Source organism: Ptychodera flava, chromosome 3 (assembly GCF_041260155.1).
Source record: "Ptychodera flava strain L36383 chromosome 3, AS_Pfla_20210202, whole genome shotgun sequence".
Lineage (NCBI taxonomy): Eukaryota > Metazoa > Hemichordata > Enteropneusta > Ptychoderidae > Ptychodera > Ptychodera flava.
This window is the reverse complement of record NC_091930.1, coordinates 35,261,536-35,321,569: the sequence shown is the minus strand read 5'-3', so window position 1 is coordinate 35,321,569 and position 60,034 is coordinate 35,261,536. Positions and strand designations below refer to the sequence as shown.

At 37.7% G+C, this 60,034-nt stretch overlaps 4 protein-coding genes and 2 long non-coding RNA genes across 7 annotated transcripts in view; 2 read left to right on the top strand and 4 right to left on the bottom strand.

Annotated features, from left to right (window-relative positions):
- The window catches only part of LOC139126381 (proto-oncogene tyrosine-protein kinase receptor Ret-like), a 47,540-nt gene extending 39,406 nt beyond the window's left edge, over positions 1-8,134 (bottom strand). The window contains exons 1-4 of the mRNA XM_070692451.1: positions 7,865-8,134; positions 6,450-6,719; positions 3,812-4,075; positions 3,078-3,362 (exon numbers count right to left, since the gene is read on the bottom strand). Coding sequence (XP_070548552.1) covers positions 3,078-3,362; positions 3,812-4,075; positions 6,450-6,504 — 604 coding nt within the window. The 5' untranslated portion in view covers positions 6,505-6,719; positions 7,865-8,134. The remainder of the gene's footprint in view (positions 1-3,077; positions 3,363-3,811; positions 4,076-6,449; positions 6,720-7,864) is intronic.
- Positions 8,001-12,877, bottom strand: LOC139129243 (transmembrane and immunoglobulin domain-containing protein 1-like). The gene is made up of 5 exons (XM_070694886.1): positions 12,775-12,877; positions 10,155-10,430; positions 8,956-9,225; positions 8,398-8,595; positions 8,001-8,140 (listed from the first exon to the last, which is right to left on the bottom strand). Exons 1-5 carry the CDS (start codon positions 12,875-12,877, stop codon positions 8,001-8,003), a joined length of 987 nt encoding a protein of 328 aa, XP_070550987.1.
- A 12,301-nt stretch (positions 12,878-25,178) lies between these two features.
- Positions 25,179-26,793, bottom strand: LOC139126366 (uncharacterized). The gene is made up of 3 exons (XR_011550552.1): positions 26,638-26,793; positions 25,916-26,038; positions 25,179-25,284 (listed from the first exon to the last, which is right to left on the bottom strand). It is a non-coding gene; the product is annotated as an uncharacterized lncRNA (long non-coding RNA).
- A 1,201-nt stretch (positions 26,794-27,994) lies between these two features.
- LOC139129242 (protein turtle homolog B-like) lies at positions 27,995-39,847 on the bottom strand. Its single transcript, XM_070694885.1, has 11 exons — positions 39,838-39,847; positions 39,193-39,468; positions 38,129-38,275; positions 37,418-37,672; positions 36,945-37,220; positions 35,374-35,643; positions 33,928-34,191; positions 33,234-33,518; positions 31,866-32,029; positions 31,128-31,139; positions 27,995-28,243 (listed from the first exon to the last, which is right to left on the bottom strand). The coding sequence occupies exons 1-11, from the start codon at positions 39,845-39,847 to the stop codon at positions 27,995-27,997; spliced, it is 2,208 nt and encodes a 735-aa protein (XP_070550986.1).
- A 12,689-nt stretch (positions 39,848-52,536) lies between these two features.
- On the top strand, positions 52,537-55,013 carry LOC139126356 (uncharacterized). 2 transcript variants are annotated; one of them, XR_011550548.1, is made up of 4 exons: positions 52,537-52,637; positions 53,385-53,528; positions 53,765-53,834; positions 54,412-55,013. It is a non-coding gene; the product is annotated as an uncharacterized lncRNA (long non-coding RNA). The 2 variants fall into 2 exon arrangements; XR_011550549.1 differs by having other exon boundaries at positions 52,595-52,637; positions 53,364-53,528.
- Positions 55,014-57,968: 2,955 nt separating this feature from the next.
- LOC139129241 (tripartite motif-containing protein 2-like) lies at positions 57,969-59,756 on the top strand. Its single transcript, XM_070694883.1, has one exon. It carries the CDS (start codon positions 57,969-57,971, stop codon positions 59,754-59,756), a length of 1,788 nt encoding a protein of 595 aa, XP_070550984.1.
- The last annotated feature ends 278 nt before the right edge of the window (positions 59,757-60,034 follow it).

Sequence of the window (60,034 nt, the reverse complement as noted above, 5' to 3'; positions counted from 1 at the left end):
CTTTGCTTTGCTTTGCTTTGCTTTGCTTTGCTTTGCTTTGCTTTGCTTTGCTTTGCTTTGCTTTGCTTTGCTTTGCTTTGCTTTGCTTTGCTTTGCTTTGCTTTGCTTTGCTTTGCTAATTCCAAATATAAGTATAAGTATACAAGGTATACAATGTATACAATGACGAGGAAAGAGGCAAGTTGGAGCCAGAACAAATTATCTAAATTCTTTTTGAAATTATAGTTTTTATGATTATAATGCCAAACACTTGCCTATCTCGTTTATCTGACGATAGATTGAGTGTCACATCACATACGTCTCGACGACGATCCAAGGCAATTACAGATATGTATCTGATTATTACTCATGTCTGTCAGTTCAGACGAACATTCTTGTGAAAGAGAAGTAACGACGACTATTGCAGAGACTTTTACTAACCTTTTCGCAATGTTGAGTTTCTTCGTAACCTTAACCTGACAATTACAATTATATCGCCGCAGGATTATTAATAGTACGCAAAGGGGCGTAAGAGTACCCGCAAGAATACTGGAAATGTTGCCTTTGCTTTTCTCTGCATCTGAAATAGAGTTAAGATAAGAACGATGTCAAAAACATGTTCAACTAAAAACATGTTCAACTTACCATTATCAATTGAAAATCATACAGTCAAATGCAAGTAAAGTGCAATTTAGCTCTGCTATCGCCGGCATTGCGATAATAATGTATATGAAAACTATAGCCAACTTCAAAGGAGATTTTTATTGATTTTTAGCACATTTTCTGATTCATAATCATGTTAATCGTTTAAGCCACAGAGTACCATAGACAGAGTGGCAACACTTGCATGCCTTTTGTTCCATGGTCGTCTCGGTAGACTATTGGCTTTTCATATTAAAATGAGCTTCAAAGGTGTTAAACGTTTGGAGGTTTTGTTTGTGGTTGATAATTATACGAGATTATGCGAAACATACGACGAGATGGCATCGTACTGCCAGTCGCGTAGCAACCATAGTTACTTTGTGAGCTCTCAGGCCAGAAACACTGCTTCACGCCAATCAAAACATAACACACCAGCAGTTTCATAAACATGTCCTTTCTTGACGCACGTGTAAAAGACAGTATGACTGACCGTAAACAATTGAGTAAAACCAGACAGTATCGATAAAAGACTTTCAAATTTGGTTCAAACACACTCATTATATATTCATAAAAATATGAGAGGAATTTTAAAACGGTAAAACCCACTTTCCTGAAGCTCAAAGCACTTCTGTTTTCGCCAGCACATCAATTCCGATCAGCACCAAACGACGACAACAACAACACAAACTTTGTCGAACATACTTTCGCTTAACAATTGGTGAAAATCCGAAAATTACCGAAGGGTGCATGGTCGGCACTCTTCGGAAAAGAGAGCCAAGAGGCTTCGTGAGGCGAGGCAAACACGGATTGCTTACGTAACCGCTTCACGCCTTAAACAATAGCGGTTGCCACTCTGTCTATGGTACTCTGTGTTTAAGCCAAGAAGGCAGCTTGAAATAATCTATTTAATCTTTTAACGGATCACTTCACACTTTTTCCTTCTGGGGATAAAATTGATCTAAACTAATGTGATTCATTTGCTGAATTCATACAACAGTCTTAGATGATCAGTTACTTGCTTGCCACTTTCGTCTTGTTACACAAATGAATGGCGTACATTCAATGAGTCAGTGAGAGGGTTAGATTCTGTTGAATGACATTGTATATGAGAACATAGTTTGTGCGTTTTCTACAACGACAAGAACGTACATTGTATTACAGGATGAAAAACTGAATCTTCGCATATTCCTCCCACTGTGCAGTATGACATCCTGTATTCTGCATTTTTATCACTGATAGTGTATTCCATCATAGGTCGTGGGATGCACTCTTCAATCATCTCCCATACAGCATCTTTTTTGCTGCTTTTCATCTCAATCTTGACACAATAGTAGTTCTCGTTGTCATGAGGTGTCCAACTAAGGGTTCCTGAATCCAAATTTAAGGTGATGTTCGGAAGTCCTGTCGAACGGATGAGTAAAGATGCAGTTATGATAATAATTCTCGACATAATGAATTTGCGGATGGCTATCGCCGGTAAACACAAAATAACGTACGTACCAGTTCTGGGTTACTTGGTTTGCTTGTCCTTTATGCCGTTGTAAAATATTAGGTGCGTTAAAATACATTTTGAGGTTAATACATTTTGAGGTTATAATTCAGTGTTTACGATCAAAGACAAGGATCGATATTGTGGTCTGTCATGATGTGTGTACAACTTTGATTGGAAACTTAGTGGTGTTAATCTTAGAATTGTTACAGAAGTTGATTTTCAAGTTCATTCGATAACTTTTCTCCTGACAGGTTGAATCCCTGCAGGTTGCTGCATGCTGCACTACAGGGATATAGACATTGCCATGCAAGAAAAAGTGTGTTTCCTTACATTGGTGTTGGATCGAGAATATGTGCCTCCGAAAACAGAGTGTAAGTAAGGGTGACATGTCACAAAAACACGGTTACGTGTGTTTCTATATCAGGATGTCAAGTTGAGTCTCGCATGAACAAGGTCTGGCTTTTGAAAACGAACAGTTGTAAGGTGGTTAGAACCACTGGCCAGTGTGTGAGGTGAGGTAGGCCTATCGTTCTGTGAATATGTAATTACGGACAGGAGAATGTTCCCAGGAACAAAAAATGTTAAGTTTTCCGATTAACTGTGTGACGTATTATATTACAAAACTATGTTGTCAGTCGAGTACAGGTATACGAATTTATAGTGCGCCTGTATTACAAAGCAGTACGTTTATTTTCAGGGGGACATACAATGTAATGTAGCTTATTTGACTCGTTAAGAAGTCTGCCTTTTATTTAATTGTAATTGAAACCGTCCAAACCTGAGTTGTCTTTAATGTCAACTTCTAGGCAAGTCATTTATAGCCATTCCATGCCCACTTATTCTATGATTTTGTCTAGATTAACAAATCTGATTTTATATTCCATGAAAAATCAATCATTATTGGTTGGTTTGGCGCTTGCAAGACTTAATTGTGAAGTGATTTTTTCCAAAAGTATGCACTTACCGTATGTATTGAACTTGTATGTATCAGAGATTTCACTTTTTCCGAATCTGTTTTCTGCATATGCTTGGAATCCATAGACTGATCCAGATTGTAAATCGAAAACAACAATAACTACAGATGTAGTGCTTGACTGCCATGGGTTGAATTGCTCGTATCCATAGAGACGATATTCCAGTGTAAAGAAAACATTGCCTTCGTCGCCTCCATTGTGTCCAGGCATTATCAGTATAGTCAAATTCGTGTAGTCTTGTGCTACTAACTGTAAACTGGGTGCTTCGGGTACACCTACAGGTAAATACATTTAAAGTGAGTCAACTGATGAATTAAGAACTACTTTTCATGCACAATGCAAAGGTATTCAAAGTCACCTGAGGCTACTTAAAGAAGACCACCACATGTGCCATAAACTGGGTATCGGGACTTATAAGTAGATCACACTCTATACTAAGCTTGTTCTTCTGTTGTGCTGATAGTTTTCAGTGAAATTCAGTCAACGTTGGGGAACAAGGACCTTAGAGAAATGGGTGTAATTTTTATCAGAATGGCCAGACGTATACTTGGATTAACAATGTATTGTATTAACTAGTAGATAAACATCTTTAAGCACTCCACAGATACGACCATATCATGAGAAAATTTGAATTTGAATATCATTTGTCAACGTATGCAATCGTGCCATGAAATGCAAAAAACACTGTGCTAATCAGCAAATATAGTTATGTTCATCAACACACCTGGAGGTTCTAAAGAAACAATAAAACTGACAACTCCCACATCATTTTCTACCGACACGTTATAGTTTCCAAAATGTTCAGGCTGCACTTCGGTAATCGTTGCCGAAGACGTACTGGATGAATCGGTTTTATTCAAAGCTACATGGCCTAGCTTCCACTCTCCAAATATGACTGGGAGGGGGTTGGCATCTACCGTCAGTTTCAAAACCACTGAATGTCCGATTTCAGCAAAGTATCTGGTATCCCCAATTTTGGTTGGAAGATCTGTGGAAAGATACAACAGTCACAAAATGTTCAGAATGCAAAGATAATACATAATATATGAGCAAGTAAATCACAAACCGACTGAATATAAAGGTTGGGGAAATTCCATTGTCTTTGACTCGGCCAGATCGATATAAAGACATTGAAGACGGAACCCGCCCATATAACTTGCCGACTACATACATACTTTATATCTTCCTCAGTAACTATGTACATAAACTAAAATTAATATTCTTTGCAGCTACCAGTAACTTTTAGGCTGTCCTGTGAGAATTCAGATGATAAAGACTATCTACAAAGCAGGTATCTTCTAATATGGTCAATGTTCTAATTAGGCCATGGATGTATCTCTGTATATTCGTCGATAGCTCTGAGTTTTACTTTAAAGCGCAGTGGTCGTCGCGCTGCGCATGCTCCTGAGTGCCCCCCCCCCACCTGTTGTCAACATATCCAAGAATGCCGCACTATACGTTACGGGTTGATTATAATGTTTGCGATATTGCCGCTTCTTAAAATGGCGACTGATCCGTCACAAGCATACCAACTTACCAAATCTAGTAATTACACGCTGGATTGAGATCACATTTTATCATGATTTTCTTCAATCAGTTGAATGGGGCTCGGCTACTGTTATCACTCGAGCCATGTAGCTAAACACTTACCTGTACGCGTTTATATGCCAACAGACTATCAATGACCGGACTCTAGTCTACGACATCGCTAGCAAGGACGAGAACTTTCATTTCAATAGGCCCAACAGGAGTACAATTGACAAAAATGCAAGCTACAGAAATCTACAGCTCGCAGAGCAATGCCCGCTGCAGCAAGAAGCATTTGTTCCTTTGTCTGCATGAACGCCCGTGTCAAGAGAACCGGGTATTTGGCGCTACACTCGGCTGTGGAGAATCCAACTCCACTACGAGTTTACCCCGTTTGGGGATGCAAACGAGAAACATACATACATACATACATACATACATACATACATACATACATACATACATACATACATACATACATACATACATACATACATACATACATACATACATACATACATACATACATACATACATACATACATACATACATACATACATACATACATACATACATAATACATACATACATACATACATACATACATACATACATACATACATACATACATACATACATACATACATACATACATACATACATACATACATACATACATACATACATACATACATACATACATACATACATACATACATACATACATACATACATACATACATACATAACATACATACATACATACATACATACATACATACATACATACATACATACATACATACATACAAATACATACATACATACATACATACATACATACATACATACATACATACATACATACATACATACATACATACATACATACATACATACATACATACATACATACATACATACATACATACATACATACATAAATACATACATACATACATACATACATACATACATACATACATACATACATACATACATACATACATACATACATAAATGCATGCATGCATGCATTCGAGCGTATGTATGTAATATGAAAGTCATTGTCTATACGGACTATTCACTCTTGGCTATAACCGCTGTATTTTATGACATTTGTTTGCATGTAAACTGCCTACGTGCAAACTATATCGAAGACAACACCTTTCTTAGAGTCCTTCTGCACTGGTTTACATACAGCCTTACCGTAACAAGCCTCTGTCCTGCGCACAGCTGCACTATTACGGCAAATAACAAACTTACTCTCTGCCCTTACGTACCTCATTGTAGGAACTCCGTCAACAGTGACAAAATCATGTCAGTAGAATGGACTTTAAGTGTGGTAATAGAGGTTTTCTAAAGCCATACAATTTTGGAAAGTGCATACTAAATGACATCTACAGTTTACATTTCTCGAAGTTGTTATGGTGTATTTTTAATTTCTCGTAGAACTAATTCAGTCGTTCACAAGTACAAATATCTATTGATATAAAATAAGTAGACATGATTTCCATTCAAGAAGATAATGGATCGGAATATGCTCAGTGTTGTAACCGTGTGTAAATCTTGTTGATCAGAAGGAAAAATTACCATTAAGAAAATAGTGAAGAAGATGCCGCTGGAGATTTCTAGATTAATCATACAGGTTAACGCACTTTGAAAGATTTAATCGACATTTCAAAAATGTAACAGTGAAATCATCATAACTTACTTCCAATCGTATTGAATGATGTATCAAATTGTATACGCCCTCATCTTTACCATTTCTATGCTTTTAGCAATTTAAATTGATGTGTGTTAAAGGAGAGAAAATTCTGCATGCTGTACTTACATTGCACATCAATTGCTATTGTGCCTGTGGCACTTCCGTTCATATCGTAGATCATATTTGTGGTAATACAGGTGTAACGCCCTGATTGGTCTCTCTGAATATTTTCAACCGTTAGTATTTGCTGGTGTGTTATCAACTGACCACCATTTATCCATTGGTAGAATTAGACCGATGGATTGCCATTTCGTCCGGTGCATGTAGCATTAAAGGTCGTTCCTTCGACTACTTTTCCATCGTTGAAGTAATGAACATATGGAAGTCCAGGTGGATCTGTGAATATATGACATCGAATAAAAAAGATGAACGAGATTTCTGCCAAATTGCCATGATTTAATTCAAAAATATAAAGTAATCAAATCCTTCATATACAGCGATGTTACCAAGGGAAACAGTTTGTGTATTTTGAGAAAATGTATATGAAATTGATATTTCATTTTTTATAGAATATTTTTAATGCTGTTGGTGATATAGCCTTTTGTACATTTTGCAATTCCAAAAAACATGTTAAAAGTGCAAAATATATCAAAGTTTTGATAGGCGACAATCGAGTTGTCCTAAACCTTACTTTAGGGAGCTTATCGCTCGTGAGCCTTCAAGATCAGATTTAAGTAAATCCGAATATCGATCAAACCGAAGAAGAGATCATAATGTTTGATTTATTTAAAATTTATTTAAAAAATAATAATGTATACTTCTCGGAATAATTGTTTGATAAGAAGGGAAAAATCTGAAAATCGAAAGTATAACCCGTTTCTGTGCTAAGTTAAGGTAATATGCGCTCGAAATTGAAAAGACTTAAAATTTTGCCAACACTTTCCTACAGGAAACTTTCAACTATTATCTGACCAAATCAACAATTAAAATCAGGGGTCGCCGTACAGAGTTTGGTACCTATGAAACTAATTACCTAACATTTACTGACCGATGTTTAAAATTCAAAGTGGCAACCGTCCCCATGTTAGCTTGAAGGGGAAATATACATTTTTCGTTTTTCGAAATTATGGTAAAATTTTTTCTTACTCCAAGAGCTTTAAAATAAGTCCTCCACAAGTGCTCGATCAGAAAACAATTGTAAACATTTGAGAGTTCGCCTCGAAAGTGAAAGATTTTAAAGTTTGTTCAAACTAACCTCAATTAAACTTTCAACCATTCTCTTGCCAAGTCAAGAATGAAAATCAGGGGTCATCGCACAAAGTTTGGTGCTAGAGACAAGATTTCTTGAAAAAAGCCCCCATCCCCGTGTTACCTCAATGGGGAAAAATAAAATTTTAGATTTTCGAAAAACTGAGACGTTAAAACTTTTTCTTACACCAAGAGCTTTAAAATGAGACCCCACAAGTGGTAGATCAGAAAAGCATTGATAAAATTTGAGAGCCCGAAATTTGTCCCTTGAAAGAAGTGGTTTTAATACTTACATTGCACATCAATGGTTATAACCTTTTCATCAGTACTGGTGTAACCATTGTAATATATACTGGTGGCAGTACACTTGTAGACACCGCTGTCAGATTTACTTATATTCAGTAAACTTAATGAAGTGCCAGCAGCTACTTATGATCCATCTTTAGTCCATTTGACTGTTGGTAATGGATTGCCATATACTGCAACACATGCTGCGCTAAAGTGTTCTCCTTTTCTTATCTTACCATTCATGTCTCCGCTTGAAATGGATGCAGACGCGATTGGAGGATCTGAAACAAAAAGTCAAGATCTCTTTTTACGGTAACATTAAAAAGTACATTGAATATGTAGATACAAATAAAATATATGTATTTACATCATATATTAAAATACACTTGCAGTGTTTTAATCATTTAAAGGGTGTTTATATCATATTAGGAACAATAAACTTGTATAGTTCAACACGTAAATAAGATAGAAAACCCACTTACTCTGAACATCGACATTGACTGTTGCTGTGTTGTTCCTAAAATATTACTCGCCTCACATGTAAAGATACCACTGTTACTTCGTTGAACGTTTTCCAAGGTCAGAGTCGCTCTATCTGCAATTTGATTCTGTGCTGGATCCTTCCAGATGAAACTTGCTGAGGGATTGGCATCAGCGGCACATGTACACGTGAGGGTGTCATGTTCAATGGCTTTGCCGTCGTCATCATGAGATATTGCTACAGAGTCGGGCATATCTATTGTAGGAAACGCCGTTAAATGAAAATAGTGGCTTCGATACGTAAAATATCAGAAAGATAGAATTGTTTGTTTGTTTACTTTTTAAGAAAATTCATTCGGGAAAGCATTATCCGTGTTTTAAATATGGCATTTATGAAGTTCATACAAAAAATACATTGTTTTGATTATAGGCCCATTAGGTTAAATGTCTGCATAATGGCGTGCTAATGAACATTCACTACACATTTCTCTTGTATCAGACAGGACAAAATAAGCTGGCAAAGCATGGTATGGTTGCACTTGCACAGTACGTGTGAATAAGTTGCGTTTAGAACACTTAATAAGATCGCAAGGTCTGCAGTGACTCGAATACTTACACTGTACATCTATTGTTATCATCTTCCAACTGAATCCTTGCTGTCCATTGTAGAACGTGTTAGTTGCTATACAAGTGTATTCTCCGGAATCAGTTTTCTCGGTGTTTTGCAGTCGCAACAAACCACTAGACCTAACTTGCATTGACTCTTTCCTCCAAACGACAGACGCTGGTGGGTTGGCCTCTATGACTGCGCACACTGTAGAGAATTCGTCTCCAATGGTTATCGTGTGTAAACCTTCTCCTATGTCCAATGATGTGACAGGCGGATCTACAACAGATTTAAGGTGATATTTCCTTATGTTTGGTGATTATACATAATGTGTAGAGAAAGTGTTTTCAAATAATCTATATTTGTAAACACTCATATGGAAAAAACTTGTTAAACATGCACATTTTCTAGCGACATGACATGTCGGGATTTACAGCTGAATGAGCGTACATCCGTCAACATCTTCTCCTAACAACTCTGAAGGAAAAAAGCAATATTTGAAATAGCGGGAAACATGTCATCAGGCATTCGTTACGTCCAAATTTATCATTTGTCCTACAACTTTTGGGCTTTCATATCGGTCGCCACGGGACAGTGTAGTTAGGCACGTCACATAACAACAATGCGATCGCAATATATTGCCAAGATTTTGCCTACTCCCACTCGTGACGACAGTGAAAGAATCAGCAGATATATTTGTTTCATGGTGGAGACGAACGAGGCCGTCTTTATACGTATAATTGTAAACATGATAAAGTTAGGATATGCTCTATCAATACTTGCAGGACAACTGGAAAAATTAGAAGGTTTTAATGATTTGTTTTAGCTCTTGAAGCGAAATTAGGGCTGGTAAAAAGAAATCTTGTTATTTAAACACTTTAAGTTACGTCGGTATAAGTTATATATCTGTACCCCTTTGCCATGTTTAATATTTGTGCTGCATCATCAAGAAAATTTGGTTTGATTTATTCTAAAACTAATTTTCTATCTAGATTTTACTTGTCGTGGTGGGTTGGAGATTTTTTAGCGTTATCCAAATTAGGGCTTTTTAGCCATATGCGACATCAGTTATTTTGAGATCCTCTTAAATGCTTATTTGTGAGCTGGGAACACATAAGCTTACTCTTGAGTGTTAGCAGTTGCAATATACGTAGAAGATAACGTAAATGTTAATTACAAATTGGATGGTCTAAATATATGATACTTACATTGTACGTCAAACTGTATATTATTAGCACAAGTTGGAGATGGTGACAGAGTGTGATGTTGGTATTTACAATTGTAAATGTCATATTTGTTTTCCTTGGTGATCTGAGTGGTCCACACGAGGGGTTGGTGTCCACTACGGACAGCTGTGTTATTCTTCATCCAGACCAATTCACCTGGAGGAGCAGCTCCAGTCAGCGAACAAGTCAATGTCACACTGTCACCAGATATGATCTTGTTTTCAATGACAAGATCTGTTGTACAAGTTGGAAGTTCATCTGTCGAAAAGAAAGGTTTATGTCAGCAAACATCGTTACGGGCAGTGTTCGAAATAAACGTCAGTTCTGCGGTCCGAGACCGACTGTTTCCCCGAAGGACCTACAATTTTGACATGCGGGTGGTCCTTGTAACCGACGAAAAATATATACGAGATTATTTCTGTAGCCTACTATTCTCATAACATGTCGATTTTTTATAACAAATATACGTTATTTCCTCAAATCCAATTTTTTCCTGCATTTAACGCTGCAAAAAACCGTGCGAAACATTTGACCTGGTTAGGTTAGGGGGCAAGACTTCTTTAACTTTCAGTTTATACCAGCACAACATATTTCCAAACAGTGTGCACGATTGGTTAATATCACTCAGCTTCTATCACTTTCAACCTCAGCCTATCAAAATGATCCATACATTGGATTACCCCAGTCCCACTTTAGCATAATTATGGAGATTACAAGACTGCCGGGAGGCGCTGCCCGACGCCCCAAAGAGAAACTTTTGCCAGGATCCAGGATTGTGCGCTCGCTCGTAACGTGTAAACCACGACAAAAAGTGAACAATCACGAAATAGAATGAGAGTAAAATCGGAGATTTCCAAACGATTTAGTCAATTTTGAGTGGCAATATTCCGTATGATGTGAATTCCAGGGAAATACTCAATTATTTACATATCTCGTCTTTCAAAAAGTCGTTGAGTAGTTTCAAGACACCCACTGTCCAGACCACAGTCGAAAAGAGTATGCATCAAGGGTTTAGCGAGACTCAATATAATGAGACTGAAAGCTAAGTCGGTCGATCATAGATTTGAAATATTGACGAAATGCCGATTGAATTTTTCCATTGAGTTTGCCTATTTTAAAAAAATTTTCATGAAACCTATTATAAGCAAATTTTATGAATACTGAGTTTTTTTTTCTATTCTTTATGAACGATGCTGTATAACCCTAACCCTAACCGAAGGATTCAAAACGCGTGTTGGTTGCTACCGCTGGTAACGTTCAAAACGAGCACGTTTGCACGTGTATACCGTTCCGTTGTTTTCTCCTGGTATTTTGAAAATGCTCAAAATCTTTCAACTCTCTCAATTGTAAACCGATTTAGCTGACTTTTGGTAGGATTATTGAAGTCATACATGAGAATATAGATAAGCATGCATTTCTAAAAATTCCGGACCGTTTATGAGATATCGCCATAAAACCCTTCAAAATTTCACAAAATGACACAGTAGATATTTTCCTGTTCAAAATCGTTTGTACTTGAATAGATAACCTAATTCATGCTAGGGGCTCTAAACAGGTATCTCGTGTGTATCATCGTTTGAAAGTTGGTGCAAATTTGTAGGAGCTGAAATGTTTTAAAGTAGAGCTGTGAAAATTTGTATATGTGTGACGTCACTGACCAATCGCGCGACAAACCTGCGTCTTTTGGAATCGTATGGTTCTGTAAATCTTTATTATGCAAAGAAAACCATGAAAACTTTGCATTTTGATTGATTTTGGAAATTACCCTTAGCAATCGTTGCTTAGCAATTTGAATCGCCTTAATAGATGATGGTTGTTTGCATCAGTTTAAATCATTTAAAAATAGAGGAGCAATCATTGCCAAGACTTCGACGATTTTGTCATGGCATGTGCTATGCAGTTTTTGTTCTGATAACTCTCCTTGTTGTTTGTTCCACAATAAAAGTAAAAAATAAACAGAAGTTTGTTTGTCCCTACCCTGTCTGTTGAATAAAGAGTAGACTCAATTTATTTACCGACATTGACGTTAATAACAATTTTTGTCTGATAATTATTGTTAGGTCTAAGGACCTACAACTTTCCCAAAGGACCTGGAGTTTTATGATGCTGCTGGTCCTTCTGACCGGTAGCTTTTTATCCTTAAAGGCCGGGGACGTGATCCCCGTGATCAAGTTTGTTCTTGTCTGAGAGAGGATAATATGGAGTGTCAGAGCCTTTTGTTTTCCACTGAGATTATAATCTAGTAAGTAAACTTCCCGGCAAGACAATCTGACACCAACACAGGCCTTTAATTTCGAAAACTGCTGACTGCAATCAATAGAACAATTAACTTCGACGCCTGAAACGAGATTGTCTTTCGCATGTCTTTGCCAATTCTGCCAAAAAAACGAGATTGTTTTTCTCAGGTCTTTTGCTAATTCTGCCAAAGGTGTCAAGAGCTAGTTGGCGCTGTCGCCACCTATTGTCTGCGACCACAAACAATCAAAGGATAAATCAACCAGAAGAGAACCATTCTTTCATCACTTTGACATGTTTAAATGACAATACACTAGCAGTTTGGTTATCGTTAAATTTTCAAGATGAAAACCTACTTCAAACTTACCAAGAACTATAAGACGTACTACTACTGTAGATGGATCGGCCACAAATACACTGCACTGCCAATTTCCATCATGCTGTTGAACGCTTACAGGGTTAAACGTCATGTGGTATTCTCCAGCGTCTCTGTCTCCTGTGATACTACATGAAGTAGGACAGAGAGTAGAATCAATAGTATCACCGTATGAGTATTGTAGCAGGCCCGTACCTTCGCTCTTGTACCATATAGGCATTATGGTATTTAGGTCATCAAGTGCACAATATAATGTCGTAGACCCTCCACTCATCGCAACTGTATCAGTTGGCATCTGTTTCCAGACTGGTGTTGCTGCTGCAAAATCGTAAAGAAAATCAAAGGTGAACGGAAATTTTAATACAAAAAAACATACTTTTAATCGAGATCTGTACTACATTATAACTGCGTATTGCATTCACCTCCAGTCCAACGTAATAGCTTCAGACGTATATATGTCAAATATTTACCCACCATTTAAGACAATATATCAAGAATAACATATAATAAAAGTTGAGCTACGATATGAACATACTCACCAACTAGATGAATACCATGGAGCAACAAGGTAAAAGTGTAAAAAGCGTCCATTTCTAAAACGGCAATTAGTGAGTCATGCGATAGCGGGAAATGAGTGTTACACCTTGTATATTTTAAATAAACAGTCATCTTGTTCCGGTTTTTTGACCTGTCGCTCTTTCCTTCCGTGACATCTCGCACTAGTACAAATACGAGTATGCGTATTAAAATATTATAATTCTTTTCACTATATATAACCAAGGCAAAGTTCTAATATCAGCAGGAATTTTTGATATGACTAGATGCATGTATAATCAAACAGCCGCTGGCGTGTTAACTAACAGATCTAAGAATTGGATTTACTATATCCTTCAGTGTGCATTCATTTTTGGACATAGAGGGCCAAAGGCCATCACAGTGTTCAATGTCGTCGCCATGTCTGTCTGAGAGTGTGTGTGTGTGTGTGTGTCCCCTCCGTCCGTCCGTCGGTTTTTGTTCCAGTCATAACTTAAATGCCGTTGGACAGATAGCCATGCAACTTAGGACATGGCATAATAATGCGAAGATCTAGAGCTGATCAGATTGTGATGGTTGTTGTCTGCTTAACTATTGACATCTATTTATAGAATCGGACACAGGAACTATAGAACCAAAACTGATACAACCCGTACAACTGTGCAGGCACTCAAACTTTTGTATGGTGTTACTATTCTAATCGTTTGGCGGGCGTGGTTATAGATTATAAGCTCATTTTCATATTTTAGTGAATTGTTGTATGCAACGCAAAATTCACCGAATCTTAGATACGTTTGTTATGCTAAAGTCTACTCAAGTATGAGCGTGTTTGCCATTTGCATATTTAATGAATTTCTGTAATTGTGCTACATATCATTGCTGAATGTACTCGTTTTTTGGCAGGACTTCAATCTCTATTCATTGCTCGTACAAGATCTACTTACGCCGAAATTTCAATGAGCAAAATGTTTTGATTATTAGCTAATTTGCATATTTAATTAATTTCTGTAATTGGGCCATTTATCAAAGTTGAATACACGTAATTTTATCAGAATACTTTGTTAAAAGAGTAAATCTAATAATAAATCATTTAAAAAATGTAACATCAATGAGATTTGTATGTGTGATGTTATCAACTGCAATCTGTTTCCAAAAATTATATAGAGTTGCTTCAAACTCGTAAGGAGGTAAGCTCCTTGACATAATATACAAACAGACTAAACTGATGTGTTAATGTTGAAAACAATCATGGCTTTATTTCCATTCAACTTGTCGGTATTACCCCATTGATGTTAAAGTTCGGGATGTTTTTGCTTTGTTTTCTTCCATATTTCTCAAAAGAGTCATTTTGTTAAATAGTCCCGTAAAAGGGTATCATGAAATTTGCAGAATGAGCTTGGGTACACAGCTATCCTGGGAATGTCAACACCATGTGTCAAATGCATCTTTTATACTGGTTGCCAAGCTGTCCAAAATTAATTTGAACACATACTGATCTATATTCTGTAACCCATACATAAGTTACATTTAAATGTAACCCTTGTTTGTTTGCTCGCTTTCAAAGACAATGTGTTATACCGGTAAAGGGGTACGATGTTCGTTTGCTTTCTCGACGTATCGAAAGCCTTCGATCGCTTTTATTACTTCAAAGTGATGGAAATCTTACTGATGGGAATGTACTTGTATAGCAGGTCAAGAGTAATGGACTCACTGTCGGAGGAGGGTGAGTTCAAGACTCTAGCATGGTGTTGTGCCCTTGAGCAAGGCACTTTACTCCTCTGTGCTCAATTGGGGTAGTGGGTTATGGGTATCTCATCCTGTAAATGGGCTAACGCCCGTTTGATGGTGGACTGATAAAAAAATATATTCTAAGATAACGTTTTTGGTATAAAAGAAAGCACTTGCTTTGTGTTCTATGGGGAAAATCGATGTCTAATTTGTTCTTCATAAGTAATGGTGTAAGGCAAGTTGGGGTACTGCATTTATGACTTAATGCAAATTCTATGTGATACTAATATTTGCTTTAATCTTTGACGTGTCACTGTAAATAACTCAAACTAATGTAGTGCCATTACATTTGCGATTTTCCCTGTTCTGTTGTATTCATTTTTTCTTTCCACTCCATTTTGAAATATATTCATATTTGAGTTTTCTCGTTAATATGTTTTTGGAGGCAAGAAAGTGCAGTCAAAATGCCAAATCAATTGTTTCGAATAAAAGAATAAGCATTGCGTTCGCAAAAAAAACAATTTCTTAATCTTCTTCGCAGGGTGAAATACTAAGTATTAGCCTTTCAAAAAATGAATTTTGCACAACGGGAAGTCATAGTTGAAAATGAATTTCAGTCGTCCACATTCACATTTAATATTATACATATACAGTTGTGTTGAAAAGTTGAACCCTTGGCATTGTTGCATGATTTTAAGAGAAGGAATACAAGACGATATTATGAATGCCTGAAAATGCTTGAAAACGCATCAAAAATTAACAGTTTATGCAGCTTTAAGGTTCCAAGACAAGAAATTTGACCTTTTTAATCTAACAATTCTCTAACGGTTAATAAGCTCAGAACCCCTGTAAAGTATACATTTTCTGAAAGCCTAGATATACTGGAACATTTTGGTAACCACAGTGTCTCCATTGTTTACATAACTATCACGTGACACGGTAATTTGCATAACCTTTCAAAAAACGATTTTCCCTATGTTTTGTCTCAATACTCCAAAATATCTGACTCAAACTTGCTGGAATGCAAGCTGTCACAACGCTCTTCCAAAGTGTGTCTCAGATTTTTTATATCTTGCTTAGTTTTTTTGGAGCACAATTTTAAAGAAACCAACTATGCTTAAATTCACTGCTCTGGAAGTTTTTCTGGCATAAAAACTGTTGTAGAAGGTTTAAAAAAATTCTGAGACACACTTTTGAAGACCCTTCAGAAAGCTTGCACTCACACAAATTTCAGCCACATATCTCAAAGCATTGAAACAAAACATAGGGAAAACCTATTTTTGAAAGGTTATGCAAATTACCTGTCACGTGATAGTTATGTAAACAATGGTGACACTATGGTAACCAAACTGTTCCCTTATATCTAGGCTTTCCGAAAATATACAATTTACGGGGGTCCTGAGCTAATTAAACACTAGAGAATTGTTGGTTTAAAATGGTCAATTTCTTGTCTTGGAACCTTAATAAGATATATACTACACTCAGAGTGATAGTTTTCGGAAAGGGTACTGACTTTCGCCCAACCAAAGCCGTTTCATAAATGACGAGCACTACGAATTCTTATTACCATACCTTTGTGTTTATCGTCAAAGTGTTAACACGACGGAAGTGGAATATATGGGTCAAGTTGCAAAATTTTTGACCCCGTGTTGAGTGCGTAGCAATCGGACTGCTATGATTGCAGTAATCGGACGTCGTATTTGGAAAGCGAGTAGGGGCTAAATGTTGATAATTTGAAACTTCAAAACCCCAATTTTCATTTTCGATGTGTTTAAAAAACTGAATGTAAATATTTCGTGATAATTAGTTACGTTTAATAGACGACATAACCATATTTCGACGTGTTTGGCGCTTACCTACCGGACATATGGGCTGTCTCTGTGTGTTGCTTTCGGCACCTTTTATCGTATGGTCTGGATAACTTCGCCAAATTTGTATAGCCCGAAATAGCTTCTACTAAACAAACTGTCCAAAACGGGACAGCAGTATCACTTCACTTAATATGAGGTCGCACAACTTGTTAAACGCTATCATTACGGAGCGAAGTGAGTCCGACGAACAGCATGTGATTGAATGTCCAAAAACTGAGGTCGTCTGAAAACTGCACACTGAGTGTACTGTACTGCAGCTACAACATGCAATGCATTGAATCGAAATACTAAGGCGCGGGATTGCTCCACTTTTTATAAATAAATTCAACCGTGAAAAGTTCAAACTGAGACTGATACTGTCTTATTTCATACAAAGAAATGAAACGTAGCCTCATCGTACTTTCAAATCTGTCCCGAGCATTCCATTGCTTTCAATGCACTCGCGCTTTGTCCTTCAGAGTCAGAATCTGACTCTGATTTGGAACCACTCGTGCTGGATGCCTGGGGTTGCCTATGCGCCTTCACGCTACTTCCCCTCGAAATCACTTTCTGAATTCTGGTCAGCCATAGACCCTCGAGGGTCCTCGCTGGAAGCAACTGCAGCTGGACCGCCGGTGTGGCTTCCTTGCCAGTGTTTACTGGGCGTCTGTGAGCACTGTTTATATAGCTGACTTTGTTTGTGGTCTAATTTATGCAAGGACCGCTAAATACACTTTCGTGACAATAGCCTGGTTCAAATGACGTCAATTTTACCTGTTGGTCAATATGCAAATACCGCTGCCTGGCTCGGGTGCGAAGAGGCCCCCTGATAACCAGGCATGAAAAAGGAGTCAAATTTGCTCTTCGCGCACATCTTTCCGAATGGACACAATGTGCAATCCATAGACAGGTCCCCTTGCTGAGTTTTTGGAGGGAAAAAATAAAAACTTTGGAAATCATGTCAACGGCCCTTTAAATGGTCAGCCGAGTTATTCACTGTCAAAGAGTGACTAAAATTAAACTTATTCAAAAGTCAAGCTTAAACAAGGTACAATTTTACTGTACGATATACCAATAGAAAGTTATTTTTTATTGATTGACTTTCAAAGTTTGACTCTGCAAAACTTAATGCATAGAGTCAAAACAGACGAGTTGTACCAGAACCAAAACCCAGTCGTTTTCGATCACATGGAACACTGAAAAACACGATTGGAACTAATTTGGGATAATTGGATTTTCAAATTTTGCAAATTTCTCAAAAGTGTTAGGTGCCATATAGCTGAATGTTGCAATATCACAAATTACTCATATAAACAAGTGTGTAATATAAAAAGAAAAGCAGATGAGATAGCATTTGTAGATTAAATCGACATTACTTCACCATCCAATTATCCCAAATTAGTTCCAATCGTGTTACGATTAAACGTTTATGCTTGCCCACGGCTCGATTCAGGTGTAAAAGGTCCTGGAAAATGCCTGATGGTTCTACAGGTGCGACATACTTACTGACTGGACTATATTAAAATAGCATGACGTGAGAGGTAGTGATGTAGACGCTTCCGCGAAAGCAGACGTTTTGTGAAAGAAATGTCTTGGGGTTTTGGATTTTCAATGAGCCGTGGTAGGAACAAAGCAACCTGGGAAAAGGACTTGCTAAATCAGATTATCCGAACTAAATTTTCATAATCCTATATCAACGCATAAAAGATTTGACCATACAGACTGCCATAGTGCTCGGAACTTTTCACCAATTATCTTACTACTTTTCCTTTTCAAGCCGGTTACGATAATTATTTTCCCCGAATTTTGTCCAAATATTAATTTTGATAAGAATAAGAGTAAATTTATTCTGTCAGGGGCAAGGTTTCGTGGTCATATTTTTTCCAAATAGCCCGGCCTTGGAGTAGAAAACATCAACTGGCGGATTTCATTAACGAGGACAAATCGAGTCATGACAGGGAACATTACTCGAGACATCAATTTTGCCAGATAGATGAGAAAGATATTGCAACACTACTGACAGCTCACTGTCAGTTGAGACGGGTGGCTATCATAGCAACAATAATGACCCAATCGTTTTCTTTCACCAAAGTACAATAGGACGAGATCGTGATTTCCGATTGCGAGATATCGATGCGAAATTTGCATTTGTCCACCCGATACTCATGAATGGATATTGAAGCCATTACGCCATCGTTCGTTCAATAAATATATTGTCTGCTGTATTGTCCCTGTATTGTGAATGAGTCTCGTTATTCTTGAAGCGTACCAAAAACGCCCTCACACGGCCGAGTATGAGAAAATGTGTCGTGTCACTTTACATATCCCTATAGGAGTATGAAACGGTTTTTATCATGTGTCTTTCACATGTTAATCTCAAGTTAAACAAGAATTTATCCATGTCGGAAAACTCAAACTCAGATACAACATTCCTTGCAGCCTATGGATAACCAAAGTACTCTGCACGACAGTTAACTATCTTTTCTCCAAAAAGTTAGAAACGACACTGAATGGCAGATTATGAGCTAAAACTGATTTCTCGCCAACTTTTCGAATCTGAAGCGCAAGTTAGGTAGGCATTGATCAGGTAAAAAAACAACAACATTAGGTACTACTTCTTTACTGACTGTCTTCACAGGTAAGCAAAACAATCCGCATGGCAGTTAACTAACTCATGTATACTAAGCATCCACCCGCATTGAAAAGAACATCATACGGGGCACAAAGACAACGCAACGTAAGAAATAATTTTCTGCACTTTGGCTTGACATGGAGCCACTCAGGGTCATTGTCGTTACAAGTACACTGGATTAAAACAGGTTTAGGCATGCAAGGCTTTGCAGCTTATGGTACTGATGAATTTGGGGAAGATGCACGATTGTTTCGTAGCTAAATGTCTACCACAATTAATGTAAAACTCGTTGTTTTTACTGCATTAACGCTTACTTACTTGTGGAGTTTTTTCATCAAAAAATTCACCTGCTGGGTGGCTTTATGTCACAAAGGTCAGTTACGTGCTTTAGTATAAGCTAAATCTGTAAGTCAAAATTTAGCCATTTTGGGACTTTTCGTCCGCTCCGGCGGATCTTTTGTTCCGGAATGTAGCCAAAAAACGCCCTCACAGGGCCTGACGCTAAATCTTTGTCTCACTTTACACATTCGTAAGAGTATAAAATGGTTTTACCGCATATCTTTCACATATTAATCTTGAGTCAAAACAAGAATTTGTGCATGTCAAAATACTCAACTCAGATACCACGTGTACTTTCCTTGCAAAGTACTTTGTTTGACAGTAAACTGTCTTATCTGTACAAAGTTTCCATGGACATTGAACAACATATTGAGGCATAAAACTGATTTCTCACCAACTTTTGGATTCTGAAGCTCAAGTTACCTAAGCATTGCTTAGATAAGAAAACTCGACATTAGGACCGGTACTACTTTCTTAATATGCTGCCGTGACGTGTCGCACAAGATGGTGTAAGCAAATTTGCATTGTCTTATTATGTTAATTAATATCCCGCTAAACAAATTAATTCTTTATTTCTTCAGATATCTAACGCAAAGTGTCAAGCAGTGAGGTTATCGCTGTTTTTTATACTTCTAGGGTGAGTTTAAAATGAGAGAAGTGCGAAAGAGGTTCGATATAACCTACCAAATGCTGTAATAGTTCTATACTTACATTCTAACACTTTGTTGAAGACATTCAGTAATCAATGTTGAAGATGACGTTAAATTGAACGAAAGCTACTTCTAATACAGGTTACAAGGATCTTACATTAGTGTTTGAATGTTATAAGTAAGTCATTTTCTAGGATGAGACGATAAAACAACTGTATTAACATTCTCTCGAAGATCGATTTTTAATGACTTCATGATCATCGAACGGACTTGCTGTCTAGCGCGATCTTTATGCAAATAATTTGCATATTGTGGTTTCTCAGAGCAAAATATGATTTCCGACGACAACAAACATGTACATTCCTTCCATTTCTTTCGAGAGAAGTATAAATGTATACAAAAGATAATAAATTAATATGTGCTTCTCTCTTTCGTTAATATATTTAATTCTATGCAAAAATAAAGTTATATAACAATGTAAGCGATAGCGCGTACGATAGGAACGATTTCGCTGGAAAAAAGAAACAGCTGCCGTTGATTTATAATCAAGGGTGTAAAGTACTCACAAAGGGATTACAGAAGGGAACAAGAGAAGTAATAGCCGACACGACTTGCCAAAAATTTGATTTCATGAACATGTCGACCCGTCGTATTGATTCACATTGCAACTCATTGAATTGAAATATATCACATGCTTTTTCCACATACATCCCGCTGTAAGCACTGAGACAGAGCGCGTATAGGCCTATCTCCTCTTTTTTTAAATAAATTGTTCTATTTTCGGGTAGTGTGCGTAAACGGGTGATTATGTTAACCCCGAAAAGGTGTCAAAAGAAAATTGTCAGTTTACTTTTATGTCGCGTGTGTCATATGTGAAATTATACAAAAAAGAGCTCCGAAAGAGAAATCCTGTTTGCATTCAGTTTAAAGAATTGCTTCACCTTCAACTTTGATCGTTATTTGTCTTTCGAATATTCTGTGATCGTTTTGCTACATATTTGCATCTGAATGATATTAAGCTTAAGTTATAGTCGGCGACAATCATGAATTGTGAAACATATTCCAGGGTCATACTCTTTTAGTAATTCACATTCGTGAAATGATTGGATTACATCCCTCTCAAAAATACTCTCAAACATTTGCAGCCGAATACTTCTTATTAGCAACTTGTTTACGTGTGTACAAGTGTTTATACAGAAATATTGAAGTACAACTACGTGTGAAACTCCTTCACTATGCGGGTTTGTTGTGTCAAATGAGCGTTTGCTTAATAGATGAATTAATAGTTTATCAGTCACTCGATACGACATTATTTTTAACCTAAGTGTATATAATTTTTTATGCATATGACTTAAGCGTATCAAAATCAATGCACACGTCTTCGGCCATACAAAATAAATCACCTCCGGTTAATATCACACATCGCTGAAAGTTATCTTACGAAATGACTTGAGACAATATATTTCAACATGTTTATTGATTTCTTTCCCACGTATCGAAAGTCTAGAAAATGATTTATCAAGTAAAGGCCATTATTTTCTTCCTCTCTCCTCTTTCAACCGAACAATCTCACCAGAGACAAATCCTGATTAAACTGGCTTATTATCAAGTTATAATTTCTGACTCCAGTCCTGGCTAAATATACTGCTGATGGACACTCTCTCATACAGTTCTGGTAAGTTTATTACAAGCACAAGTAAAGTGCCTGAAATGTGTTGAAAATAGTCCATTATTATTCAGCCAATGTACAAGTCAATCAATGTTAAAGACCTACCAAATGTGAGCTGAAGCATACGATTCACGCAATCACTAATCTCTGCCAAATAGAGGTTTAAGAATGAATCACAAAAAAAACGCTGTTACGGAAGGAATATTCTTTCAGTTTTATACCTGTTTATTGTGTCATACCTGTTATATCGCAAATCAACGAGTGTTTTCTACATCCCACTGTTACTGTATCTTACCATATCACATCCCACTTTTTGCACTATCTTTTGGGTTCTGAGTTCAGAATGGTAATATCGTAACTCGACATATGTAAGCAACAAATATGATTTGTAAATCTTATAGTTTTCCTAATTGATATACAGTCATTCGTGATACTGGCCGTCTATGTATCTTGTTTCTGTAGAATATTACCACAGAATGTTCACCTGATTAACACAAATATTAGGATGGGTGTAACCATACATTAAGTAGGTAATAGAGACCTATGAATCATTTCGTCATTATAAACATTTTCTGGACTAATATAAACCACCCTATTTTATAACATGGTGGTATTTCAAGTCAAATAAACAACCACTTAATTTTCACATATAATTTCAAGGTATATACACCCGTTGCGATTTAACTGTTGATTAAGCCCAGTTGATGCAAACTGAAACAGTGGCGGTCGTTGTAATGAATGTAAGGTTCACTATCGGCACCCCGCTGTCAGGATTGAGATAACGTTTTACTACAGCAGACGTATGAGTAATTGGCACACTAAATTAATGTAGCTGAGCAGTTTGCTATATGACCTGGCGTTTGCCTAAACAACAGTCTGTTTTATGGTCTGAAGACTAATAAGGAATCCACCAAACTCAGCAGGCAGCTTCTTCACTGAGTAAACTGATGCCTACACTTGGAAGTTTTGAAGGGAACAAAATATTATAGAGTTCTGAGTGTAAAACATGATCTGTTGTAGTCATTTTGTGTCCTGTCTTGCCTTTGGTATTTGAATTATGACTACAACAAATTGTGTTTTACACTCTTCAATATGTTATCCCGCTTTCAAAACTCTCCAATGAACTAGGTGCTAGTCGAAACGGTATGTTCTAGTTCAATATCGGAATTTCAGGTTAATCGTTACCACGGGTTGCTGATAGTAAAATCATTATCACGTATGACACACCGTTTTATCACCCTTTCGTAGACAGAATTTCTGCTTGCAACAGACAGGCTTGATCAATAGTAAAGTGGCCACGGGTGTAACTGTAAATTGAATGGAATATTTTAACAATTTGCACAGTATATTTGGAGAGAAAATCTTACAAAATTACCTTCAACCGAAAGTGTGTAACACTAATAGAGGTAATGCCTGCTTTACAAACGGCTGCCTGGGTAGTTTTATCGGAAGTACGCAAAACGATATGAATTCAAAATTGTATACTTCGAATGCCTGCATACGTTCTGTGAAAGTCTAAATTATTACTTTGCATTCACGAGAATGAAAATATTTGGATATGATTATACAATTATTGTATCAAATGTCTTTAGAATACCTCCACCTGTCAGAAAAGGCGTACAAGTTGGCCGATCAAAGCCTTATCAATATATCATTTAGTTTCCTTTGTATGTTTGTTTGTTTGTTTGTTTGTTAAGAGTTTTTCTTGGGGGCATGTATATGCTGATCTAAAGATCAAAGCCTGACGTCTTCATATCGCTCATGATCATCTTGTCAGTCCTCTACTTGATCACCGCATAGGTCGACTCCTTCAGTGCAGAGATGTCCATGAATTCCTGTGGCGAAAATTGAGACTTAGTTGGTGTTTCGAAAGTTATTGATAGCGGTAAATTATTAATAAGTTATACAGTCATCTGTAATCTAAATATGCCCATATATGTTCAAAGGAGCGGTCCTTGGTATTCAAACTGCCTATGTGAGGGCGCTATTTTTAAAAAGTGGCCATCCGCTTAAAATCTGTGATTGGTTAGATATTTGTCTCTTTCCATGGAAACTGTGGCAAAATTTAAACAGGTGACATTACACCTTGAATAAGTGCCACATATTCATTCGAATGATCTCGATGTTTTCATTATTCATTGTGTCATTCATGGCAATTGAATTCGAACAACAGTCACATCATACCTTTTCTTTGTTTTTCAAGGTGTTCAGGTTTTTAACCAACTTTGGAAACGAAGGCCGGTCACGTGGTTCCTTCTGCCAGCAAAGCGTCATCTGGTCGTATCTGGGGAAAACAAGAATGCCCATTTTATTGGTAAGTATGACATAGCGAAAAGAACCAAAGTTTATAGGATACACAGTCAACAATGATGCAGGTCATCAACACTAATGACAATTTAAACACTACATTGGTAAAAATACTGCGAGTGTTATTGAGCAACAAATCGAAAGCAGAGACTGAGCAATCAGCATTTCAAGGTCAAATCATCACCGCCTTTGAAAATTGTTAAAATTGAGTGAGACTGTCTTGTTGTGGTAAGAATATACAAAAACACATTTTTGAGGCTTGTTTATATATTCTTCACTTACGCGAATTGTCCACATGAACCTGGTTTCTGAAGACGAAGTCCACTTTTCAATTTCCGTTCAATTTTATTCGCATTCAATGACTCATATGGTGTATCTCCTAGATGAATAAAACCATATTTTCAGTCATAGGCAAAATACAGATCTCTCTCTAGCAGGGAAGATGTATGAATCGTGCTTGAATAAATATAGCATGGTAAGACATACAAGCTAACGCATGAAACATTATGGTAAATACTTCAACACTCTCTGGAACAATATGATTTGTATGGCCTCTTCTGACTTTATGTTAACACACGAAAGTTTCAGGGTAATCAAAGGTTAGTTCTCGTGAATTTACTGCAGTTACATTACACATGGAAAATGCTTCTTGCATTGACCTGATGAATTTTAAGAAGAGTCACCTAGGGTAGCTATTTGCCATAAGACAACCCCGAACGACCATACGTCAGACTTCTCTGTGAAGGTCATAGAAAATGATTCCATCGCCATCCATCTCTCGGGGCATGATACCTGAAACAGATTGGTATACGCTGAGAGAGTTTTTAGATACATATCAAATTACAAAAGAGAGGTGTCACCAACGAATAAACTATTCATTCAGTCGTCCTTTGTTTTATGAAGACATCTATAAATTCTGTATTTACTTTTTGCTGCGTTGACATTCAGACCTAGACTCGCCCTGGACCTGGTCAAAGATATAGATAAGATACTAAAATTTGGTTCGCCTTCCCTTGAAACTCCCATCTCAGAGTCACTAATCCACTTCGCTCTTGACCAAATGACGGAGCCTCAACTTGGCAGAAAGCCGACGAAACCGTGAACGATCACAATTTGTGCCAGGCCGCAAATTTTAGATCGCTTCTGAACCCAACCACAGACCTGATGAAAATTAGGCAGGCCAAAGGCTGACCCAGCGCGTTCAAATTACTTTTTTAACAAAGCTCGACTCAGAATCGACCATGATTCTATATTGTACTCGGTACAACTGTCGACATAAATTGTCTGATCGTTGGACATTTGCACCAGGGTACGAATTTGATAAAAACCTAGTGACGTTAGGTATGTGTTCGACAAGAACTAACGACATTGGCACCTATTGACAACACGCTTTACGTTTGTATAAAATGCAATGCAACGTTACCTTTGCCTTTTCGTAAAAGGATTGATCATCGATGACTTCGCTAGCGTATCCAAAATTGGAAATCTTACAGCGTAGAGAGTCATCTACCAGAACATGCTTTGGTGACAGAAATCTGTGAACAATCTGACATACAGCACCAATTAATGTTACAGTGACACATCAGTAAAAGTGGCGTTAAAGGTATAACTAGTCGTTTGAACATGGATCTCCATCGCATAAAATAATGATATCTCATAATTTGGGGAAATGCTGGCAAGTTGGCAGTGATACATCAATTAAACAATTCCGAAGATGTGTTATGTGTTTGTGATTAAAACTAAATTGCACATGGACTACATGGATCGGCTTTTGTTAATGAGTTTTACATAAATGCACGTGAACAATATGGGGTCATTACAAAAATAAGACAAGTATGCATGATGACATAAGTGAAACGTACCCGGTCCGCACGAAGCATAACGGGGGTTGCTATGCCGATACACATCATACTTAAGTAACTTGGCACCTGATTGACCGTGTCGTTGAATCTCAAAATGTGAGGGACGTCAAACGGATCATTTTGAACGGTCAGAATTGAATGTGCGACTACATATCCGAAAGGCATTGTGCTTTGGCACCTAAATACTGTCAAAATTTCTTAAGGAGTTGGAGTATAGGGTACAAAGTATTAAAAATTAATGTTCTTGATGTTGGATGTGTATTAGCATTAATTAAATGGTTACCTTCAAGTTAGCTAAGTGTTCCATTCCTCTACCAATGTCTAATGCAAACGATAACAGCTCCCTCTCAGTCACGCTCTGATCACGTGCACTTGATGAACGTACTTCTTGTAAACAAGTCTCCAGACTGCCTTGAAACAGATACTCCATGATGATATAGGTCGGGCCTTTATAGGAACGGATATCGTTTGGAACAAATAGACAAAGAATGATATAAATACTCGGTCAGTGAAGTATCAACATCTTCTTTAATACGTACGTTTACACACAAATTGCAAATAGCACAGTCCTGTCCTAATTATTTTAACAGTGGCAACTATGTCATTCGGTAAAGTCAGTCAGTCAGTCAGTCAGTCAGTCAGTGTTTCGGATAACCAACAGGAGTAAATTCCAAATTACAGGCTCCGCAAAACATAGAACATATATAAAATTGCAGACAAGCATACAACAGACGAAAGAGACTGTTACGATGGACATACAGATCAAGAATAACAATAATTAATTACACTAAATTGTTTTCAAAAGTCTAAATCTGTCGAAAATGTCAATACTTGAGCTCAATTTTGATATGTCGTTATAATTGCTTAATCACGTGACAAAAAGGAGTGTTTACGAAAATTGCTTCTGGAAAAGGGTACCCAATAAGGAAGGTTTATCCGTAGACTACGTTGAACGTGCAGTGGTATTTTAAGTCAAATGAGAACAATTTATACCACTGAATGAGCAAATTTGTACAGGAAACTAAGATTGAAAACGTTCCTACAATTGTATTTAAGGTGGCAATTTGAAACATTTGCATAATTCTGTGTAAGCCTATCCTGAAGAACATTAGCGCATATTACGGACTAAATCTAAGTCGCTCCTAACACTTTAGGGCAAGTAAGCTTTTTTGAATATAAAGTCGCAGCAATTGACTTACCTTGATGTGTACACACGCCAAGCAACTTAACGATATTAGGGTGATTTGGGATCTTTCTCATCAAAATGCTTTCATTAACAATGTCACTTTCTTCCTTCGCTTTCGCTTTACCTGTAATACATTGCAAGGTAATCACCTTAAATCTCTCTCTCTCTCTCTCTCTCTCTCTCTCTCTCTCTCTCTCTCTCTCTCTCTCTCTCTCTCTCTCTCTCTCTCTCTCTCTCTCTCTCTCTCTCTCTCTCTCGTTGGTATCAAATTTCTGCTATACGTCTTTCAATGCTTCATTCATATACAGAGAGTCTTCTCTTTTGCATTTTATTTTGAATAATGTAAGGTTTGTATTATTAAGTCTCTTTGACAGGTCACATTAGGTTACTTTGGTCTATAGGAATGTAGGAATGTTTTATGTAGTGTAGGCTTTTGTAGATTTTGTTTGTATTATTAGTAAATGCGATTCAAGAGATTTGTATTACCGGTGGCCATTTTGACAGCAACTTCCGACGCACCCTCTTTGCCACCGATATGCCAAGCTTTGCACAGAACTATCCGGTGACGATTTCCATCGTGCAAGACGCTACGCGTCGAAAGTCGGTCTCGTGGATATTCAAATGATGTTTCTCCACACTTCATGTACACACTTTCAGAGATCATCTTTGGATTTAACACCTCATATGGACTGGCTGCTTCTGCCTATTGAGGATGTGACAGTTTAAAATGTGTGCGATGAAATTAAATGTAATGTATTTGTTTCAGTTCAACCATGGTTAAAATATCTTGTCAAAGCAAATATTAATTAACCTACTTTGATTGGCTTAGGCCGTTTAGTGAGTCCTGTGTAAGCGTCTTCTGGTCGATCGGAGAGCACTAGATCAGTATAAGTACTTTCAGCTTCGTTCTAGGAAAGAAAGGTGACAACATCTTAATTTTGCATTGCCAGAAACAGAAGGTAACGATTAAGTGTACTTCCTGGTGGAAAAAACAGTTAGTTCCTCTTCTGAACTTTATAAAGTGTCAGCTTTGTGCATATTTCGAGTTCTTGAACGTAAGAAGTCACCAAAATTGAGTCAAGATTAGCGGACGCTTTAAAATCGTTTTGAATTAAAACATTCCTTCATCTGGTAAGAATTCCTTATGTGAAAATATTTACTGTATTCAGTAAGTCCCCAAATTGCTTTTGTACCAAAAGTATTCCAAAGCTATCCTTATAACTACATTAATTTATAGCTGAACATGTTGCCCCGTAAAGGGCCATTCTTCACAGCAAACAGTTTTAATTTATGCTGAGCTGACAACTTCAGTCTCTCAAAATTTAAGGTCTTTATTTTAAAAACTTACCTTTTTAGTAGTATTCTTCACTGTAACATTTGCTGACTCTTCAACATCGATCACTTCATAGATTCTTTGCCCAACTTTTATGATATGTGTTTGTTATGGGAAATTAATTCAAAATGTCAAACATGTTAAGGATGGATAAGAGGTTAATTTAGGTTGCATAATTACAGAAATATCGATAAAATACAGGAGTTGTCGTACAGCAATAAACTTTGTCCCGTTCAAAAACTAGTATATTGAAGAGAAATATCGACAAGTTATGTATTTGACAAGTTGTACGTGAACTCAAGCCAAAGCAAGGAGCTCGACATCAGTTGTAACTTTGCATGATCCAAACCCACTTTTGTGACTCACATCGACACCGGACACAAACAATCTTTTATTTCCTGAATGATGTGATTAAAACATCATGTTTTTGGGATAACCAAAAGCTTGCATATTTTTATTCTATCTAGTAGTTGTCGAAACTTTCAAGGCGAAAAATTTGTGTTTCATCGTGCGATTCAAGGTCAATAATACACTAAAAACCTAACTTTCCAATGAGTATGATGTTTCGCGCCCCTAGTCTGCATTCGTAGTGAGCAACATATGCATGCATTGTAGTGTAGCCTACTGTTCAAAGTACAGGGGTTACGGCAGTCGATGTTAAATTATTCATGACAAATAATAATGAATGGTATTACCTCCGTCTTTATTGAAATTTGAAGATAAGTCGATTTCAGTCTCTGTTTAAAAAAAGAACATTAAATTTGTGATCAGCTTAATCAGATGTTTGTTTTAAAATTCATTATCATTTACTGTATAGATGAAGGCAGAAAGAATAATGATTGACTAACATTTTTCTTAATAATTTTAAACCATCAATTGGAGTAGGGAACGACAAAGGATCGAAATGTATAGTGTCTAAAAAATTAGACTTGTGTCTATTTTTATCACATTTTGAGTAAGAAACTAGAATGCAGGACTACAAAAACACCATTAACATTTATTGATTACATGGGTTTTATTAGTTACCCTATCAATTTGCTAGTTAGCAAGCCTACGTTGTCAAGAACTTTGCACTTCGGATACGTACTATCTAAAATATGAATTGAAACATCAATTGAAGATTGATTTGTAACTTATGCACAAAGCAGTCTTTTAAACGTAGTCCGTAATGTTCATACAAATGTATCTATATTTCGATGTTTCATAGCTACGAGTTATTATCAAATTTTAACGATACAGAATTTAACGATCAAGTGAATTCCATTTTACAGAGCACCTGCCACGCTTTTCTTAAATACATAATGCTTTACAAGTAATAGGACTCGACTCTTCTAAACGCGAAATTGGACTATTCTTGAAATGAATGAAAGACAGTTAACATAATGAATTTCCTTATTGACCTCTTTTAATTCTTCTATGGCAGATGGACTTTGTTTGTAAGTCTTTTTGTCATATGTGATCAATCATCGCCAAATGTAAATTCTACGCTTCAGACTACCTGACAATATTATCCTACACTGAGAAAAAAGAGAATGTTTCTGCCTTAGAGGTATATTGTCACCTGTTCCAATTTTGCCACAGTCACCATGGAAAGAGAAAATCTAACCAATCACAGATTTTTAGCGGGTGGTCGCTTCTTAAATACAGCGCCCTCATATGGGCATTTTGAATGCTAAGGAACGCTCCTTTGACCATATATGGGCATATTTAGATTACAGGTGACTGTATACTTTTAATGTACCATTGTCTGTAATGTTAAAGATACGGGCTAATATGATGGCGGTTTAAACGAAACGACGACAACGATCTCTATGTGAAAGCTTGTGGTCAGTAGGGCAGAGACTGAGGGATACATGGAGAAATCAAACACAAATTATCTCGACTTTCCTTTTGAAATTATAGTTGTCTGATTGTAGTTGTAATGTCAAAGACTTGCCCATCTTGTTTATCTGATAGTAGGCAGGGACTGACAGATTGAAATTTGAGTGTCAAGGCGCATATAACTCTAGACGAAAATCCAAAGCAATGACAGATATGTCCTATTTGACTACGTATGTACTTCTAACGAACATTCTTGTGAAAAAGAAGCAACGACCACAAGTACAGATAACCACGGGTTTTGACTCACCTTTTCGTACTGTTGTGTTTCTTCGGAACCTGATCCTAACGAGCACAATTATCGCCGCAAGTATAATTAATAATATGCAAAGGGACGTCAGAGTACCTGCAAGAATACCTGAAATGTTCCCCTTACTTTCCTCTGCATCTGGAATAACGTTAAGAAAAGAACGTTATCAAGCACCGGTGCAAAATTGAAATGACGAAAGAAAAATCATGCAGTATCATTAGAGTAAAGCACAATGTCGATTCGAGAGGTAATTGACACAATACAACAGCCTTCTTTTTGCTGGTTTTCGGTCCAGAATATTTTGGTGTATCTGAAAACGATCGCCAATTTCATTTTGTTTGTTTTTCGGAAAATAATTTTTTTTTTTTTTTTTTTTTTTTTATTCAGTCCATCATCCAACAGGCGTTAGCCCAATTACAGGATGAGGTAATAACCCACTAAACCCCCAATGGAGCACTGAGGAGTAAAGTGCCTTGCTCAAGGCACAACACCGTGCTGGGGTCACATTTTGCACATTTCTCATTCATACTCATATTAATCATTTAGCTTAGATTGCGGCTTGAAACGACCACTTGGCACTTTGAACTTACTGTCGTTTCTGATCTGTAATTGATCTTAACTGATGTGATCCGCAATCTAAATTTCTACAACAATCTGACGCGATATGTTATGTGCTTGCCACTTTCGTCATTGTACACACATGAAAAGTGATACACTTAACTAGCCAGTATTGGATGAACATAACTTGGGCGTTTTCTACAACGAAAAAGACGTACATTGTACTACAGGATGAAAAACTGAATCTTCACATATTCCTCCCACTGTGCAGTATGAGATTCTGTATTCTGCATTTTTATCACTGACAGTGAATTCCATTATATGTTGTGGGATGCACTCTTCAATTATCTCCCATTCAGCATCTTTGTCAGTGCTCTTCTTCTCAATCTTGACGCAATAGTAGTTCTCGTTGTCATGGGGTGTCCAACTAAGGGTTCCTGTATCCAAATTTAAGGTAATGTTCGGAAGTCCTGTCGGCGGATAAGTAAAGATGCAGTTATGATAATAATTTTCGACGTAATGTACCTTGCAGTCTCTATCATAGGGAAATTCAAAATAACTGATGTATTATTTCTGGGCAACTTGGTTTGCAGGTCCTTTGAAATGCTGTAGAATTTTTTCACGTTATTGGTATAGCGTTCTGGGATTGTAATGAAGTGTTTACAATATTTGGATTGTCATGGTGTGTGAACGATGATCGATCGGAAGATGAGTGGTATCACGGTTTGAACTGCTAAAGATGGGACTTTAAACTTCCATTGTCAGTTTTCTCCTGACAGGTTGAATCTTTGCAGATTACCTCATGTTGTACTACAGGGAGATAAACATGGGCATGCAAGAAAGGTAGTGTTTTCTTACATCGGAGTCGGGCCGAGAATATATATCACAGAAGCTAGACGGTAGGGGTTGAATATTACGATACACTGTAATATTTTGTTTTTATGTTGGTATGCCAAGTTTAGTCTCACATGCAAGATCAAAAAACTTGAATAACTTGACATTGTGACGCAGTTAGTGCTGTATTTGAGATATCCCAATGTATTTCAAGCTGCTGGGCGACAACTCGGCTCATATAGCTACCTTTAATCGCATAATTTCTCAGTGTATTTTCTCAGTTAACATTTTAATCTTTCAAAAACAGGCATTGGTCATCTGTTACTTACTAAGCTTACACTGGATTTCAAAAGGAATATCAACTGATGTCACCTGCTTTACGTAAGTTCCCGTTAAAAAGACCTCAGTTGCGTTGAACCAAATATTCTTACTTTAATACAAAATCCTCTGACAGATTTCCGAATTAAATGTTACCATGACTACTACTTAAATTTTCGTATGGTCAAGTTAATTGGCCAAGTGTTTTTTTTCTGAGAAATCAGTTCCTATAGGTTTGATTTTAGTACGCATATGACTTACTATTTTGCAAAAGACGACAACAATCATTACCTCTCTGCGACCATTTCGATTCCGGAGAGAATTATGAAAGTTTCAAACTTAGAGTGTCATCACCATTTCTAAAGTGAAATTTCTTCAAAGATAACGAACCCGGAAGTGATTCAGAGGTCTGTCATTAATAAAGTGGATTAAAATTCAAAACTTTTACTACAACTCATAAAAATAAGAGTCACACACCATGTACAGCGGTCATACGCATATTATTGCCTATTATGCACTTACCGTATGTATTGAACTTGTACGTATCAGAGATGTCACTCTTTCCAAAGCTGTTTTCTGCATATGCTTGGAATTCATAGACTGATCCAGATTGTAAATCGAATACAACAATAACTACAGATGTAGTACTCGATTGCCACGGGTTGAATGGCCCGAATCCAAAGAGACGATATTCCAGTGTATAGACAACACCGCCCTCATCGCCTCCACTGTGCCCTGGATTTATCAGTAAAGTCAAATTCGTGTAGTCTTGTGATAATAATTGTAAAGTGGGTGCTCCGGGTGGACCTATGGGTAAATGAATTTCAAGCGAGTTGACACACGAATAAAGAACCACTTGTCATGCACAATGCAAAAGTACTGAAACGCTGATGAAAAATACCATCACATCTGCCATCAGCAACTACAATGGACTACATTCTATATTTCTATTTTCTGATAGATGTAAGTGAAACATAGTCAAAGTTTTGGAACAAGGATCTTCAATACATAGTTGCAATATTTATTGGAACGGCGGAATATACTTGTTCGATTCTATAAATGTGAATTAAACGGCAAAAATCTTTAAACTAGTATGCATAGATACGGTAAGACTACACTGTTGAGAAAATTTACGTGTGAATGTCACAATGGAGTTATGCAATATAAAACACTGTGACAATCAGAAAATATAGATACGCCATCTAAATCAACAAACCTGTAGGTTCTAACGAAACAATGATAGTGGCAACTCCCACAGCATTTTCTGCTGACAAGCTATAGTTTCCGAAATGTTCGGGCTCCACATCAGTAATGGTTACCGAAGACGTATTGGATGAATCGGTTTTATTCAAAGCTACATGTCCTAGCTTCCACTCTCCAAATGTAACTGGAAGAGGGTTGGCATCTACTGTCAGTTTTATAACCACAGAATGTCCGATTTCAGCAAAATATCTGGTATCACCAACTTTGGTTGGAAGATCTGTGAAAAGATGCAAAATTTACAAAATTGTTCAGAATGCAAAGCTTATGCCCAAGACATGAGCAAGTACGTTATAAACCGACAGAATGTAAAGGTAGAGGAAATTCTATAGTCTATGACTCATAGACTCTGAGATGGATGCTTAGCCGGGGCGACCCAACACTCCTAAATTACAGTTTCCAGGAAGTTGAGTCAAATCAGACATTGATGAGTGAGAAAGTGAGTCCTTCTATTGCGACAGGCTTGATGTAGTTCTGAACTGCAGAGTTACATACAGCAAAATCAAACGTGAAAGTCTTGAAGTCAACATTGACGTGAGAATCCCAAAGTCTGGTGAAATTCACAAAGTCTAACTGTTCTTCTGTACCGTCCCGTATTTATAGTGAAAAGAAGCTATCCAGAGACCACTAGAAATTCTACACTTTCCATTGATATGCTAATTCTACACTTTCCATTGATATGCTAATTCTACACTTTCCATTGATATGCTAATTAAGGTTCTAAAAATATCTCCTCTTGTAGTAAACGTGATCTTCCGGAACGTTCTATACTATTCTGGACTAATCAAACTGGTCATTGTGGAGAATAACCACATAACAGTTGCATTTTGGAACTGACGTACAACATGACATCTAAAGTCTATATTTCTGGACATTGTTAAGTTTCATAAATTTCTCTTAAAACTAATTCAGCAGTTCAGAAGTACGAACATCTATTAGTGTAAAAGTAAGCGGACATTGCTTTCCATTCAAGAAATGTGCATGCTTAAATCTTCTTGACCAGAGTTAATTAGCATTGAGGAAAAAAATGAAGAAGACACAGTTAGAAATCTCTAGATTAATCAAACAGGTTGGTCCATATACATCCTTTTTTCATGAATTTGACTTTGTTGTGTGTATCGGTGATTTACTGTCTGCTCTGTACTGTTTTGTATCCATGTTTATAACTATTGTATTACGACTTTTGACCTAGTGTTATCGGATTATGGATGGGTATGATTGTGATTATTCTCAGAGATTCAATCGAAATTTTAGACATGTGCAAGCATGGAAAATTATTTCCAATCATAATGAATGCTGTATCAAATCGACTATGCCGGATCTTTCAACTATTGCCTTGTCTGTGCTTTTCAACGATTTAAATTGATGAGTGATAAAGTTGAAACATGTATGTTGTACTTACATTGCACATCAATGGCTATTGTTCCTGTGGCACTTCCTATCATGTCGTACATATCATTTGTAGAAATACAGGTGTAGAGTCCTGACTGGTCTCTCTGAATATTTTCAACCGTTAGTATTTGCTGGTCTGTTAACAATTGGCCACCATGTCTCCATTGGTAGGTGTAGCTTGATGGATTCCCATTGCGTCCAGTACATGTAGCATTAAAGGTCGTTCCTTCGACTACTTTTCCATCGTTGAAGTAATGAACATATGGAGGTCCAGGTGGGTCTGTGAAGATATGACATCGAATAAAGGACATGAATAAAGTTTCTGCCATATTTCATTGTTTCTTCCAATATGATATTAAAATCAAATCATTTTCGTATACAGCAATGTTGTGAAGGTAACAAATTATCGCACTGTCATGTTTCTATAATGAAAACGAAGCCTTTCACAGCAGTGCTGAATGGAATTTCCCGATAGCACTGCGAGAAGCAAGTCGCTCCCGGACACCTGAGTGAAATTCCCCGGATGACATAAAGGATAAAGAACGCAGAATTCAGACCGAAAAAAATTACAGGAGAAGGTGATATTTACAGAGGCAAGCTGAATCATTCAACCCAAGGAAGCTAGCGAAGAACACGTCAAGGTAGATCAATCATGAGGAGATAACAGTATTAACATTTTGAAGGGTGAGCAGATTCGAGATTTGTCAAAGTTCAACACGAGAACTGTGTATAATCGTTTGAACTGCGTGTTTAGTCTGCGAACTGAATTTGACAATTGTTCGAGGGTTTTTTGTGGTCATATAGTTAGTATAGTAGACTCGCTTTAATTCAAAATATTGGTATTGTTCAACAGAGAAATCTAATTATTTATACTCATTTGTCTTTATCTTATACGAAGCCTCATCTACGCGGGTTGGTTTGGGGTGGGAGTGTTTTTTTATTAAGTGAAGATTATTATAGAGCTACGAGAATTACCGACGCTGCAGTAGGTCAGGTTTAAATACATTTAAATATCGATCCGCAACATAAGGATAAAAATATTCATCGATCATGATATTTGACTCATTAAAACAGTTGCAACTTCAAAGAAAGTAACTGTCTACGCAGAGTTTTTAATGTCTTTATATATACTTTAATATTATTATGAACGGCTCTATATTTACCGGTACAGTGATGATATTTTTATCTTATCATATACCACCACTGAATTTATTGAACCTGTTTGATAAGACATAAACTTTCGTTCAAACTTTCCTCAATGAATCTTTCGACTATTCGCTTACCAAACCAATTATAAAAGTAAGGGGTCATGGTACAAAGCTTGCTAACAGAGAAACGAATTACCTAACATTTTCCGATATTTGAAAATAAAAAATGACCCCATCCCCGGCCCGTGCTAACTCTTTAACTTTATGAGAAAACTGACATTTTAGATTTTCGAAAAACTAAAACGGCGTAAATTTTATTACTCACAGAACTTTAAATGAACCCCACAAGTGGTGTAATCATAACAGAATTGTAAAAAATTTGAGTACTATTATCTGTCCCCGAAGTGCCTTGAAAGAAGTGTTTAATACTTACACTGCACATCAAGTGTTATAACCTTTTCATCAGTACTGGTGTAATTATTGTAATACGTACTGGTGGCAGTACACTTGTAGACACCGCTGTAAAGTTTATTTATATTCAGTAAACTTAATGAACTGCCAGCAGCTACTAATACTCCATCTTTAATCCATTCGACTGTTGGTGGTGGATTGCCATCTACTGCTACACATGCTGCGCTAAAATATTCTCCTTCTCTTATCGTACCTGCACGGTCTCCGCTTGAAATGAATACAGACGCTATAGGAGGATCTGAAACGAAATGTCGAGATCTCTTTTTACATTAACCCAAAAATCTACATTGAATATGTAGATATCAATACTGTATGCATTTACATCATACAAAAATACACACTTGCAATTTTTAATAATTTAAAGGGTATTTATATAACATTAGGAACAATGAAGTTATTGAATTCATCATATAAAAAGATCAATAAGCGACTTACATTGAACATCGATGTTGATTGATGCTGATACTATTCCGAACAAATTACTCGCCTCACATGTAAAGATACCACTGTTACTTCGTTGAACGTTTTCCAAGGTCAGAGTCGCTCTATCTGCAATTTGATTCTGTGCTTGATCCAACCAGGTGTAACTTGCTGTGGGATTGGCATCAGCGCTACATGTACACGTGAGTGTGTGATTTTCAATGGCTTTGCCTCCGTGAGCGTGAGATATTTCTACAGAGTCGGGCATATCTATAGTAAGAAACACCATTTTAATGAAACTAGTGGCTTTGATACGTGAACAACCAGAAATGTGAAATCTTTTATTTACTTTTCGGGAAAGCATTATCCGTATATTAAATACGGCATTTAAGACGATGGTGCAACAAATACATTGATTTGTTTATGTTTTGAAAAATGTTTTCATAATGTATTGCTAATGAACATTCACTACGTAATATTTTTGTGGAACAAAATCAGCTGGCCAAGCTTGGCATGGATGCACTTGCACAGTACGTGTTAAGAAGTTGCGTATTTCCCCAGACATAATAAGATCGCAAGGTCTGCAGTGACTCAAATACTTACACTGTACTTCTATTGTTATCATCTTCGAACTGGATCCTTGATGTCCATTGTGGTATGTGTTTGTTGCTCTACAAGTGTAATTTCCTGCATCAGTTTTTTTAGTGTTTTGCAGTCGCAACAAACCACCAGACCCAACTTCCATAGACTTGTTCGTCCACACGACAGACGCTGGTGGGTTGGCATCTATGACAGTGCACGCTGCAGAGAATTCGTCTCCAATTTTTACCTCATGTGTACCTTCTGCTATGTCCAATGCTATTACAGGCGGATCTACAACAGACATAAGTTGCTATTTCCTTATGTTTGTTGATATACATATTATGCAGAGAAAGTGATTTCAAATAATCTCTGTTCGTAAACACTGATATGGAACAAACTTGTAAAACATGCATATTTTTTATACCAGTGACATGTCAGGATTTACTGTTTGAATTATCCTGAAAACCTTGAAGAAAAAGTAATATTTGAAATGGTGGGAAACATGTTATCAGACACTCGTTACGTCCAAAGTTATCATTTGTCCTACAACTTTGGAGTTTTCATATCAGTCGCCAGGGGACAGTTTAATTACGCGAACGGTGACGTCACGTAACAACAATGGCAATGCCATCGCGATACATTGCCAAGATTTTACCCACTCCATCTGTGACGACAGTGACAGTATCAGGAGATGTATTTGTTTAAAGGTGGAGACGAATAAGACCGTCTTTACACGTATAATTATAAATATGATAAAGTTTGGATATGTTCTATTAATACTTGCATACACAACCGGAAAAATTAGAAGGTTTCAGTAAGTTGTTTAGCTCTTGAAGGGAAATTAGGGCTTAGATTGCCGGTAAAAAGAAATCTAAGTTATTTAAAACACTTTAAGTTATGTCGGCATATATCTGTACCCATTGCCATGTTTAATTTATCTGATGCATCATCTAGAAGATTTGATTTTATTTATTTAAATTAATTTTCTATCTGGATTTTACTTGTCGTGATAGATTCGAGATTTTAGTGTTATCCAAATTACGGCTTTTTAGCCATATATGACACCAGTTATTTTGAGTTCCTCGACAATGCTTATTTGTGAGCTGGGAACACATAAGCTTACTCTTGAGTGTTAGCAGTTGCAATATACATGGCAGATGACGTAAATGAACTTTGTAAATTTGATGGTCTGAATATTCGACACTTACATTGTACGTCAAACTGTATATCATCGGCACATGTTGGAGATGGTGACAGAGTGTGATGGTGGTATTTACAATTGTAAATGTCATTTTGGTTTTCCTTGGTGATCTGAGTGGTCCACACGAGGGGTTGGCTTCCATTAAGGACAACTGTGTTATTCTTCATCCAGACCAATTCACCTGGTGGAGCAGCTCCAGTCAGCGAACAAGTTAATGTCACACTGTCACCAGATATGATCTTGTTTTCAGTGACAAGATCTGTTGTACAGGTTGGAAGTTCATCTGTCCAAAAGAAAGGTTTATGTCAGCAAACATCGTTACGGGCAGAGCTAGAGTCCTGCGGAGCGAGGCTGACTGTTTCCCCGAAGGACCTAGAATTTTGACATTTGGGTGATCCTTGTAACCGACAAAATATATATACGGGATTATTTCTGAAGCCTACTATTCTCATAACAGTCGATGTTTTTATAAGCAAATATATGTTTTTTCCTCAAATCCAATCTTTTCTACATTTAACGCAGTAAAGCATCGCTCATAGTGAGAAACATTAGATCTGGTTAGGTCAGGGGGCAAGACTTAAACTTTCAGTCTATACCAGCCAACACAATGTATTTTTAAACAGTGTACACCCTTGCCTGCAAGGCTACCCACAATTCCCCATTATTTAGGCACTCAGATATTATTTGCTAAAGGCTTCTTCAATTTTATCAGTTTCTGAACAATTTGAAACTTAGAATTTAATGTAAGGATTATTTGATAAAACTATGTTCCAAAATTATTGATTATGTTTAAAATCCAAGAGAAGTCGATGTTTGGAGGTGCTAAAAATTTTACACTCGTCAAGTTAAAGTTATCAGCAACTAAGATGGTCTCATCATAACACCTGTCAGACATGCAAATTTTCCTTTCTTACGAACAATAAAAAATCAATACCCTTTCTTTTGCCAACACATATGCAAAATATTCCCTTAATTTCCTTGAAAATATGCATATGGCTGTCAAAAATCCATGTCGACAAAATTACAAAATTGCTATCTCCTCCGCGGAAAAAGGGTTAATCTTCTCATTGTTCACAGTGAGAAACCGGAAAATTATGATTATCAAAACTATGTTGCCAGAATTTTGAAATATGGACCAAGCTGTTCTGTGTAGCGAAGAAATTTGCTTCAGTTCAGTGAGTGAGCTCCGTGTGTACAGATCACGGAGAATTGTGGGTAGTCTCACTTACTGTGCCTTGGTTAATATCACGCGGCTTCCATCACTTTTAATCTATCAAAATCATCCATACATCGGATTGCCCCTCCCCATCCCACTTTAGCGTAATATGGAGATTCCAAGACTGTCGCGAGGCCACCGCTCGACGCCTCAAAGAGAAATTTTTGCCACGATTGAGCGTTCGCTCGTTACGTACGTAATCATGACAAAAAGTGAAGAATCACGAAATAGAATGAGAGTAAAATCGGAGATTTACAAACGTTTTAGTCAATCTTAAGTGGCAATATTCCGTATGATTGTGAATTCCAAGGAAATACTCAGATACATATCTCGTCTTTCAAAAAGGCGTTGCCCTGTCGTACGTCGGCCGATGATCGACGGCAAAGTTCTTGGGCATGCAACTGTCAGGTGATGGCGTTCGACTTTGACCAGAGCTAAAATGAACATGCGCGAAAAGATTTTAAGATCCCCAGGTTGCATACTCTGATGCTTGTACAGTTTAGGTAGTTTCAAGACCCATTGTCCGGACCATGGTCGAAAAAGTATGTGGCAAGGTTTTTGTCTGTGCATGGAGGCAGAAGCGAGACTTCATATAGTGAGACGGAAAACTAAGTCAGTCGATCATAGATTTGTCATATCGACGAAATGCCGATTGGATTTTCAGTGAGTTTGCCAATTTTAAATAAGTTTTCTTGAAAACCTAAGCATATTTTATTAATACTGATAGTTTTCTTTGATTCTTTACGGACGATGCAGTGCACAGTAAGTCAGTCGCTGTAATTGTATCCAGATTAATAGATGGTGGTCGTTTGCATCAGATTTTAAATCATTTGAAAAAATAAGAAAGAGGAACAATCACTGCCAAGCATGAGTTATACAATGTTTATTCTGATAATTCTCTTTGTTGTTTGCGCCATAATAAAAGTAAACCAATATGAACTGAATATGCTCACGTGTTTTACAACAGGTTCATTAATAGTAGTACGCTTCACAGAACAATAAGATAGATGTTTCACTAAATGACGCAGGTTTTTTCAACATCGCACGGTACTCTCAGATTTTAATCACTAATTACAAAACTTTATTTAATGTGCAAATGAGCTGTTAATTAACTTGACACTGCTCAATGCTTCATGGGACAATTAGATATCCATCAGATCAACATTTGTAGCACGTTTTATTTAATTTAATGCAGTAATTTTAGAGTAATGTCACTAATTACAAAGTTCATTAAATATGCAAATAATCCCTATATTAACTTGACACTGTTCAAGGATTCATAGCACAATTAAATATTTATCAAATCAATATCTGTAGCACGTTTCACAAAATTTGGTGCCGTAATTTCAGAGTTATATACCTAATTACAAAGTTTATTAAATATGCAAATGAACCCTTAATCATCTTTACACTACTAAATGCTTTACAACACAGATATCTGTCACATCAGTATATGCAGCAGTTTTCATCATATTTGATGCAGTTATTTCGGAGTTATATAACTAATTATAAAACTTCATGAAATATGCAAATGAGCTAATTATTAACTTGACACTGTTCAATGCTTCTCAGTACAATTGGATATTTATCAGATCAACATCTGTAGCAAGTTTCATCAAATTTAACGCTGTAATTTTGGCGTAATATCACTAATTACAAAGGTTATTAAATATGCAAATAAACCCTTAATTAACTTCACACAAGTAAATGTTCTACACCACAATTAGATATCTGTCGGATCAGTATCTGCAGCAAATTTCATCACATTTGGTGCAGTTATTTTGGAGTTATATCACTAATTACAAAACTTCATAAAATATGCAAATGAGCTATTTGTTCACTGCCAAATGCTTCTCAGTACAATTAGATATTTATCAAAACAATATCTGTACCCAATTTCAAAGACTTGGGTGCCGTAATTTCAGAGTTATATACCTAATTACAAAGTTCATTAGATATGCAAATGAACCCTTAATTAATTTCACACAAGTAAATGTTCTACACCACAATTAGATATCTGTCGGATCAGTATCTGCAGCAAATTTCATCACATTTGGTGCGGTTATTTTGGAGTTATATCACTAATTACAAAACTTCATAAAATATGCAAATGAGCTATTTGTTCACTTGACACTGCCAAATGCTTCTCAGTACAATTAGATATTTATCAAAACAATATCTGTACCCAATTTCAAAGACTTGGGTGCCGTAATTTCAGAGTTATATACCTAATTACAAAGTTCATTAGATATGCAAATGAACCCTTAATTAATTTCACACTTCTGAATGCTTTACACTACAGTTAGATATCAGTCGGATCAGTATCTGCAGCAGATTTCATCACATTTGGCGAAGATATATCGGAGTTATATGACTAATTACAAAACTTCATAAAATATGCAAATGACCTATTTATTAACTTGACACTGCCCAATGCTTCTAAGTATAATTAGACATATATCAGATCAATATTTGTTGCAAGTATCATCAAGTTTGGTGCAGGAATTTTAGAGTTATCTCACTAATAACAAAAGTTCATTAAATATGTAAATGAGAATGTTATTAACATGACACTCACAGTATCATCATAATGTTCTGAGATTGTCATCTGTGTGAAGTTTCATGAAATTTTGTGCAGTATTTCTTGATATATGTCTACACTGTCATTACCGTCTCCATAGGGAAACCATTTTTTTTTTTTTTTTTTTTTTTTTTTTTTTTTCCATCATCACATATCGTAGTCTTTGCAGGCACACACGGAACCAGCGAGATCTTTCTGACGACTTTGGACTTCCCAAGACCAGATCACAGTAACAGTAAGTTCAAACTCGGTCCCTTCGTGAACCCAAGCTGGACAACATCTCACTGGTTGTGGAGGATGCTGTAGTGCTAACATTTTTTTTCTCTTTTATTATAAACAAAATCAAGTGATTGCAGAGTTACATTAATGTATTACAGTAGAAGGTCACATAAGAATTTACAAAAGGTTGTGAATTCTCTCGTAAATTTTCATTACATCAGATCTAGTACTCATTGTCTTTTCTATATTGTAACGTACAGTAAATTCTTTTTTAAGTAAAATTCCAATTGGAATATTTGTTTCTGATATCCAGTATTTATGTATGCACCATTTTCCTAATAAAATTAGAAGTTGCATGACCGTATTACAATGTCTGGGGATGACCATGTTTTCAATGGGGTCACCAAAAATTTTCATTGATGGTGTGATTTTCACCCTTTCTCCAATAAATCTACAAATTAGGGAAAACCATTGTACGGAAAAAAACGATATTGCATAACTTCATTAATATGCAAGCCACACTAACCAAAATCTAATCAGTTCTTTCGAGTTGCATATGGTACCTGTGTACCAAATCTGACTTGAATCTGTTCAGGCGTTTTTGAGTTATCGTGTAAACAGACAGACAGACACACACACACACACACACACACACACACTAACACACACACACACACACACACACACGGACAGACAGACAGACATCGCTATGACAATAGCCACGTGTTTACACACGTGAGCTAAAAATGATCAGAAGTTCGTTTGTCCCTACCTTATCTGTTGAATAAAGATTTGTCAATTTATTCACCAGCATTCATGAAATGTCTTAGCTATAATTTACTTTGATACCAATTTTTGTCTGATAAATATTTTAAGGTCTAAGGACCTAAAAATTTCCCAAAGGGCCTGGAGTTTTATGATGCTGCTGGTCCTTCTGACCGGCAGCTTTTTTATCCCTAAAGGCCGGGATGTGATCCCCGTGATCAAGTTTGTTCTTGTCTGAGAGAGGATAATATGGAGTGTCATAGCCTCCTGTTTTCCATGTGTAATTATAATCTAGTAAGTAAATTTCCTTGCAAGACAATCTGACACCAACACAGGCCTTTAATTTCGAAAACTTCTGACTGCAATCAATAGAACTATTAACATTGCAAGCGCACACACACGATGAAACGATAGAACCCCAATAAAAACGAGATTGTTTTTCTCAGGTCTTTTGCTAATTCTGCCAAAGGTGTCAAGAGCTAGTTGGCGCTGTCGCCACCTATTGTCTGCGACCACAAACAATCAAAGGATAAATCAACCAGAAGAGAACCATTCTTTCATCACTTTGATATGTTTAAATGACAACATACTGGTAGTGTAATTATTGTTGAATTGTCATGTGGAAAACATATTCAAGACTTACCAAGAACTAGAAGATGTGCTTCTACCGTATTTGGATTGGCTAGAAATACTTGGCACTGCCAATGGCCTTGATGCTTTTGAACGCTTACAGGGTTAAACGTCATGTGGTATTCTCCAGCGTCTCTGTCTCCTGTGATACTACATGAAGTAGGACAGAGAGTAGAATCAATAGTATCACCGTATGAGTATTGTAGCAGGCCCGTACCTTCGCTCTTGTACCATATAGGCATTATGGTATTTAGGTCATCAAGTGCACAATATAATGTCGTAGACCCTCCACTCATCGCAACTGTATCAGTTGGTATCTTTTTCCAGGCTGGTGTTGCTGCTGCAAAATCGTAAAGAAAATCAAAGGTGAACGGAAATTTTAATACAAACAACATACTTTTAATCGAGATCTGTACTACATTATAACTGCGTATTGCATTCACCTCCAGTACAATGTAATAGCTTCAGACGTATGTAGGTCAAATATTTACCCATCATTTAAGATAATATATCAGGAATAACATATAATAAAGGTTGATTTACGATATGAACATACTCACCAACTACATGAATAACGTGGAGCAACAAGGTAAAAGAGTAAAAAATGCCCATTTCTGGTGCGCCATGCAATAGAGGACAAATCAATGTTACACCTAAAATAAACTTTCACCTTTTTCCAGGTTCTTGACCTCTCGCTATTTCTACCGTGACATCGCGCACACGTACACATATGAGTATATATGCGTATGCGAAAATATTCTTTTCACTATATATAATCAAGCAGGAATTATGTTAAGGTTAGATACATGTGTAATCAAACAGCCGCTGACGTGATATCGCAATGTGAACTGACAAATCTCAGAATTTGATTTACTGTAGTCCTCAGTCAGCATTCATTTTTGGACATAGTCCCTCTACACATTGTTGGGAAAAGCCTGGGTCCCAATTGTTACAATGCAACTTATGGTTTGATAAGATGTCTGTGTTTGTAATTGAAGGGCTTCATTTCGGTTTGAATACAATTTACCCTACACCAAAATAAAAACCACATTTCATGTGATACCTGTCGTAAAAGTTTATTATCAGGCACAATGCACTTTGGTTCCAAACATAATCGAGTTCGCTGATCACTGCGTCTCACGTGACCAGACAAGCAGCACATACTAAGACGCAGATACAGGCAAACCGCCATTTTGAGATGTGCTAGTTTTTGGTCTCCGGAAGTTGTTAATTGCTCATGTCCGTACATAGTGCATCATTTTTTGTCGCGTGTTTTTAGTCTAGTCTGGTACCTGCCAATATTTCAAAACTTGTAAGTATGGTTATTAAATCTTTGGTTGAATTCTAGCCACGTTTGCATCATATAACTGTAATAATTTTAGCTTTACTTCGAAGTAAAACTGAACAGCCAATGACAGCGCTCCATGGTTCAACCAATCAGATTTCGTAATTCGATATATATGCTTGTCACTGAGGCGGGGACCTGCCGAATTATCGAGTTGCTTCTGACTTGCATGGAGGAAAGTTCCTTAACATAATAAACCGATGTGTTCATATTGAAAACAAATTCATGGCTTTATTTCCATTTACCTTGTGTTAAGGTTTGGTGCGCCTTTTTATTTCTCACCGATAGATTCAATTAAAATTTCTGGACGGACCAAGAACCCCACATAGATTAATATTGTCAACAAAAATTAGGGTGTCACCATGAAAATTTTGAGTTATCAAATCATTAAAATTTATGATTTTCATATTTATGCGTAGGAAAACAATGGACTGAATAATTAAGAAATAACATGGCCGAATTTAGTATTTCCCGCCAATAGATTTTGATGAAACTTCCTCAATCAAGGGATCAGTGACCAAAAAGTATATCAATAGAAAAAAGTGGGGGTCACCACCTTAGTCCTTTAGATATAGCCAACAGTTCTAAAAACAGGAGACTTTGATGTTGAAGTGCGCCCCCTGGAGGCAAAGACGAGAAATTATGTTTCATAACTTATGGCAATATTTCCGTGATATACTCGTAAATTGTGAAATTCTTGACGACTCATAACAATACAATATGTGACATAACAAGTAATTGCATCAATAAAGCCTTTAAATCAAGTTTACTTCAGCTTTTGAATGTTACTCTACCGTGACAATCATGCATACAATGTTTTTTTTTTGTATCAGTGCTGTGAGATTGCTGTAAAATTATTTGGACTGAATAATGATGAGATGTAGGTATCACTTTGCTTTAATATGTTGAATGGAAACATAATTAAATACAATAGGGCATTAGTGAGGGTGTTTTCCTATCTTGAACTCAAAAACTCCTAGACAACATTGTAAGACTGATATACCATCAGTGTATTGGTGAATTAATGGAATTTTATTCATTTTGAAAACTAAACTACTAGACAAGTCTATAATGTGTAAGAAAAAGCTCTCTTTATTCAAAATACACTATTATCATATTAGGTACCACTGAAGTGATCAAACAATGAATCAATAATTTTTTTTTGTTTTTGGCTGGGCCATGGCCACTGACTGTAGCTAGCACGCGACGTCGTAGTTGTATTCGCGGTACATGTTTTACATGTTGCATAACGCTGCCGTCTTGACTGACCTCTATAGTGCGCAGAATACGTTGCGCACTACCCCTTGATGTTGGAAGTTAGGGGATATTTTAAGGTGGTTCCATATTTCTCAAGAAGGTGCCTTTTTTGGTAAATAGTCCCGTAAAAGGGTATTATGAAATATGCAGAATGGGCTATAGGGTACAAAGCCACCCTGGGAGTGCCAACACCGTGTGACAACTGCGTCTTTTATACTGGTTGCCAAGCTGTCCAAAATTAATTTGAGTACATACTGGTCCATATTATGTAACCCATGCATACATATAAGATATGTAACCGTTGTTCCTTCGCTTGCTGGCTTTTCAAAGTTGTTTTTACACCAGTAAATGGGTCTGATGTTCGAATGCCTTCGATCGCATTTATCACTTCAAACTGATGGAAATCATACTGATGGGAATGTACTTGTCTATGTTCAAGATAACGTTTTTGGTATAACAGAAAGCACTTGCTTTATGCTCTATGGGAAAAATTGATGTCTGATTTCATGAAGGCGCGACATAGGCTTTTTCTTTATTATCGGATAATATCGTCTAAAATTTCTAAGTTAGAGAGTTCAAGGAACATGAGACCAAAGTGATCTAATAGGGATAATATTATCGATTTTATCCGATAAAACAGCATTTTTAGAATTTTCCACCCATCTGCTTCTAATATTAGACTCTAACTTAGAAGTTAGATGATATTATCGATTTTAACGGATATTATCCAATAAAAGAGCATGTCGGGCATCTGCCCCTTCCCCACTTGTCTAATATTAGACTCTAACTTAGATTTTAGACGATATTATCGATTTTATCGGATATTATCCGATAAAACAGCATGTCGGGCATCTGCCTCTTCCCCACTTGTCTAATATTAGACTCTAACTTAGATTTTAGACGATATTATCGATTTTATCTGATATTATCCGATAAAACAGCATTTCGGGCATCCGCCTCTTCCCCACTCGTCTAATATTAGACACTAACATCTAAGTTAGTGTCTAATATTAGACGAGTGAGGTATGGCTGATTCCCGACATGCTATTTTATCGGATAATATCGTCTAAAATCGATAATATCGTCTAAAATCTAAGTTAGAGTCTAATATTAGATAGGTAGTGAAGTGGCCAATATATTATCCAATAAAAGAGTATGTCGGGCATCTGCTTCTTCCCCTCTCGTCTAATATTAGACTCTAACTTAGATTTTAGACGATATTATCGATTTTATCGGATAATATCCGATAAAACTGCATGTCGGGCCTCTGCCTCTTCCCCACTCGTCTAATATTAGACTCTAACATAGATGTTAGTGTCTAATATTAGACGAGTGAGGTATGGCTGATGCCCGACATGCTGTTTTATCGGATCATATCCGATAAAATCGATAATATCGTCTAAAATTTAAGTTAGAGTCTAATATTAGACAGATAGTGAGGTGGCCAATATATTATCCAATAAAAGAGCATGTCGGGCATCTGCCCCTTCCCCACTTGTCTAATATTAGACTCTAACTTAGATTTTAGACGATATTATCGATTTTATCGCATATTATCCGATAAAACTGCAATGTCGGACATCTGCCTCTTCCCCATTCGTCTAATATTAGACTCTAACTTAGATTTTAGACGATATTATCGATTTTATCGGATATTATCCGATAAAACTGCATGTCGGACATCTGCCTCTTCCCCACTCGTCTAATATTAGACTCTAACTTAGATTTTAGACGATATTATCGATTTTATCGGATATTATCCGATAAAACTGCATGTCGGGCCTCTGCCTCTTCCCCACTCGTCTAATATTAAACTCTAACTTAGATTTTAGTGTCTAATATTAGACGAGTGAGGTATGGCTGATGCCCGACATGCTGTTTTATCGGATAATATCCGATAAAATCGATAATATCGTCTAAAATCTAAGTTAGAGTCTAAAATTAGACAGATAGTGAGGTGGCCAATATATTATCCAATAAAAGAGCATGTCGGGCATCTGCCTCTTCCCTACTTGTCTAATATAAGACTCTAAATTAGATTTTAGACGATATTATCGATTTTATATATTATCGATTTTATCGGATATTATCCGATAAAACAGCATGTCGGGCATCTACCCCTTCCCCACTCGTCTAATATTAGACTCTAACTTAGATTTAGACGATATTATCGATTTATCTGATATTATCCGATAAAACTGCATGTCGGGCCTCTGCCTCTTCCCCACTCGTCTAATATTAAACTCTAACTTATATTTTAGACGATATTATCGATTTTATCGGATATTATCCGATAAAACTGCATGTCGGACATCTGCCTCTTCCCCACTCGTCTAATATTAAACTCTAACTTAGATTTTAGTGTCTAATATTAGACGAGTGATGTATGGCTGATGCCCGACATGCCTTTTTATCGGATAATATCCGATAAAATCGATAATATCGTCTAAAATCTAAGTTAGAGTCTAAAATTAGACAGATAGTGAGGTGGCCAATATATTATCCAATAAAAGAGCATGTCGGGCATCTGCCTCTTCCCTACTTGTCTAATATAAGACTCTAAATTAGATTTTAGACGATATTATCGATTTTATATATTATCGATTTTATCGGATATAATCCGATAAAACAGCATGTCGGGCATCTACCCCTTCCCCACTCGTCTAATATTAGACTCTAACTTAGATTTTAGACGATATTATCGATTTTATCGGATATTATCCGATAAAACAGCATGTCGGGCATCTGCCTCTTCCCCACTCGACTAATATTAGACTCTAACTTAGATGACTTAGATAATATTATCCGATAATGCCTATAGTGCGAATGTCGCGGTATCCTCTCTGATTTGTTCTTCACAAGTAATGGTGAAAGCAAGTTGGGGTTCTTTCTCCGTACCTTTATAATATTTACAATTATGACTTAATGCAGATTCTATCTGATGGCTGTAATCTCCGAGGTGTCACAGTAAATAAGTCAAGCTAATATAGTGCCATTATATTTGCGGTTTTCCCTGTTGTTTTCATTTTTACTTTTCACTCCACTTTGAATTATATTTGATTTTCCTTCTCATATGGATTGTGCTTTTTGCTGGCAAGAAATCGCAGTCACAGTATCAAATTAATTGTTTCGAATAAAAGAATAAGCATTGCGTGCGCAAATTAAACGATTTCTTTATCTTCTCCCTAAAGTGGGTAGAAATACTAAATATTACCCTTTCAAAAACAATGAATTTTGCGCAGGTGTGTCAGAATTGAAAAATGAATTTCAGTCGTCAACACTCACATCGAACATTGCACTTACACAAGCTGTTCTGACTAGTTGATCACAGGGAATTTGGACATGATCTTTTGGGGAGCAGGAATACAATGTTATGAAAGGAATGAAAATACATTTTTGTTATCCATTTACATACAGAGAGGGCGCACTTCACGTACTGATGCTAGTTGCATTGACTCGATTTGGGGGAGAGAGAGAGAGAGAGAGAGAGAGAGAGAGAGAGAGAGAGAGAGAGGGGGACGTGCATTTGTCTATAACAGAAAACTTGGTTTAGTTTCTCGTTTTGGAAAAACTTATGTACATCTACACGTTGGTTAAGACTACGCCCCTTCGGTAAACAGTGGATGCAAATAGCCAACTTTGTCAGTCATCGTTTCCAAACGAACCGTCACCACTATGTTTAGGTGGATTTCTTAAGTATTCCATGAAACATATGAGCGCTTAGAGTCGTCACCATGGTTCCGCTTAGAATCATTACTATGGTACCGGCTGCTTTATAAATTAGATCGAAGCTGACAACAAACTGAACTTCCAGGAAATAAAGACATCAGCTACAGAACGCTTATAACGGTCTACGCGGTTTCTGCTAACTTGTTCAGACATCTTTCAACAGACGTTTGATGTACGCGCATAGTCTGCTGGGAAGAGTGACCGTGAGGAATAAAAATGACACCGACTCCAACTAGAACAGCAGTGGCAGAAAAGTTAAATAAACAAACAAACCAAAATATGATCTTGAGGTGATAATTAATTGAAAATAATACTTGTAGTCAGGGATATTCAGAGATATTAAGAGATACGTTCAGGGAAAAATCACTGGCTGGTGATCATCAGCAAAAGAAATAATTTTCAATTTAAAACGATAATTTTCAATTTGAAGCAAAAAATAGAAGATAACAATTAAAACACGTTCGTCTAGTTTAGGTCACGGTTGCTTACGTCAGCCGAGTTATTCATGGTCAGAGAGTGACTAAAAATGAAAATTATACAAAAGTAAAGCTTAAACAAGGTACCATTTTACTGTACGAATATACCAATAGAAAGTTATTTTTTATTGATTGACTTTTTTCATTTGATCAAAGTTTGACTCCGTAAAAGTAAATACGCAAAGTCAAAACAGACGAAAGGTGTTACTCGTCTATTATCCCCTCCTCCGCATTGTACCTGAAGCAAAACCCAGTCGTTTTTGATCACACGGATCACTGAGTAAACGTTTATGCTCTCCCACGGCTCGGTTCAGGTGTAAAAGGTCACGGGAAATGCATGATGGTGCGGGCGTACTTGTGCATAGCACGCGAGAGGTGTTCAAATCTGACTGGACAAAATAGCGTGCCGTGAGAGGTAGTGATGTAGACGCTTCCGCAAAAGCAGACGCTTTGTGAAAGAAATGCCTAGGGTTTTTGAATTTTTCATGGTCCGTGGCAGGAACAAAGCTACCTGGGAAAAGAACTTGCTAAATCAGATTATCCGAACTGAATTTTCATAATCCTATGTCAACGCATAAAAGGATGTAACCGTACAGACTGCCAGAGTGCTCGGAACTTTTCGCCAATTATTTGTCCTTTGTCAAGCCGGTTACGGTAATTGTTTTCCAACTTCCGATCATCCCTGAAATTGTCAAAATATTAATAATGATAAGATTACGAGTAAATTTATTCTGTCAAAAACAAGGTTTTGCGGAACTAGGTCAATTTTTTTTCCAAATAGACCGGCCTTGGACTAGAAAACGTCAACCGACGGGTTTCATTGACGAGGACAGATCGAGTAATGACAGGTAACATTACTCGTAGATGAGAAAGATATTACAACATGAACGCAATACTGACAGCTCAGTGTCAGTTGACACGGGTAACTATTATAGCAGCAATAATGACCTCATCTTTTTCTTTCATCCAACTACAATAGGACGAGATCTTAGTTTCCGATTTCTGGATATCGATGCGAAATTTTGTGCACCCGATACTTATGAATGGAGACTGAAGCCATTACGCATTGTTCGTCCAATAAATATCTTGTCTGCTGTATTGTCCTGCGTCATAAATTAGTGAATGAGTCTCGTTTGTTCCACGGTTTGCATAAAAGGCTTGTTCTCAGGAGGAGTGCGGTAGAACTGATCGCTACCTCCTCAAGAGCTGTCCAGAGAAAAACCGTTTTAAAAAGGTGAGCTCTCTCTCTCTCTCTCTCTCTCTCTCTCTCTCTCTCTCTCTCTCTCTCTCTCTCTCTCTCTCTCTCTCTCTCTCTCTCTCTCTCTCTCTCTCTCTCTCTCTCTCTCTCAACTCAAAACAATTCGGCCAAAATTTTCTTTCACAGCTATGCTGTTTTTCCGAGCTTCCCTGAAAAGTTACATCATGATGACACTTGAAAGACTAAAATACCAGACTTGTTCAACTTTTGAGGTGTGGCAATGTCTTGTAATGTACATTCCAATAGACATGGCGTCTATTAGAAGATAGCACTTATTGAATTCGAGGAATCCAGAAGTCATACTGTTAAGCAGAGTCTCCAGTAGAATTCTGACAGTTCATTGTCCCTTTTGACTTTTATTCGCTTTTTAGCGGCGCGACGGTCGAACTGAGAGAACTATGCCGTCGCCATTCAGACTCCTCGCATTAAGAGCGTTGCTTATACAGGGCGATAGGCACTCTTTTTTAATGAAATAATAGCACGTGGTAGCAAGGGCAAGGATACGATGTGTTACCGGCTAAGGGATGGTGTTCATGATCGTGGTAATATTGATGTTGAGAATGTATCTGTCAGCGTTGTCATTACAATGCCCGTGCCAGGGTGTACTTGTAACTTGTAATAATGAAAGTGACAGTGCTAGTCTGTTGTAGATAGAGTCTGTTCTATATTGACGCGGATTTTTTTCTCTGAATTTCAATTCAGGTTTTGTTATGTCTCTTCTAGGTTTTGAAAAACGTCGCGCCATGGCATCTTCTAAACAAGTTCACGTAATCCTGATAATTGTTGTTCTGGTCGTTTCTGTTTCCATGGCGACGCCTGTAAGGAAAGCAACTTTTAAAGACCTGACAAAGCCTGGACAATTTAAAAGTAAGTTTAAACTTTTAAACATCGTACTTTCAAATTTTTCACATAATTATTCCGTACGTACTTCACAGAATTGATTATATAGGGTATCATTGTGTAGCAATGCCGGACGAGTGAGCTTTTCAGGCAGAAGAGACTGTTGACGTATATTTTCAACAGAGAATCAGCAAGGTGCTTAGACATACATCTCTGACAAATCAAATTTGTAAGATTTGGAGGATTTTTTTTATGTATTTCAGTGTGTGAGAATGAACTTGGAATGACCTGTATTTGTGACCCCAGCGGTGTTCCTCAAGGATGTACGAAATGGTGAGTGTCCTTAAGATTTTTTTAGTCACGATTGTGAACTTATGGTCATTTAAAATAGGGCATGCATGCGAGTGCCTTCTCAAAAAATATAATTCATCGAAAAATCATAGCTTTACAAAAAAAAGTATTTAGTGCAATATGAGAGGTGCGAGGTAAAATTAGTTCCCGCCAATTATCTGCTAACACAAATTTTGATAGGTTTACAAATTTCTGGCGGTTCCCTAGTCTGCCAGCTGGCTGTGACCGACAGAAGTGTAGTCGATGGACTCTGTTAATTTTAACAATCCATGAGGATCGCGTTTGTGTCTTTACTGCTGTCATGCGTGAGTCTCAAAACGACCGAAAAAATTTGCTGAGCGTCGAAGAGAAACGCGTGGAAGATGCTCCGATGGAGATTAAGTCGAAATATACGACACATGTCACTTGGTTGTCAATGTCAAATAGGATATTGAGACATTAATCTAGAACAAACACAATTGGATGTTGTAATTACCGACAGCGCGTTTCCGGTAATTGATAGGTTCTCGCGTAATTACTAAATCAAATTATTTAAAAATCCTATTATTTTACATTATAGGCACTCATCATTCTTTGGTCGATAGCTGACACCAGATCGTGGATGTTGCCGAGGATTCGCCGGCGTTGCTGATGACATCATGACATAGTACGTCGTATCGCTTTCGAAAATTACTTCACAAATAAAACATACAGGGGCAAAACTATTTTTGAAAAAACGAACGGATGTAACGTATAACCCCCGAGTTAGAAATGGCATATTTTTATAGGTTATGGTATGCTTTTAACTTAAAGAACTTTCGCCGCTTTACTGTGACGGATGCCGGTCAGTCTACGATTGTCAATGATTTTATATTGAAAACATGGATCCTAAATTCTGTAGAACCGAAAGCAGTACTGCTGTCCATACTGCAAATTTGGATGTCAGGGCAAAAGACCACTTTTTTGATTGGAAGTAAAGAAAATCGGCACTTCTGTGGCATTGTCTAATGTTTTAAACTTAGTTGTATCTCTTCGCCAAGTTGAGGCAACACATCGTGAGGGCGCAATTTCTTTAAACTTGCAGGGTTGGGTATACCTCGGTAACAAAGGAATTATGACGTTTGAATCTGTTTACCTGTAACACTATTAAAGGATACCATTATATAGAAATAAAGTTCAAGATATAAAAAACTTCAGATTTGTAATGTCAGTTGATAAGCGTTGTCTTCTTTTGTGCCCAGGCGGCAATAATGACAACCAACTGGGAAAAACTGAGCTATTCTTAAACTACAACCTCTACAATACCATGTATACTTGCTTTGTACTTTTGTTGTGTTGGTTAAGATCATAAAGGATGATAGTAAACGATCTGACAAATTACTTATAAATTCAAATGATCCTAAAGCAGTTTGGAAGGAATACGCATGGAATTCCGAAGAGCTGTAAGGTTCAACGTAATTCCTAGACCTCAGACTCCAGGGTAGAGACAGCTAGAGAGAACGGCCAAGAAACTGTGAAAATGTCATCATCTTTATATCCGATTTTAATCAGAATCGAAGACAGTGAACATAGCGTCCACTATCGTTGTCTCTAAAAGCTTGTAGGTATTTGGGGAGTTTCTCCCATGTTTTCTCGTATGTATGGCGTACTTTTGAACGGGGGTTAGACCGTGCCTTTGAACTTCAGACGCACAAAAAGCGTGATTATAAAGCTGGAGGCTTGGAACAGCAGGTCAGCCCGAATCATTGCCTTATTGAAAATAAGCGTCAATCTGACAGATGAGGCTTACGACCGCATACGCAATCTGTAAAGGCAGTGTGTATGTGTTGGCGCTACGCCTAGATTTTTTCACCTATATCTGTCCTCGTACGGTCGATTTGTCCTCATACATGTCAATAGATCAGTGTCACAGAGGACACGGTGATTGCAAATTGCAGTAATTTTCTCGATATTGAACTCTGATTGTAAGAAGCGTTGGGACTTTCATTTCGTCCAATATATCACAGCTCTATCCATACTAATCACGGAAGAGTTTTAATAACAAGTCAATGTTTATCCTGAAAAAAGTACCTGGCGGGATAAATTGGAATCGAATTTGTTGCCTCATGATTCATAGTGTCTATAGATCAACGCTGGTAATTTCCTGAAAACTTAATCGAATTTTCAACTTTCGACGCTCCACATAAATCTTTATAAACACTGAACATATTTTGAAGCAAAATTACCAAGGTTGTCAATCTTTTTCCTCAAATTGTAATCATTAGGTCTATGAGTGAGAGCCGTAGAGGTACCAGGTATAAGTATCTCATGTGTTACTCACAAATCTTACATCGATCCCTCCGGCAGTTTGTATTTTGCCTGAAGAGGCTGAAGCTGTGGTAATTTTCAGTGTCGTATAATATTGTCTTGAACACAGCGCCACCACCGATTGATGAAGTAAATTGTGTCGATTTTGAAAGCATGGTAATTGATAAACCTGTCTCTCGCATCCGGGAATAGATCTCCCATGCAGCAACATTTTACGAAGTAACCTATGTTCAAGTTGTCTTGCTTTAGGTGCATAGCCTACTTATTTTGATACAACGAAGGCAAGTGGTAATATATGAATACAGAATCGTGGTCCTGAAAAACTTTATTCGGAAATTTCGGTTTAGTACGAACTAAAAGCTTCCAAAAATTTCACATTACTCAAGACTGACGTCATCATATACACAATTACCAAATATTTGTAGAATTGTCAAAATATACCTTCTGATGCCGTTCGATTGAGGGTAGTTCATCGCTTACTTCTAATGCATACATGAAAGGGCTTCCTCATTCAACAACAAACAATGGCGGGATGTACATGGGAAACCTTAGACAAAAGATGTTAAAAATTAGCTTGTCATTGTTTTAACGTAACATCTTCATATCATTCAGCCCTAAATAATGGTTTATCAGAAAAAACCTGTCATTAAGCCAAAACAGAACAGGTTAAGTTCGCCGTCCTCGCATACGTTGATCGAGACATAACCGTTGAAATTTGCGGTCTTATTTTATAGTTCACATGCACAAAAGTGTAGAAAATTGCAGTGTGTTATATGCTGGAGGAAAACGGAATATTATTATCTGTAGCATCGTGCCTCGTGTCAGAATTTCCACTACATATAAACATTACTGGTTTGTAACGGCTGCGTAGTTTAATTTTGATAGCTTAAAAATGAATATAAAATATATAAACCCACGTGACCGTATAATTTATGTGAGAGACCTACAGGTTGACAAAGAAACCAATCATTTCGGGCCTTAGCTCAAAATTTGCAGATGTGTTGTTATTATTTTTATTCAAAAAGACACTGAAAAAAGAGCTTGGTATACTGCAATAATTACCGTCGGAGGTTGATCCTTGACACCACATCGGTGGGTTGCCAATTTTGTCTTCCATCAGTGCAGTTTTAATGTCATTTTTATTGTTTCATTTCCGCAAGAAGTGAGGCTTGTTTCATCTCTGCTGTTTAAAACTTGATTTGTCTCGTTTCGGATAAAAAAGTGGCGAGTCGGGGTGATCAAGCATTTTCTAAACCTACTTCCGATGTACCGGATGCATGGCGCGTTGTTACACAACAGCCTATCACGCTACATACAAACCTCTGGCAGACCTTTGCCCTCAGTATTGTCGGTTACACATTAAACGACTGTGGGCGTACCAAGTGCAAACAGGCACAGCACCGCTCACCGCCAAAACATGGCCTCCGACATCCATTCTCTGAAGACGCAGCTTAAGGGCGATCTGCTGACGTGCGGGATATGCTCTGACGTCTACCGAACGCCCAAGATGCTGCCGTGTCTCCATAGTTACTGCCAGCGCTGCCTGGAGACCTGGGTGAGCGAGAATAAAGGCAAGCTGGTCTGTCCGTCGTGTCGCGTGACGTGTCCTCTGCCGGTGAATGGAATCAGGGCGTTACAGACCAATATTCACCTGACAGGGCTATTGGATTACGTTGAAACGCTTGAAAATGTGGAGAGACAGTCTGTCAAGAAGTGTGACGGTTGTAAAGAGTCCAGAGCGGTGAGTAGATGCGCCGAGTGTGCTAAGAATCTCTGCCAGGGCTGCTCCAGCGCTCACAAAATTTAAAGGTTACTCAAGGTCACCAGTTGATGGCGCTGCATCGCTACGCCATGTCACGTCCCGATGATGCGGAAATCCCTCAGCCGACCGTCTACTGCTCCGCTCATCCGGGAAATCCCGTGGACGTCTACTGCGACACCTGCAAGGAACCCGTGTGCATGAAGTGCACGGTCGTCGAGCACAGAGTGCCCGACCACCAACACCGAGACCTGGAGAAAGCCGCGGTGGTGGAACGTCGCCGCCTGCACGGGCTTGTCCAGAAAGCCCGTGCCATGAGGAAAGAATGTACCGCAGGTAAAAATCGAGTGAACAAGGAGCTAGATAACCTACGCGCCACCTATGACAAGATCCAAGCGGCTATCGAGGAACACACTCAGGCAATTATCAATAAAATAAAGGAAAAACAAGAAAAAATCAAAAAGGAGCTCTACGCCATGGTTAAAAAGAAAAGCCAGATTTTGCAAGCTCAGAACAAAGAGCTCACGGTGCGGGAAGCTGCGCTAGCAAGTGTCGACGACTTCTCGGGAATAATCACCAACTACGCCAGTGCGTCGCAATATCTGACGTCACACGGTATGTTAGAACAGCGCCTGAACGATCTTATAGAAAACGAAATCAACACAACGCCCAAAGAAAATTCGTACATCGGGTTCAGGCAGGAGCAGGACGTTCGAGTAAAAAGCATCGGCAAGCTGGAGACGACGGCGGCGGTGGGTGGAAGTTCAAGCGTCGCTGGATTGAAGAAACTTGTAAAAGTCGACGACGAGTTTGATATTAAGGTTGTAACAAGGGATTGTAACGGGAAACCCATCAACGCTGGAAATTTCGCCAGAGTAGTGCTGAAAAGCCCGCAGAATGAAGTAAGTGCGGTTGACTTGGCAACCAAAAAAGACGGGAGATGCGTGGGGAGGTTGGAATTCAAGGAGGACGGGGAGTATGAAGTCAGCGTTCGCGTCTGTCGACAGGACACCGTCGGGTCCCCGTTCGCAATCGTCGCAGCGCCGCCAACGGGTACAATAAGAACTTTCGGAGAGGAGGGCTCCAAGCCTGGGCAGTTCAGAAGTCCGTGGAAAGTCTGCATAAATAACGAAGGAAGGCTGGTTGCCGCCGATTATCACAATTGCAGATTACAGGTGCTTGACTGGAACATCAGCTGCCGTGACGTCATCGATTGCAAAGCGTTTTGCAAATCGGAGTTCAAACCGGTCGACGTCGCCGTCACTGCCGACGGCAAGTATGTCGTCACCAATCTCGAGGAGGTGGTCATAGCTGACGAGAATGGCCGCGCGCTGTGCAGGTTCGGGCGGAGGGAGGGTGTCGACCCCCGCGGAGTGGCGATCACAAACGACGGCAACGTCCTCGTCACCGACTGGAACTCGCACTGCGTGCGGAAGTACAGCGTAGTCGGCAAACACCTGGCGTCGTACGGCTCCGAAGGCACGGGTCGGCGTCAGTTCCAGCGGCCCGTGTCGCCGGTGGTGAACAGCCGGAACCAGATCTTGGTGTCGGACATGGGCAATCGACGCGTGCAGATACTCAGCCCCGAGGGGAAGTTCTTGGGCATGTTTGCAAGCATCGGGTCGGGCCACGGAGAGGTGGAGGTCCCCCGCGGAATCGATGTCGACAGCGACGACAACGTGTACGTGTGCGACACCAACGGCAGGGTGGTGAAATTCGCCAGCGATGGCAAATTTCTCTGCGAGATAGGCCTTGGCCGGTTCTCCAAGCCGACGTACGTGGCAGTCGCCAAAGACGGTACCGATAGAATTGCCGTCACCGAACTTGGTAAACACCACGTCAAGGTCATGTACTTATGAAAACTGTCTGTGTGAAGATCAAATCCACCAAACTCAAATCCGCTTCACGAAATAAATGGGAGTGCTAATTATATTATGTGAACCATGCGTTCCAGGGTCAAACACAAAAACCTATGCTTGAGTTTACTTGTAATGCGACTTGAGTGTCGAAGCGTCCCTGCTATTTAGGCCAGTCGTGTCGTAGGCGGACAAAATCATCTTTTTAATGGATGGGTGCAGCTTTGTCATATTCATAGAGTTTATAACCGACGCGGTAGAGACAAATATCTTCATAAATC

Coding starts and splice junctions, on each gene's coding strand:
- LOC139129243 (XM_070694886.1), bottom strand. CDS start 12,877: ATGACGTTTAACCCTGTAAGCGTTCAACAGCATGATGGAAATTGGCAG. Junction 10,431..12,774: donor AGTACGTCTTATAGTTCTTG/GTAAGTTTGAAG, acceptor TCTTTTCGACAG/ATGAACTTCCAACTTGTACA. Junction 8,141..8,397: donor TAACAGTGGTATCTTTACAT/GTGAGGCGAGTA, acceptor TTTTTGTTTCAG/ATCCTCCAATCGCGTCTGCA.
- LOC139129241 (XM_070694883.1), top strand. CDS start 57,969: ATGGCGCTGCATCGCTACGCCATGTCACGTCCCGATGATGCGGAAATC.
- LOC139129242 (XM_070694885.1), bottom strand. Junction 38,276..39,192: donor TATACAGTTTGACGTACAAT/GTAAGTGTCGAA, acceptor TGTCTGTTGTAG/ATCCGCCTGTAATAGCATTG. Junction 35,644..36,944: donor TATAACACTTGATGTGCAGT/GTAAGTATTAAA, acceptor ATATCTTCACAG/ACCCACCTGGACCTCCATAT.